The sequence below is a fragment of the Triticum urartu genome, chromosome 6A, assembly GCF_056163025.1.
Source record: "Triticum urartu cultivar PI428250 chromosome 6A, HENAU_Tu73, whole genome shotgun sequence".
Lineage (NCBI taxonomy): Eukaryota > Viridiplantae > Streptophyta > Magnoliopsida > Poales > Poaceae > Triticum > Triticum urartu.
In genome coordinates, this window is record NC_141878.1 from 291,561,970 (window position 1) to 291,634,058 (window position 72,089).

Genomic DNA, 72,089 nt, shown 5'->3' on the forward strand with positions numbered 1-72,089 from the left:
CTTCTAGCTCGATGATCCTTGCCTTCGCATTCTTCAACTCTATCATATCATTGCACATCTGGTTCTCGTGGCGTCGAATGTGTTGGTTAACTCCTGGATGAAAGATGCAATGGATCTATCCTTCTTGGTGCTAACTAACTCCCATTGTTCATCTCGGTGTCCGCAAATCTGGTAGATAGTGTCCTTGAGGTCTTCTTGATAAACTTCTCCAATGCGTCCCATGGTGATATGAGCTGCCATGCTCCTTCCCAGACTCCAGGTTGGTGCATTGAAAACACTATCTATAGGCTTCGTGATTGGCGCGAATGTCCTTCCCGGAACGTGAGCTTGAATCTTCCAGCGCTCCTCTTCAGGCAGAGTGGCGTTGAAGGTTCCCGTGAAGCTTGGTAATCCAATGTTCAGGTACTTGGTGACTTCCTTCAAGTGAAATCCAAAAGGTGTGCCTTCATCCGGTTGAGCGTACTTAATCTTCGCGTTCGTCATCCTAAAAGAGTAGAAAAGACGAGGAGTTAGAAAATGAGAAGAGAATAGTGATCTATGGCTTTAACTTAGTGGTCGTGTCCTACAGTCAGCGTGTGCTCCAATACCATCTCTGTAGCGACCCGACCCGAATGGATCAAGTGCTCTGTGCTCAGGTGTCATCCCTGAATCAGTAATGCTGACACCACACAGTACATCGAATGATTTATAGCAGAGTGGCAATCACACACTTATTACATCGTTGTCTCAAAGAGAACTTATTACAATAAATATGGCTTAAGGCCATCTAATAATGATAACAGCGGAAGACTCGGAAGATAAATGGGTCCATCAACTCCAACGACATCACTGAGTATAGAACCACGACCTAAAAGCACCTTACTCGTCGTGTGAAAAGTCTGCAACATGAGAAGTTGCAGCCCGAAAATGGGTCAGCACATGGAATATGCTGGCAATGTAACACATAGAGAGTAATGGAATGAAACAACTATACTATATGCATATATGGCTGGTGGAAAGCTCTATGGTTACAGTTTTGCGTAAAGCCAGTTTTTCCCTACTGCAAAGGAATAAATTTATTTAACTATCATGGTAGTTATTAAAACATCGAGAATGGTTGACAGCATTCTGATCCCAATTAAGTGAACAATTAAAACCCAACAACATTAATTAGAAGTAACATGTTGAGATTCACATGATATTCAAGTACTAGATACTCAAGTTGTCCATAACCGGGGACACGGCTAATCATGATTAGTTTGTACACTCTGCAGAGGTTTGCGCACTTTTCCCCACAAGACTCGATCGCCTCCGTTTGGTTTCTCACACTACATGGTGTTTGAGAAGACGGATGACCGAGACACAGTCTTTCAGAAGCGCTAGCACCTTACATGTGGGTAGACCGTACCACCTACAACCCCTACATCTGCTAGTCTACCCGTAAGAGTTCGCACGACTTAATCAACTATGCCAGAGCCCATAATGGCTTGTGGCTACACACGGAAGTTTCTAGCATGAAAGATCTTATGATCCCTTTGAGCCTGGGTGGCGGTCCAAAAAAAACAGGCAAGTCCTGATAGACATCAGGTGCCTCAATCCACCCAGATGTGTGTTTAAGTTGCCACCTTAGATAAACCATTAAATTATCAAATCTCGCATCTGTCATGGATATCACTCACCCAATCCACGTCTACTAGCATAGCATGGCATAATAAGCAAACGTAGAAGTAACTCCCAAAGGTTTCATAATAAACAGGTAATAGGTACTACCTCATCTACTTCCCATCCCATAATTTAATTAGATCCTAATCATGCAGTGTGAGAGGATTGATCTAATGCAATAAAACATGGGTTGTAGAAAAGGTATGATCAAAGTGTTACTTGCCTTGCTGATGATCCGCAAGACCTAGGGTTTCGAAGTAACAAGCGGCGCAATCCGGGTGATCTATCGCAGACAAACAACAAGCACACAATAAGTACTCATCTAATGCACAGGTAAAACTCGAACAAGAGAATGAACCAGAAAGTTCAACTTAAGAACTCCGGTTGCAAAGAAAGAACGAACCGAACAAACGACGGAAAAACAAACGGCGGAAGAAAACAACTCGGTTCTAGCAAATTGAAACTAGGTCAAATTTTACTGTAGCAAAGGCTTGTTCAAGTTAATTAGACGGAACGGCGGTTTCGAGACGAAACTCCAGGCGCTTGAATCACCTGATTCCGACAAACGAGCGAGAAGAAAGACTAGAACGAAGATCGGATCTGAGATCACGATCGCGGAATAAATCCGACGAAAAGAAAGAGACGAACGGTTAAACGAACGGACGTCGTTAACCGGGAAAGAATCGGTGATCACGTTCGTTGAGACGAACGGTCCGAAAGAAGAACGAAAACCGATCTAGGGTTTTCGGAAAAGAAACCGAAAAAGAAACGGAAAACCGATCTAGGGTTTCGGAAGAAAACCGAAACAAAGCCGGAAGAAAAAGAAAAGAATCAGAGGGAAAACGGAACGGTTCTTTTAGGAAAAACCGGACCGGGGAAGAAAAAGAGAGGCGCGGCTACCTCGGGAGGCGGGCTCCGGGCGGCGGCGGCGGCTTAGGCGCGGGGCGGCGCGGCTAGGGCAGCGTGCTGCTGCTTGCTGCGACTTAGGAGGAGAGGGGGGGTCTTGGGGTATTTATAGGAGGGAGGGGAGAGGGTAGATGCTTGGGCAAGGGGCAAGGGGGGGCGCCGGCCTAGAGTCCTCCCAGGACTCGGCCTAGGGTGGGGCGGCGGCTGGCGCGCAGGGCGCTGGGGCGGCGGCGGCCTGGCCGGCTGGGCCTTGGCCCGGCTGGCCTGCGGGAGAGTTTTTTTTTAAAACGGTTTCGCGCGCAGAAAAACAAAAGAAAGAAAATCTAAACGAACTCCAAAATTCCTAAAGTAAATTTTCCCCGACTCCTAAAAATGAGCCGAACAAAATGAACTTTACTCCGGGCCTAAAATGCAATTTTTTTGAAAACGCGCATTTTTCCCTATCCAAAAGAAAGCAAACAAAACTCCGGCAAACCAAAATTTGATTTATTCATTAAATCTTCATTTTTCCTCAATTTTGGGAAAGTCATATTATTCCCTCTCTCATATTTTTTATATCGGAAAAATTATTGAAGATGAAATAAATAAATCAAATGATCCCCTTTTCAAATTCGAGGAAACTCTCAAATATGAAAATAACGAAATCTCCAACTCTCTCCGAAGGTCCTTGAGTTGCGTGAAATTTCTAGGATCAACCAAAATGCAAGAAAAATATGTTATGCATGATGATCTAATGTATAACATTCCAAATTGAAAATTTGGGATGTTACAAACCTACCCCCCTTAAGATGAATCTCGCCCTCGAGATTCGGGTTGGCTAGAAAATAGGTGAGGGTGGTCATTAAGCAAATCTTCTTCTCTTTCCCAGGTGGCTTCATCCTCTGAGTGGTGGTTCCACTGAACTTTGCAAAACTTGATAACCTTGCTGCGAGTAACTCTGCTGGCATAATCGAGAATCTTGACTGGCTTCTCCTCATACGTTAAGTCGTCCTTCAACTGAATCGCTTCGAGTGGCACGGTATCTCTTAGCGGTACCTCCGCCATCTCGGCATGACATTTCTTCAGCTGAGAAACATGGAATACATCATGAACTCCTGACAGTTCCTCTGGTAATTCCAACTTATAAGTGACTTCTCCCATACGTTGCAAGATCTTATACGGTCCAACGAAACGCGGTGCTAATTTTCCCTTAACTCCAAAGCGCTTAACTCCTCGAAGTGGGGATACTCGAAGATAAACTCTGTCTCCGGTTTCGTAAACTGTCTCCTTGCGTTTAGAATCTGCGTAGCTCTTCTGCCTGGACTGGGCTACCTTGAGCCTATCGCGAATCAACTTAACTTTCCATTCAGACTCCTTAATCAAATCTGGTCCAAAGAATTGACGGTCTCTAACTTCGTCCCATGACAACGGTGTCCTGCACCTCCTTCCGTATAAAGCTTCGAAAGGTGCCATCTTCAAACTGGTTTGGTAACTATTGTTATAAGAAAACTCCGCATACGGCAAGTTATCGTCCCAACTAGATCCATAATCTAGTGCACAAGCTCTCAGCATATCCTCCAAAATCTGATTGACTCTCTCAGTCTGTCCATCCGTCTGTGGGTGAAAAGCTGTGCTGAACTCTAGTCTGGTTCCCAAAGTTTCATGCAACTGATTCCAAAACTTTGAGGTAAATTGGGTTCCTCTATCTGATACGATACTCCTTGGAACTCCATGCAAACAAATGATCCTAGTCATGTATATCTTCGCCAACTTAGCACTGGTGTAAGTGGCCTTAACTGGAATGAAATGTGCTACCTTTGTCAAACGATCAACTACTACCCATATCGAATCATAGCCTGATTTTGTCCTGGGTAGTCCTGTGATAAAATCCATGCCTATCTTATCCCACTTCCATTCGGGTATTGGCAATGGTTGTAACAATCCTGCTGGCTTCTGATGCTCTGCCTTTACTCTCTGACATACGTCACAAACTGCTACATATGCTGCAATATCCTTCTTCATTCCGGTCCACCAGAATGTTTCCTTCAAATCCAAATACATCTTGGTATTCCCTGGGTGAATCGAATACGGTGAATCATGTGCCTCTTGCAAAATCAACTTCCTGATCTCCGGGTCATTTGGCACATAAACACGGTCCTCAAACCATAAGGTATCGTGCTCATCCTCACGAAATCCCTTTGCTTTTCCTTCGCTCAATTTCTCTTTTATAGCAGCAATCTCCTTGTCAGATTTCTGAGCTTCTCTGATTTTATCCATCAATGTTGACTGAATCTCCAATGCTGCTACATAGCCTCTCGGTACTATTTCCAAACATAGCTCACGAAGGTTTTCTGCTAACTCCTTGGGTATTTTCCCCGTCATTAGGGTATTGACATGGCTCTTACGGCTCAATGCGTCAGCTACTACATTAGCTTTTCCGGGATGGTAATGCAATCTCATGTCATAATCCTTGATGAGCTCCAACCATCTCCTTTGTCGGAGGTTCAACTCCTTCTGAGTGAAAATGTACTTCAAACTCTTATGATCCGTGTACACCTCACAATGATTTCCAATAGGAAATGTCTCCACGTCTTCAATGCATGCACTACGGCTGCTAACTCCAAATCATGCGTGGAATAATTTAACTCATGAGGCTTCAGTTGTCGTGAAGCATATGAAACAACTCTCCCTTCCTGCATAAGCACTGCTCCAAGTCCTCGACGTGAAGCGTCGCAATACACCTCATAATCCTTGGTCTGATCTGGCAAAATCAATACTGGTGAGGTGACCAAACGTTTCTTCAACTCCTGGAAACTAGCCTCACACTCCTCAGTCCATTTGAACTTAGTATCCTTCTTCAACAATTTAGTCATAGGCTTCGCAATCTTTGAGAAATTCTCAATAAATCTCCGGTAGTATCCTTCAAGTCCAAGAAAACTCCGGATCTCTCCAACCGTCGTTGGTGATTCCCATTCGGTTATGGTCTCAACCTTAGTGGGGTCAACTGCTATACCTTCTCCGGATATAACGTGTCCGAGGAATCCAACTTCCTTCAACCAAAACTCACATTTGCTGAATTTGGCGTATAACTGATGTTCCCTTAGTTTCTCCAAAACCAAACGCAAATGTTCCTTATGCTCCTCTTCATTCTTTGAATAAACCAGGATGTCATCAATGAACACTACGACGAACTTATCCAAAAACTCCATAAACACTTTGTTCATCAGGTTCATAAAATAGGCAGGTGCGTTAGTCAATCCAAATGACATAACGGTATACTCATACAGTCCATATCTCGTGGTGAATGCTGTCTTAGGTATGTCATGCTCTCGAATCTTCAACTGATGGTACCCTGATCGCAAATCGATCTTGGAAAACACTTTAGCTCCTTGCAACCGATCAAACAGATCGTTGATCATTGGCAATGGGTACTTGTTCTTGATGGTTACTTCATTCAATCCTCGATAATCTACAACCATCCTTAATGATCCATCCTTCTTTTCCACTAGAAGTACGGGTGATCCCCAAGGCGAAGAACTTGGGCAAATGTAACCTTTATCCAATAACTCCTTAATCTGATTCTTAATTTCCACCAAATCCTTTGCTGGCATCCGGTACGGTCGCTTCGATATTGGGCCTGTACCTGGCAATAACTCAATTAAAAACTCAATGTCTCTATCCGGTGGCATGCCTGGTAATTCCTCAGGAAATACATCAGGAAAATCCTTCACCACTGGTACTTCTTCTTGCACAACTCCTGTTAGGCAGTTTACTTGTGTCCTGTTTGGCACATACCGGGATACATACTTGGTCCTTCTTCCTTCTGGTGTGGTAAGCAAAATTGTCTTACTAGCACACTCAATATTCCCTTCATACTTTGATAACCAATCCATGCCTAATATCACATCCAATCCTTGAGATTCCAATACTATTAGGTCTAAGGGAAAAACATAGTTTCCAATCCTGAATGGTAACCGATCACACCATCGTTTAGCCATATACTCCGCTCCTGGTGAGCTTACTAACATGGGTGACCTAAGGGCTTGGGTTGGCAGGTTATACTTATCCACAAATCCCCTTGATATGTATGAATGCGATGCACCAGTGTCAAAAAGAACAAGTGCGGTAAATGACTTAACCAAAAACTTACCGATTACTGCATCGGGTTGATCTTCAACCTCCTCCACATTAATGTGGTTCACCTGCCCCTATTGAAAGGGTTCGGCTTCTTCCCAGAGCTTCCATTGCCATTTCCATTCTGGCCTTCAGGGCATTCATTGGCATAATGTCCGGTCTTGGAACACTTGAAACAAGTGACTTGACTCAGATCTCTCTTGGTTGGGGTCGATGGGGTGGTCCGGTTCTGGCCGTTGCTTCCTCCATTCCCATTACCATTCTTGTGGCCATTATGGTTATGCGAGCTACCTCCTCCATGGGTGTGCTGAAACTGAAATCCCGGTTTAGGGGTAAAGCGGGGCTTCTGCTGGGCTCCAGAGTTATGCTTCCCCTGTCCATACTTCCTCTTACGGTTCTCAATCTGCTGTTGCTTTCCTTCAATCATGATGGCACGATCTACCAACTCCTGGTAGTTGTTGAAACTCGCTACCATCAACTGCATGCTTAGTTCATCATTCAGTCCTTCCAGAAACTTCTCCTGCTTAGCAGCATCCGTAGCAACGTCATCTGGGGCATAACGTGCTAACTTGCTGAAATCGTCAACGTACTGGCCAACTGTCCTTCCTCCTTGGCGTAAGTTGCGAAACTCACGCTTCTTCAGGGCCATAGCTCCTGCTGAAACATGGGCAGTGCGGAAAGCTTGCTGAAACTGATCCCATGTGACAGTGTCAACTGGGTAAGTGGCTGTGAAATTCTCCCACCATGCTGCCGCGGGTCCGTCAAGCTGGTGAGCGGCAAACTTCACTTTCTCACCATCTGTGCATCCTGCAGTGGTCAACTCCCTTCCTATCTTACGGAGCCAATCGTCTGCTACTATTGGCTCGGTGCTACTGGAAAACACCGGCGGATTCAGCCTAAGGAAACGGGCTAAGTGGTCAACAGGTGGTGGTGGTGGTGGTGGGTTGTTGTTGTTGTTCTGTTGGTTCTGAACTAACATCTGCATCAATTGATTCTGCTGTTGGATCAACTGAGTGAGCTCCGGTGGGAATCCATTGTCACGTCTCGGAGGCATCTGAGGGTTTAGAAAAGACAAGAATTAAGAATAGAGGGGGTCTAAAGGGAAAACACTACCCCAATGCACATGAGCAAATGCACACAAAATCACTTCATTCAATCAAACAAGGGCTTACAATCGGTCTAACTATCGCAAAAGTGCTCGACTATAATGTTTACATGGGGGAATACTACTACTATCTGGTGGTCATCTAGAAATTTGAACCGGTGGAAGACTCCATGATATCTGCTCCAGCTTCGTCTTCAAAGTCGGGTTCACTTGGATCCGAATCGGTGTCGTCGATGATGATGTAGTTGTCCGGACATGCGACGTACTCGTCTTCCTCCTGGGATGCTAACTTCCTCTTGAGTTCTTCAATCTCCTGCTTAAGATCGCCATTGTGTCTTGCTAGAGCTACGATCTCGTCCATGTAGTCCTTGCGTGTAGACTTCAGTTCTCCTTCTAGCTCGATGATCCTTGCCTTCGCATTCTTCAACTCTATCATATCATTGCACATCTGGTTCTCGTGGCGTCGAATGTGTTGGTTAACTCCTGGATGAAAGATGCAATGGATCTATCCTTCTTGGTGCTAACTAACTCCCATTGTTCATCTCGGTGTCCGCAAATCTGGTAGATAGTGTCCTTGAGGTCTTCTTGATAAACTTCTCCAATGCGTCCCATGGTGATATGAGCTGCCATGCTCCTTCCCAGACTCCAGGTTGGTGCATTGAAAACACTATCTATAGGCTTCGTGATTGGCGCGAATGTCCTTCCCGGAACGTGAGCTTGAATCTTCCAGCGCTCCTCTTCAGGCAGAGTGGCGTTGAAGGTTCCCGTGAAGCTTGGTAATCCAATGTTCAGGTACTTGGTGACTTCCTTCAAGTGAAATCCAAAAGGTGTGCCTTCATCCGGTTGAGCGTACTTAATCTTCGCGTTCGTCATCCTAAAAGAGTAGAAAAGACGAGGAGTTAGAAAATGAGAAGAGAATAGTGATCTATGGCTTTAACTTAGTGGTCGTGTCCTACAGTCAGCGTGTGCTCCAATACCATCTCTGTAGCGACCCGACCCGAATGGATCAAGTGCTCTGTGCTCAGGTGTCATCCCTGAATCAGTAATGCTGACACCACACAGTACATCGAATGATTTATAGCAGAGTGGCAATCACACACTTATTACATCGTTGTCTCAAAGAGAACTTATTACAATAAATATGGCTTAAGGCCATCTAATAATGATAACAGCGGAAGACTCGGAAGATAAATGGGTCCATCAACTCCAACGACATCACTGAGTATAGAACCACGACCTAAAAGCACCTTACTCGTCGTGTGAAAAGTCTGCAACATGAGAAGTTGCAGCCCGAAAATGGGTCAGCACATGGAATATGCTGGCAATGTAACACATAGAGAGTAATGGAATGAAACAACTATACTATATGCATATATGGCTGGTGGAAAGCTCTATGGTTACAGTTTTGCGTAAAGCCAGTTTTTCCCTACTGCAAAGGAATAAATTTATTTAACTATCATGGTAGTTATTAAAACATCGAGAATGGTTGACAGCATTCTGATCCCAATTAAGTGAACAATTAAAACCCAACAACATTAATTAGAAGTAACATGTTGAGATTCACATGATATTCAAGTACTAGATACTCAAGTTGTCCATAACCGGGGACACGGCTAATCATGATTAGTTTGTACACTCTGCAGAGGTTTGCGCACTTTTCCCCACAAGACTCGATCGCCTCCGTTTGGTTTCTCACACTACATGGTGTTTGAGAAGACGGATGACCGAGACACAGTCTTTCAGAAGCGCTAGCACCTTACATGTGGGTAGACCGTACCACCTACAACCCCTACATCTGCTAGTCTACCCGTAAGAGTTCGCACGACTTAATCAACTATGCCAGAGCCCATAATGGCTTGTGGCTACACACGGAAGTTTCTAGCATGAAAGATCTTATGATCCCTTTGAGCCTGGGTGGCGGTCCAAAAAAAACAGGCAAGTCCTGATAGACATCAGGTGCCTCAATCCACCCAGATGTGTGTTTAAGTTGCCACCTTAGATAAACCATTAAATTATCAAATCTCGCATCTGTCATGGATATCACTCACCCAATCCACGTCTACTAGCATAGCATGGCATAATAAGCAAACGTAGAAGTAACTCCCAAAGGTTTCATAATAAACAGGTAATAGGTACTACCTCATCTACTTCCCATCCCATAATTTAATTAGATCCTAATCATGCAGTGTGAGAGGATTGATCTAATGCAATAAAACATGGGTTGTAGAAAAGGTATGATCAAAGTGTTACTTGCCTTGCTGATGATCCGCAAGACCTAGGGTTTCGAAGTAACAAGCGGCGCAATCCGGGTGATCTATCGCAGACAAACAACAAGCACACAATAAGTACTCATCTAATGCACAGGTAAAACTCGAACAAGAGAATGAACCAGAAAGTTCAACTTAAGAACTCCGGTTGCAAAGAAAGAACGAACCGAACAAACGACGGAAAAACAAACGGCGGAAGAAAACAACTCGGTTCTAGCAAATTGAAACTAGGTCAAATTTTACTGTAGCAAAGGCTTGTTCAAGTTAATTAGACGGAACGGCGGTTTTGAGACGAAACTCCAGGCGCTTGAATCACCTGATTCCGACAAACGAGCGAGAAGAAAGACTAGAACGAAGATCGGATCTGAGATCACGATCGCGGAATAAATCCGACGAAAAGAAAGAGACGAACGGTTAAACGAACGGACGTCGTTAACCGGGAAAGAATCGGTGATCACGTTCGTTGAGACGAACGGTCCGAAAGAAGAACGAAAACCGATCTAGGGTTTTCGGAAAAGAAACCGAAAAAGAAACGGAAAATCGATCTAGGGTTTCGGAAGAAAACCGAAACAAAGCCGGAAGAAAAAGAAAAGAATCGGAGGGAAAACGGAACGGTTCTTTTAGGAAAAACCTGACCGGGGAAGAAAAAGAGAGGCACGGCTACCTCGGGAGGCGGGCTCCGGGCGGCGGCGGCGGCTTAGGCGCGGGGCGGCGCGGCTAGGGCAGCGTGCTGCTGCTTGCTGCGGCTTAGGAGGAGAGCGGGGGTCTTGGGGTATTTATAGGAGGGAGGGGAGAGGGTAGATGCTTGGGCAAGGGGCAAGGGGGGGCGCCGGCCTAGAGTCCTCCCAGGACTCGGCCTAGGGCGGGGCGGCGGCTGGCGCGCAGGGCGCTGGGGCGGCGGCGGCCTGGCCGGCTGAGCCTTGGCCCGGCTGGCCTGCGGGAGAGTTTTTTTTTAAAACGGTTTCGCGCGCAGAAAAACAAAAGAAAGAAAATCTAAACGAACTCCAAAATTCCTAAAGTAAATTTTCCCCGACTCCTAAAAATGAGCCGAACAAAATGAACTTTACTCCGGGCCTAAAATGCAATTTTTTTGAAAACGCGCATTTTTCCCTATCCAAAAGAAAGCAAACAAAACTTCGGCAAACCAAAATTTGATTTATTCATTAAATCTTCATTTTTCCTCAATTTTGGGAAAGTCATATTATTCCCTCTCTCATATTTTTGATATCGGAAAAATTATTGAAGATGAAATAAATAAATCAAATGATCCCCTTTTCAAATTCGAGGAAACTCTCAAATATGAAAATAACGAAATCTCCAACTCTCTCCGAAGGTCCTTGAGTTGCGTGAAATTTCTAGGATCAACCAAAATGCAAGAAAAATATGTTATGCATGATGATCTAATGTATAACATTCCAAATTGAAAATTTGGGATGTTACATGCGACAAGGTCCCCGATCGACCCCAACTGGGCTTCACTACTGATCAACTAGAATGAAACAACACAAAGGACAAGATCTTCATCGAGCTCCTCCTTGAGCTTGGTTGAGTCTCCTGCACGGTCTCAACGGCAGTTGCAAACTGGTTTTAGAAGTATCTGTGAGCCACGGGGACTCAGCAATCTCGCACCCTTGCGATCAAGACTATTTAAGCTTATGGGTAAGGTAAAGGTATGAGGTGGAGCTGCAGCAAGCGACTAGCATATATGGTGGCTAACATATTCGCAAAAGAGAGCGAGAAGAGAAGGCAAAAGCACGGTCGATGAACTATGATCAAGAAGTGATCCTAAAACAACCTACGTCAAGCATAACTCCAACAACCGTGTTCACTTCCCAGACTCCACCGGAAAGAGACCATCACGGTTACACACGCGGTTGATGTATTTTAATTAAGGTCAACTTCAGGTTTTCTACAACCGGGCATTAACAAATTCCCATCTGCCCATAACCGCGGGCACGGCTTTCGAAAGTTCAAATCCCTGCAGGGGAGTTCCAACTTAGCCCATGACAAGCTCTCACGGTCAACGAAGGATATACCTTCTCCCGAGACATTCCGATCAGACTCGGTATCCCGGTTCTACAAGACAACTTCGACAAGTTAAAACAAATCCAGCAACACCGCCCGAATGTGCCGACAAATCCCGATAGGAGCTGCACATATCTCGTTCTCAGGGCACACTCAGATTGTCCAAACTTCTGGTAGGCCAGCCCAAAGTTGCCCCTGGTGGTCACCAGCGGCTGACAAGGTGGACGAACACTCAGAGGAGCACTGGCCCGGGGGGTTTAAATAAGATGACCCTTGAGTCCGCGGAACCCAAGGGAAAAAGAGGCTAGGTGGCAAATGGTAAAACCAATGTTGGGCATTGCTGGAAGAGTTTTATTCAAGGTGAACTGTCAAGGGGTTCCCATTATTACCCAACCGCGTAAGGAACGCAAAATCCGGGAACATAAAACCGATATGACGGAAACTAGGGCGGCAAGAGTGGAACAAAACACTAGGAAAAAAGGCCGAGCCTTCCACCCTTTACCAAGTATATAGATGCATTAATTAAATAAGAGATATTGTGATATCCCAACAAGTAAACATGTTCCAACAAGGGACAACATCTCCATGTTCCAACAAGGAACAAACTTCAATCTTCACCTGCAACTAACAACGCTATACGAGGGGCTGAGGAAAGCGGTAACATAGCCAAACAACGGTTTGCTAGGACAAGGTGGGTTAGAGGCTTGGTTCAACAATATGGGAGGCATGATAAGCAGGTGATAGGTATCGCAGCATAGGCATAGCAAAAGAGCGAGCAGCTAGCAAGCAAAGATAGAAGTGATTTCGAGGATATGGTCATCTTGCCTGAAATCCCGCAAGGAAGAAGAACGAGTCCATGAAGAAGACAAACGGACGTAGTAGAACGGTTCCTCACAAACGCGACGTTATCGGAACCAACCCGAAGAGCAACACCGGAAAGAAGCGAACAATCATGGTAAACAACCACCACATAATCATGGCATGATGCACGATCAAGTATGATGCATGTCCGGTTTAATGAAGCATGGCATGGCAAAGTGCACAAACAATCCTACAAATTAAGTGGAGCTCATTATGCAACGGAGTTGCATATTGACGGAACACCACATTCGAGTTACTTAGTTCGATCTCGTTTATGTACCCAACAAGATTAAATGTTGTTAGCATGGCAAGAGGGTGAAGCAAAATAAAACTACCTATCTAGTCAAGTTTAAATGAGGCCGGAAGCAACGAACAACAGTTCCGGTAAATCCCCATATGCACATATTAGGTTTGGTGCTGTTCTGCCCTAAACCAAATTTTATAGTTGTTAAACATGCAAAGTGATGCCACCATGTTAAACTAGGCAAAATTCTACCCCATTTACGTATAAAGTTTATTAGAAACCGAGCTACGGTTATTTAGTTATGATTTAAACCGTTTTAGCAAGTTATTTAAGCAAATTAAAACAAACATCAATTTAAACATTTCAAACATGGATGAAAGTTGCAAATTATTAAACTAGACAAAATTCTAAGCAACTTTCATATATAATTTATTTAGATCCGATGCACGGTCGTGAAGTTATTAAATGCATGAAACTAGGGGGGGTTTCTGTAAAATTTGATGTCTCTGGAAAAATACTAAAAACGCAGATTTGAAAAAACAGGAACTGGACCGAAACAGGGGCGGCTGGGCGCTCACCATGGGCCTTGGCCCGGAACTGTGGAGAGGAGGAGGCATGCCCGCAGCTGGTCTAACAGATTTGGGCCACGGGGAGCCTCCTGGGTCGTCGGATCAGAGATCTGGCGGTCCAGATCGAGTGGGAGAAGGCTGCGGTGGTTGGTGGAGTGGATCCGAGGGAGGGGGAAGTGGATCTGGTTGGGTGGCTGAGAAAAACGAGGAAGATGCGGTGGCTACCTAGGGGATGGATCCCGAGGGGGTTTGGAGTGTGGCGGCGGCTGAGGGGGACAAATGCCCTAGTTTTTAGGGTTGCTGGTTATATAGAAGGTGGGATTAGGTTAGGGTGTATTTGGCCCCTCCGATTTTAATCGGACGGTTCGAGATAATTAGGCTAGGGAGCCCAATTAACAAAACGGAGATGTTTTGTAGATGTTTGGGGATGTTCCGAACACAACGGTGACGACTGCTCGGGTCGGGTCCGGGACAATTTTCGGACGCGCGCGAGGAGTCGAAGCTCTGTGCAGATAGGGGTTATGCGAACGAGGTTAACTGTGGACTGTGGAGAGCGGTTTGGTCTGAGAGAAGAGGGGCGAGATGCAGCCCGGCACGGTTTCCGGAGACCGAAAACGTCCGACGTTAGACCGGCTATAATGCCGTTGTAGTTTAACGGTTGGGCTATCAAACGAACTCCGAATGCGATGAAACTTGACAGGTGGTCTATCTACACTATAATAAGACCGCACGCCAACTTTCAACCCAAACCGAGAACATTTTCCGACCACTTATAAAATAATATTTCGAACATGCCGCGGACGCGTGCAAGTGTGTCTGGGCTCAGAACGGACAACGGAGAGAACGAGGAGGCCGGGACGCATGCAAGTTTTGAAAACATGATGATGCAATGCATATGGTGACAAGACAAGATGCAACACGCAAGCAAATGACAAGGCAACAATAGCGAATAACTGAACGACACCTGGCACAACGGTCTCGGGGCATTACCGTTATCTATTTTGCTATGTAATGAAAATCCGCGAACATGTCTAATATATGTCCAAATTTGCCGAAATTTATCGTGTTTAGCCGAACTTCATCGAACTGTGCCGAAATTTGCTATACAAATTTTATTTTTAAACGCATCTAGGGGCGATTCTAAAGACGGCGGCTGAGGACCAACTCATCTCAGACCCAATTTTTACGCCGGCTCACCCCCATGCGGCGATTTTAGGCTCCCGTGGGCCAACGGCCGGAGATGCTCTAACTAGTCCGTGGCTCGAACTCTATCACCAATTTTCTTCGGCTCGCAAGCCCAGGTCGTAACGGGTTGGGCCCTGTATATTACTATTTGGGCTTCTGCTCTGTGAGTGTGGCTGTCCTATCCTCCTCCTCGCCAACTGTAGAGAAAGAGAAGAGAGAGAGAGAGAGAAAGAGTGCACAGCGGCGGAGGCGATGGCGAAGGGCGGGAAGGGGTTGAACGCGACGGGCGAGTTTTTCCGGCGCCGTGACGAGTGGAGGAGGCACCCTATGGTGGGGAACCAGCTGCGCCACGCCACTCCGGGGCTAGGCATCGCCATCGTCGCCTTTGGGATCTACCTTGTCGGCGAGGCCGCCTACAACCGCCTCTACCGCCCCGCCGGAGACAACCACCACTAGATCTCCCCCAGAGGTAAACGCCCCGTGTGATCTTCACTTTTCTTTCCAGTCTAACCTAATGGGTGAATTTGGGATGATTTCAAGGGGTAAGGGCTTTTGCGGTGTTTCGCCTAGATCTATGATCTATCTATTGGGGACTGTGTAGTACTGTCTTCTGTCGAACGCATTATCGATTTACACGTTGGAAATTTACTGCAGCCCTGATTCGTCAAGTTGTTTGAGATTCTTACGTGCTTGTGGCATAATAGATGTTTGCAAAAGAGTGGACCGAAATGCATTACCTGCACGCATAATGATTCGTAAATTGATTAGTTTTTGCCCTGCATATGGTGATTCTGATCACCAGTCGAGCTGCATGTATGGCAACCGCACATGAATATCCATTTCATGGATGGATGGGTTAGAATAGAGATGCTGTAAATCTCAAGGCGCTCTTTCCGTATAGCAATACCCAAGCCCACCAGTAGAGCAGAAATTGCCAAGCATAATAGATCACTCAGACAGGGCAGTGCGATTCTTTTGGTTCTTCTTGATGACACAGAAACAATTGCCAGTCCGGCAACAAAGTAATCATTTCTTTTCGGCAATGTATGCTTGACCTAGAACAGATGCTGATTAAATTGTAGACTCGACAACACCGCTTTTGCAATTGCACAGCCAAAGAAATATGTTCTGTTGAGCTCTGGAACTAACAAAAATAGCATGTAGATCACCTGGCAATATTCTACTACCCATGTTATGTTCTGTAATGTCTTATTGTGAAATAATCCAAAGAAAAACATTATTTGTTTGTATTTAGCCATTCCTTTTAGACTTCTAGTCACTGAATTTCCAGAGAGATATCCCATGTTTCTGGAAGACCATATCATATCCTTTTTTCATCTTGCAGATGAATTGATCTCAGTTCATCTTCTAAGTGATTCCACTGAATTCCTTAATGGCCAATTTCATTATGGTACTACGTTTATGGATCTCTGTTGATGAACCATTTTTTAAGTCCATATTAGTTATTTCTTAGCTTTTATATCATATTCTGTTTATGAGAAACAAGTCATCCACAGAAATGAACTAATGATTGCTTGAGTTTCTATGAAAGGTGTATACCTTGAGATACATGGGTAGGTCAGCCGAATCACCAGTACTATTTAAGGCCTTAGGAGACTTATTGGCCAAAATTTGGATTGTGCAGTTATACTGTTGGAATGCTTCGAGAAGTATCTGGTTCCACTAAAGTTGTCATGTGCTCATATCAAGTCAGCATATGGCTAACACTAAGAAAGATAGTTTCACATGTAGCTGTATCTTATGTCAGTATGTTGTAAGCCCCTTTAAGCTTAGCTCATTGTGATGCTGGACAGATTACATGTTGATGGATTTTACGTCGATCCTAACAGTTGTACTAGAGGGAGTATGTGGAATTTGTAGTCGAGGGGACGTCATGTCAGGAAGTCAGGTGGTCTTGCACACAGAAAACAGAGACATTAATATTATTTGACTTACTCCTGTCCCCTTTCCATGGAACTAGGATGTTCTGTTCCTAGCCAAAAACTTCCATTACTGCTATGGCCAGCGGACGCGGATCTTTCTTCTCGGTGGATCTATGCGTGGGTATGTCCTTCTTTTGTTGATTTCTTTCTTCTATCCACCTGCTTCTGGATTTTCAATCCCTTCCCAAGCATGGAGATGGAGGATCTTCTTGAGTTTGAGTCCAAATGCTTGACCAGGGCAAATGTTGTTGAGAATTTTACCCATCGTCGGCTTCCTGCCTCCAAGTTGTATAAAAGCCATACTTCCTGCCGTGCTCTTTCTTTACATGTGAAGAATATAGAGGATTACAATGTCGAGGGGGACTCGTTGAGTCAAGGAAACTCGGGGAGTTATGATGCTGACGGAGGTGATCGCAACGGTAAGGGCCCGTTTGGATCCTCTTTGGCCCTGCGTTTCACCAGCTCCGCATGTGGAGCGGTGCCGAACGGCCCACCTCCGCTAAGCCAGCTTCACGAAGCCAACCCTCTCGCAGTGCAATTTCGCGGAGCAGCGGAAGCGTAGCTCCTCCAAACGATGAAGCAGGAGTTGCATGATTTATAGGAGAATGCCATTCCAAAGTGACCTGGGTACCGTTTAGATCAGAAAAAGCACTCCCGAACAAACCAGCTACCTCAGTGACCCCATGGTTAGACTAGCCCGTGCCTCTCCTCTTTGGCCCATGCTGATGGAGCCGAAGCTGCCGCTGCTGCCAAACGCTTCGCAGCTTCTGTGCAAAGCTGGCTTGGGCTGGCTGGCCGAGAAGCTGGCCAATTTGGGAAGCCAGAGAACTTTCGAATGGGGCCTAAGTGCCAGAAATGTTCTACGTGGTGTAGGCTACACTAGACAAAAGAAGAGGGTCCCCTTCTACGCCCTGCTAGTACCCCTTATATAACTCCGACTATGGAAAACTCCATGTCAATGCATGAGCGCGTGGGGAGATAGAACTCGGACGTGGTGTTGGTTTACAACATGTTTTGCCCTTTTCCTATGTCTCCCAGAGTGTTTTTCTTATCCTTTGATGCAGTTTGATGAAACGTCTCCTTCGTAAGCGGTGGCGCTTGGGCTGATGTCCTTGGGCCTGTGCCCTTTGGAGTGGCTACGAGGACCAGGCTGTAGATAATTTGACTTACCATGGACATATTTTCGGGACCTGGGATCAGCGATCTGCAAATCTAGCCATTCCAGTAGCAAATGCATTTCAATGATTCTAAGCCTCTCCACACAATGTTCACGTTATATCCATACACGCAACATGCACGCCTTGTGCAACGACTAAAGTTTAACAAATGAATACAAGGGTCTTACGACCAAGTTGCGGTTCTCACAACAGAGAAGAAAATATGCCTTGGACAGGTAAATTTAACAAATGCCTTAACAAGGTGTGCATGCTGATGATGTCATGGATTTTGAGTCGCTCGACTAGTCGTCGACTAGTCGACGAGTCGCATTTCCAGGGCCGACTCAGCCTCTCGACTCGACTCCTGGGATGAGTCGAGTGACTCGCGCGACTAGTCTCGACTAGTCACGACTAGTCGCGGTTTTTGGGTCGAACGACTCGAGGCAGCGCTGGATCTGGAGTACTCTCCTGCCGCCGTGCTGCTGCTGATGCTGCTGTGCTGCCTCGCTGCTGCTGAAGCTGAAGCTGAAGCGGCAAGAGGAGCGGGCTGGGAGGAGGAGCGGTGGCAAGAGAGCTGCTGCGGGGGAGTTGAGAGATCCATCGCTGGGAGGAGTGGTGGACTGATGGCAAGAGAGTGGCAGCAGAATGTGTGGCGGCTGTGGTGAGGGAGGAGGGAGTGTGGATTGTGGATTAGGTCACGGGAGGAGTATATAGCTACTAGATGGGCTTTTGGGCCACAGGGAAGTGCATAACTAGTGGTCCATCTTTCAGTTGGCCCTGGTTACTGCTGGTGGTGGTGTGCTCCTCCCCTCCTCCCCTGGTTGTTGCTGCTGCTGTGCACTTGTGCTCCTCCCCTGACTGCCTGCTGCTTAACTCACGTCGACTCGTCGCCATGTCGACTCGTCGACCGTGAGTCTAGACTAGTCACGACTAGTCTAGAGTCGCCCCTCCCAAGTGACCCATCGACTCATCGACTCGAAAACATTGGATGATGTCCATAACCCTTCCCAGACCACTGCCTGGGATAACCATAGCTAAAATCGTTATTCACCACTAGAGATCACATGTTCCGGATGTTACGATATGATTTGCAGTATTCAAATCAAAAGAATAAGTAAAGCAAGTTGAGTACCCAACTTTACCTGCAAGACTTACATCAGACCTAGCTACACATATGCATCAATATCAAAGGAAAGCGATATATGTGGGTTTGACTGCAACAAGTGCTAGCATACTACAACAGCCTGCTCTACTAAAGCTATGGCTACCAGAGGTAAGAGAGCGTACACAAGTCCATCTAGCTATCTACCACATCAATACACCACCATGAATCCTCCTCCGATTCACCCGCAAGTACCTGTCCATGACTTCCACACTTATCTTGGCAATTTTGTTAAGTAGCTGTGAAAGTTGTTCTATGATCAGGTAACAATCTCCCAAGTCGTCCATAACCGCAGACACGACTATGCAAATAGATTTAACCCCGAAGGGGTGTACCAATTTACCCATACATGTGCCAACCGCTCTAAATGCAAGATCATGAAGTACACTTCATGGGTTATGCTGGCATAGGGTGATCGACATGACACTTCCCCTACGCTGTAAACAAGTCTAGGGAGTCACCCACCTGAGTTGTACCCGAATCGTGAGTCCAGTAGAAGCTCCAAAATAGACCCAACTATTGTGTGACACCGGACCACTCATAGGTAAGACCACACCACCATCAGATCACACTTGTTACCAACTCGTGCTACAAATGGAAAGCCTGAACTATGTGACTCTTGGACAGGTTTGAGGTAGAGTGCTAAGCCGAGGGGGTTCCATATACCCAATGTGTGATTAGCGCGCTCAATCTTGGATCAAGATAATGAGAACTTGGGTCCTAGTAGTGGCTTAAGAGGAACAAACCTAAGAGGAACAAACCACCGTGTTCTCCAACATGGCCTTCCTTCCACCGTGTTTGCCTTTTGGTCATGTTTAACATAATTATATCTAGAAAGCATGCCACAAACATGTGTATTGTATATCCACCACCGTTATCATCACCCAAATGGATCAAGACTGACGCACAACCCTAAGCATAGCATAACTATGACAAGAGTTTAGGGCCAAATTCATGATAACACAAGCAATTACCAGACATGCTAGGATGTAAGGTAAAGGCAATATCATGTGACAAGTATAGGGCCATGCAACAGAATAAGAACTCTAGCTATTGAAGACTAGACAACTAAATCGATAATGCTAATGCAAGAATAAGGGAGAAAACGCTAAATGGGATGTGTCGGAATGAACAAGGAGGTTTTGCTTGCCTGATGGGCTAGTAGCCTGGTACATGGTCAGATCTTGCTCGTTGCTCACGTCATCTTCGGATCCTACCGAGTAAAAACAGAAACACTGGAAAAGCGCAAATGATGCATTTTACTACTACGGCAAATATAGCAACATGATCATGATATGCAATGCATGATATGGCGAGGTTGATGTTTGAAAAGACCTAATGCATGTTAGCAACAAGTTAAGTGTAAGTTGAATTGCAACTAAAATGCAATTCAATTAACTACACATTCAAAGAATAGGGTCTAATCCTGTTTTAGCTAAAACCATTTTTAAATGATGTTAACATGGCATATGGTGGTGTTTGGAATTAAACTAAGGGAATGCTAAACATTTAAAATGGAGCGGAATGATCATATGTAGCATTTTCATAATTCTCCATATTAAAAGAAAGACATTAATCATGGCTCAACACTAAACATAATTTTAGAAGTTATTAACATGCACAACAATGGCATATTTAGAATCTACACATTTTTTTTGATAATTTTGGTATATTTGAACATGTTTTCTTGAGTTAGTTATGGATTTTTAAAGTTTGCACAATTTTCTAGAATTTATTGTTTTAACTAGCAAATATGCCCGTGCGTTGCAACGGAAGAAAAACAATCAGATTATGCAGATGCGGTAGAGATAAAAAAAGTCTGAATCAAATGCCAGGATGAGATAAGGACTTCTAAAATGTCAATTCACAAACTCTGAATGATGTCTTGATGAGATAAGAGACATTTAAAAGGCCATCTTAAAAACTGAAAATGTGATGCTCTAATAAAGACTTGATTTTGTAAGGTGAGGCGCCACAACGAAATATTTTTTGGCTGAGCAAACTGCATTGATGGACCATGCCTGAGCTAAGACCGATGAATGATTTTTCTTGCCTTGACCTAGCGTAGCGGTGTTTTCCATAACCAGTAAAAACCGTGGCACCAGAATAAACATAGTTGTTTATGGAGGCAAAATAAACATTTAGTCATTTTCATATATCTTACAAAAACGAACCCATAGGAAGTTGTGTCAATTTTTGGAGGCTCAACGTTGTAGAGAACACGGAAACCTTTTTCTTATGCGACGCGTGGGGGACAAAATAAAATCATAAAATGACCTCTACAGATCCCCTAATAAAACCTCTACGCAAGCGATGGTTTGTTTTGTTTGTTATTTAAGGGTCTGTTTTAATTTTTGTCAACATTTTTTAAATTTCACTGACATTATTTTCAAATTACCAAATATTTGTTGAATACATGATCATTTTTTCAAAATCATGAACATTTTTTCATATTCTTTTAAAACGTGAATTTTTTCATAATATGCGAACAGTTTTTTGAATTCATGAACATTTTATGATTTCCTGATATATTATTTCAAAACTCACAACTTTTTGAAAATTTGATTTTTCAGAAATCCCGGATTAATTTAAAGAAGGAAAAACAAATATAAAAATGATAAAGAAAAAAGCAAAAAATAAAATAATAAAAAGCAGGGGCATAACCACAGGCACATGGCCGGCCCATTACTGCACGCTGGAAGTAGGAGGCTCGCAGATAAAAGGGGAGAAAAAAGAGCAGTCCCAGGGATCGAACCACGGTCTTGCGCGTGGAAGACTGGCGCCTTAGCCACTATGCTGCTTGTGTGCTTATGCAATGTGAGTGTATCAGTTTTTATAAGAAACAAACCTGTCGGCGTTTTCTAATACACTGAAATTTTTTCTTCACTTTTAAATGGCTGAACTAAACTAGTCCCTACACTAATACACTAATAAGGCCGGGCCCATATGTCAGCGACACAAGGGCCGATTTTTAACGCGGAGGTGCACGCGGTCGGGGCCTCGCTAGGCGCACACATGCAAGGCTGTTGGAGGAGGTGTGCGGGGCGCACGAGCACACTGGACAAGGCCAGGGACAGGGTGTAAGGCAAGGCACGACGGCTTGCCGAGCTCGGCCATGGTGGCCTGCCTCGGGCAGGGGGGTGTTGCTAGGGGCACAAGTGGGAGGTGCGCTAGCTCACCAACAGTTCAAGCTCGTGGTCCGGGAGGCCGAGATGGGCCGGAGAGGCGGAATTTGGTGACTGCGGCACACAACCTTGGCGAGGAAGACAACATGGTCGATGGCGATTCGAGGCGTCCCATGGCCATTCCTCTTGCCGGAAGACAGATGGTGCTCCTGAGACACCACGATGTGTCTCAAGGATGAGGTTGGCCACTTGTGCTACAAAGGTGTGCGATGGTTGTGGCCTCAGTCGTGGCCATGGCGACGAGAGGGAGGCGGAGCGGGCGAGAAGAGGGGGAAACGGCGGGAAGGAGGAACCTAGGGGTGGGGGACGCGTTAAGAGGGGCTAAGCCATGACCGATGTGGACATATTGGATGCATGCCGTACAGTCATTTTCTTAAAATTGTGCATTGTAATTAGAGTTTGATGATTTAAACCATTTCAATCCATGTCATATTTTGGGATGGGTATGTGAACTTATAGATGAACTCACGAGAGGGAGGCGGAGCGAGCGAGAATCACCACGTACAACTATGGTTAAGGAAAATCATACATTGTGACAGGTCTATATGCTTGTGTTGTTTCCTGTGATACTTGGAAATATTTGTTTTTGTTAAACATAGTTATATTCCGTCACAGTTGAATTTTTGATGCTCTGGAAATAGTATTTGTTTAACACTCCTCTGTCCCTGAATAGGTGGTGATAAATTGAATCAGTGAATACTACTCCCTCCGTTCCAAATTACTTGTCGTAGAAATGGATGTATCTAGAACTAAAATACATCTAGATACATCTATACCTGCGACAAGTAATTCGGAACGAAGGGAGTACTTCGTAGTCTACTTCAACTAATTTGTATTTGCCCTAGGTTTCAATTGTTTGCATTGTGGCAAAATGAAATTAGCAACTCTAGTTAGCAGATAACATGGATCTTGAATGTTAAATGGCTAGCTATAGCATGCCATTGACTTTCTCGGCCTTTTAGAAGTCGATTAAATTCTATATGTTTGTGCTGTTTCCTGTGATACTAGGAAATATTTGTTTTTGTTAAACATAGTTATATTCAGTCCCAGTTGAGTTTTTTATGCTGAGCACTACGAAGCACCGATACTGATATGCGTATCAGTATTAGGCCGATACTGATGCGAATTCGCCATTTTGAAGAAGTGCCAATACAGGATACGTTTTACTATTTAAAAAAAAGGTATAGAAGTTAGGAACAACAGATGCATGTAGCTCTGGGGAGGGGTCCGACCACTTTGGGTCTATTGTACGCAGCCTTTCCCTACATTTCTGTAAGAAGCTGTTTCCAGAACTTGAACCCCTGACCTTATGGTCACAATGCAGCAGCTTTACCACTGCGCCAAGGCTCTCCTTCAACAGATAATCATATAGATGCACGAAAATGAAATGATTGGTTTGGCTGTACATTTTTTGCATGCCTTAAGAATAAAAAGACCTTGCAATTTTTTAATCCAATTGCTTGCGTAAATCATTTACCCAAGCTTTCTTTAATGTAGTATTTGGTCCTTCTCCCCTCCTCTTCTTAGTGCTTGCACTCGATGAAGCAAAACTTGCAGAACCACTAGGCAAGGACACATTTTCGTTTTGTTTTGTGTTAATGCAGCTTGAGCCATTGCAACATGGCTCCACAATGGCACCCTTAGATTGGTAGGTTCAGCAGGAGGAGCCATCTGAAGGAGAGGATCATGTAGTATTTGGTCCTTCTCCCCTCCTCTTCTTAGTGCTTGCACTCGATGAAGCAAAACTTGCAGAACCACTAGGCAAGGACACATTTTCGTTTTGTTTTGTGTTAATGCAGCTTGAGCCATTGCAACATGGCTCCACAATGGCACCCTTAGATTGGTAGGTTCAGCAGGAGGATCCATGAAGGAGAGGATCAGAGGAGATGATCATGAGAGGAGAAAAGACAAGACAGAAGAGGAAGGGAGCTTAGCTACGGTGGCTGGCGGCTGAATGGCTCAGTGTACACATCTTGGTGGCTGGGGCTGAGGGTGAGGGGGGAGTCGGAGATGAGGACGAGGAGGAGTCGGTGAGGATGGAGGAGCAGCTCCTCGTCGGCTCGTTGCCGGCCTGCTGCACCTCTGGGTGAGCAGCCGCCGCCTGCTGTGGAGCTCGGGAGAAAAGAGGGGGAGGGAAAGGATGGGGCGTCGGGACTAGGGTTGCCTGGTTACTCGATCTCTTGTTATGTGGGCTGGGATGTTATGGCCGATTTAGCTAGGCCCACCGGGCAATCTTAGCCCACAAGTTATCTTAGGTTAATTCTTATGCAAGTTATCTAGGTTATAAATATAGGCTGTAAGACTTTTTGGAATTAAGCAATAAGAATATTATTATCCCTATTGCCTGGCTCCTAGAGGAGCCGGAACCCTAGCCGCCTCTAACCCTAGCCGCCGCCATCTCCCTCCGACGCGCCGGCACTCAGCCGCCGGCGCGCCCGATCATTGCCCCGTCCCACTCCATCCTTCCCCTACAACCTCCGGAGCAGGTCCGGTAGGACCCCTGGTTCTACCAATTTGGTATCCAGAGACTCAGGTTCGATCATGTCGTCATCAACACCCACGCCGCCGCTGCCCATCATCACCACCGCCCCGATGACCACTGCCGGGTCCCCAACGCCGCCGGCCCCGATCACCTCCGCGCCACCGGCCCCCGCCACTTCCGTGCCACCGACAACCTTCGTCTTCACGCCGGAGGAGATGACCAGCACCCTGTGGGACCTCGTGACGGCCGTCCAGGGCATTTCCCTGTACTTGGCCGGCCCGCACACCACCGCGCCGGCTGCGCCCCCCGCCTACAGCCACCCGGCGACGCACTGGCCGATCCAGAACGCGTCGGGCCCGAGCCGGACGCCCCTGCTGCCGTTCCAGGCGGGCTACACCGGCGGGCCCCCGCCGCTGTTGCACCTGCCCTGGTACTCGGTACCCGCGGCGATCGCCAGGGCCCATCCGTCGCTCCAGCCGCCGCCCGCCCCAGCGTCGTCCTGGCCGTAGGGCCCGCGCCGGTTCTCGCGGCGCCAACCGCGCCTCCCGCGCCCGTCGCAGTGGCCGCAGCGGCCGCAGTGGCCCGCGTCGGCCCCAACCGCGCCGCCCGTGCCGGTCCAGCTCCCACCGCCGCCGCCCAGCTTCGGATCGGGCCAGTCCACACCGGGAGGACTTCCGATCCAGCAGGTCCGGTTTCCGCCGTCACCGTCCCCGATCTCGGCCTGGCTAACCGGGACGTCGCCACCGCCAGTTTACACAGAGGCCGGGGACCCACCGGTACCCACGCTGCAGTCTGGGGCCTCGTCCGGCTCCGCGAGGGCCTATGACGGCCTCCCCACCGTTGACCGGGCACCGTCATCATCACTGCTTCGCATCACCGAGCCGGTCGGCCATGGCGCATCAACCCAGACGTCGCCACGGTTCGCCAAGATCGATTTTGCCACTTATGATGGCACGGAGGACCCGCTTAACTGGCTCAACCAATGTGAGCAGTTTTTTCGTGGCCAGCGCACGCTCTCGTCGGAGCGCACTTGGCTGGCATCCTACCACCTCCGCGGTGCAGCCCAGACCTGGTACTACGCCCTCGAGCAGGACGAGGGCAGCATGCCCCCTTGGGAGCGCTTCCGCGAGCTCTGCCTCCTTCGCTTTGGGCCTCCGGTTTGCGGGAGCCGCCTGGCGGAGCTCGGCCGCCTTCCCTTCACCTCCACGGTGCAGGACTTCGCCGACCATTTCCAGGCCTTGGCATGCCATGCGTCGGGCATGACGGCGCAACAGCAGGCCGACCTCTTTGTCGGTGGACTTCCGGATCACATCCGCGTGGATGTGGAGCTTCGGGGACCCCAGGATCTCCAGTCGGCCATGTATCACGCCCGCTTGTTCGAGCGCCGCGCGGTGGCCATCTAGCAGGAATCACCGTCCCGGACCGCTGGGTCGCTACTCGGGCCGGATTCCGCGCAGGGTCGGCCTGCGCAGGCTTCTGCGGCACCCCTCGCCGCGACCGCGGCGCGCCCGTTCCGCCGGCTCACCTCAGCCGAGCTACTCGAGCGTCGCCGTCAAGGGTTGTGCTTCAACTGCGACGAGCCCTACACGCCCGGCCATGCCTGCCCGCGACTCTTCTACCTGGAGGTTGCGGACTACATTCCGGAGGACACCGTCGCCGACCTGGCCGCCCCAGCTGTTGAGAAGGTGTTTGACGCTGGTTGATCGCCTCGGGGAGTTCTGCAAGCGCTTCCCCACCTTACAGCTCGAGGACGAGCTGTTTGTGCAGGCGGGGAGAAGTGTTATGGCCGGTTTAGCTAGGCCCACTGGGCAATCTTAGCCCACAAGTTATCTTAGGTTAATTCTTATGCAAATTATCTTAGGTTAATTCTTATGCAAGTTATCTAGGTTATAAATATAGGCTGTAAGACTCTTTTTGGAATTAAGCAATAAGAATATTATTATCCCTATTGCCCGGCTCCCAGAGGAGCCGGAACCCTAGCCGCCGCCATCTCCCTCCGACGCGACGGCGCCCAGCCGCCGGCGCGCCCGATCATCGCCCCGTCCCACTCCATCCTTCCCCTACAACATCCGGAGCAGGTTCGGTAGGACCCCTGGTTCTACCATGGGACGTATCCAAAAAGCACCCGCCAAGTATCCAACAAGTATCGGTTTTGTTTTAAATTGTTTATTTCTGAATACTCACATGATACATATCCACCACGTATTGGAGAAGTATCCGTATCAGATACGGTATCCGATACGGGTACGTGAGGTCAGTGAAGTATCCGTTCATTCGAGGCTGAGCATAAGCTCTGTAAACAATTATAAGACTATTTAGTATTTGTTTAATACTCTGTTCCCGAATAGGGGCGGTAAATTGAATCAGCGAATACAACATCGTAGTCTACTTCAACTAATTTGTATTGCCCTAGATATCAATTGTTTGCATAGGTGAGGATGGATCTTGAATGTTAAATGGATAGCTTTAGCATGCCATTGACTTTCTTGGCTTGTATAAATCGATTAAATTCTGGCATGTGCTTACGCTAGCATTGTCCAGTTTAATTATGTTGATCCTAGTTGAGTATATTTATGCTGGAATTGGGTACCGTGTTTGAATGGAAACAAATGGAGATGTATATCCTTAAAATAAAGGAGGTAACTACGGAAGTTGCAAAATTTTGTGGTTGTGATTCATCTCTCAATCCAGCGTGCGTAGTTGCTTCGTTTGTTATCCGATATGTTTTCTTTGCTTAATATTTTGATCAATTGGTGATATTGCATGTTGCAGGTAAAGTAGATGGAGCAAACTTTACCGAAGCACCAATGTTGATCTTTTCCGGTTTGATCTCATAAGGTCTGCATGACCACCTTGTAATTCGCGATCAGGAGACGTGCTGTTGGTCCAACTAGTTTTCCTGGAACGCGTGTCCTTTAAATCTGATACTATTTTGTGGTTATACTCGGCATCTGGACATGGCATTGTTTTTTTTTTGACCCTAGGACATGGCATTGTTTGTTCTTACATTACTGAACTCATATATCTACAAGTTAAAGTTGAGTGCCCGTGCGTTGCCACGGAATAAAAGAAACATTGTGATCATTATTTTAATTTTGAAACAATATTGAATATCATTTAATTTTTACTAGCAAATATGCTAGTGCGTTGCAACAGGAGAAGAAAAATATCCTTGCATCCTTTTATTGCATGTGTAGCTATATGTTTGACAACGTAAAGAAAATGATTTGTGTGATATAATACTACTTTTGTTTTGGATTACTAAAGATAATTGTGGTAAATGTGCCTGGACTATTGGAGTCAGACAAAAATATTATATGCACGATGTTTCTTTTTTGACTGGGATATGCACGATGCTTAGATCATAACATGTTTTGAACATAAAAGAAGAGTAACTTATGTAGCTCGGGTGTATTCTTTGCAGCCGCCCTATCTGATGGATCGTCATTAAACCATGATATGCAAGCCCCTCGTCCGTTCTAACCGTCCTGCTGATATTGTAGGTAATTAACTTACGTATATCCCCTGCAAAAAAAAGGCGTATATAAACAGGTTTTTTTTTTGAGACAAGCGTATATAAACAGGTGTGAGTTCGATGAACCAGCACTAGCTAGCTTTTTTCTCGTGTGACTCAGCGGGCCATAAGAAAAGGCCCAGCGGTGCAACCACGTGACCATGGAAGGTGACGAAAAGGTGACGAAGCGGTTGGTCAATGGAAGCAAGAGTATCCGCCATGCCCGTGACCATGTTGAAATAGTCTGTGATGGTGCTATCGAGGAGCTTCACCTCGCCAAGCTGTGTACGGATAGCATGGGTTCGCGCCTACGACTGAGACACAAAGCTGGCGTGAAGAGCAACCCACACATTATGAGACGTAGCAGCAAAGATGACCAGCAACGCCACACCCTTGGTGAGAGAAGATTGGATGGCGGATATGATGGCCTGATCCTGAGTCACCCATGCATGGTACGTCGGGTGATACGGTGAAAGACACGGAAGTGTCCCGTCGACGAAGCCCTCCAAGTAATGGTTGTGGAGTAGCAGCACATGTGCACGCCATGATAGAGTTATTCGGCGTAGCTTCACCGGTATGAGGTGCGTAAAGTAGAAGGGCTGGGGTGCACTGCCAAGGACAGTCGCAACATGCTCCACGTGTGCGGAGTGTGGCGCATAAAAGCTCGGGTGTGGAGCACCACCGAGAGTCGGCACGACAGATGTCGCTGACGGAGTGGCCGATGGCGCGCCATAGGGCGGTGCGGGGGCGCCATACATCATCGCAGGCGCACCTAAAGATGACGGGTGTCGGGGTTACGGTCCTGACAATGAATACTAGGGGTACAAAACAGGGGCAGAGCCTAGCTACGGCGTAGGTGTAACACTCGGTGTTTACGAGTTCGGGCCCCTCTCGGAGGAGGTAACAACCCTACATCTCGTGCCTTGAGGCTTGTTTTCTTGAGGGGGGGGGGTATGATTACAGAGAATGATTAACCCTTGCTCTAGAGGAAGAGGACGGCTTATATGGAGTGCACTGCAGCCTCCTTCACTCCCACGTCACTAGGGTGGTTAATACCCATAACTACGACAGTTACAGGTGTAAATAGTCGCAACTGCGGCAGTTACATGTAATGGTAGCTATGACTATACTTAAAGAATGACTTAAGATTCCTCGACCGTTGCAGCTCCCAAGTCGTCCCTTCATCTCCCTTGTCTGAGTGATAGTGGTCACGCCGACTGGAGAGTGGGCGTCCGAGTGCTGTCGAGGTGTCCAAGTGGACTTCCAGTTATACGCATCCGAATGCTCATGTGGTCCAGAGACCTACCAATGATGGTGTGGGGCCCTAGTGAAGGAAATATGCCCTAGAGGCAATAATAAAGTTATTATTTATTTCCTTATATCATGATAAATGTTTATTATTCATGCTAGAATTGTATTACCCGGAAACATAATACATGTGTGAATATATAGACAAACAGAGTGTCACTAGTATGCCTCTACTTGACTAGCTCGTTGATCAAAGATGATTATGTTTCCTAACCATAGACATGAGTTGTCATTTGATTAACGGGATCACATCATTAGGAGAATGATGTGATTGACTTGACCCATTTCATTAGCATAGCACTTGATCGTTTAGTTTGTTGCTATTGCTTTCTTCATGACTTATACATGTTCCTATGACTATGAGATTATGCAACTCCCGTTTACCGAAGGAACACTTTGTGTGCTACCAAACGTCACAACATAACTGGGTGATTATAAAGGTGTTCTACAGGTGTCTCCGAAAGTACTTGTTGAGTTGGCGTATTTCGAGATTAGGATTTGTCACTCCGATTGTCGGAGAGGTATCTCTGGGCCCTCTCGGTAATGCACATCACTTAAGCCTTGCAAGCATTGCAACTAATGAGTTAGTTGCAGGATAATGTATTACGGAACGAGTAAAGAGACTTGCCGGTAACGAGATTGAACTAGGTATTGAGATACCGACGATCGAATCTCGGGCAAGTAACATACCGATGACAAAGGGAACAACATATGTTGTTATGCGGTCTGACCGATAAAGATCTTCGTAGAATTTGCGGGAGCCAATATGAGCATCCAGGTTCCCCTATTGGTTATTGACCAGAGACGTGTCTCGGCCATGTCTACATTGTTCTCGAACCCGTAGGGTCCGCACGCTTAAGGTTTCAATGACAGTTATATTATGAGTTTATGAGTTTTGATGTACCGAAGGAGTTCGGAGTCCCGGATGAGACCGGGGACATGACGAGGAGTCTCGAAATGGTTGAGACGTAAAGATCGATATATTGGACGACTATATTCGGACATCGGAAAGGTTCCGAGTGATTCGGGTATTTTTCGGAGTACCGGAGAGTTACGGGAATTCGCCGGGGAGTATATGGGCCTTATTGGGCCATACGGGAATAGAGGAGAGATGCCAAAAGGAAGGAGGAACGCGCCCCCTCTCTGGTCCGAATTGGACAAGGGGTGCAGCCCACTTTTCCTTGTTCCTCTCCCCCTCTTTCCTTCTCTCCTACTCCAACAAGGGAAGGAGGAGTCCTACTCCCGGTGGGAGTAGGACTCCCCCCTTGGCGCGCCCTCCTCCTAGGTCAGCCGCCTCCCTCCCTTGCTCCTTTATATACGGGGGCAGGGGGCACTCCATAGACACAACAATTGATCATTGATCTCTTAGCCGTGTGCGGTGCCCCCCTCCACCATAATCCTCGATAATATTGTAGCGGTGCTTAGGCGAAGCCCTGCGACGGTAGAACATCAAGATCGTCACCACGCCGTCGTGCTGATGGAACTCTTCCCCGACATTCTGCTGGATCGGAGTCCGGGGATCGTCATCGAGCTAAACGTGTGCTAGAACTCGGAGGTGCCGTAGTTTCGGTGCTTGATCGGTCGGGCTGTGAAGACGTACGACTACATCAACCGCGTTGTGCTAACGCTTCCGCTTTCGGTCTACGAGGGTACGTGGACAAAACTCTCCCCTCTCGTTGCTATGCATCACCATGATCTTGCGTGTGCGTAGGAAAATTTTGAAATTACTACGTTCCTCAACAGTGGCATCCGAGCCAGGTTTTATGCGTAGATGTCATATGCACGAGTAGAACACAAGTGAGTTGTGGGCGATATAAGTCATACTTCTTACCAGCATGTCACACTTTGGTTCGGCGGTATTGTTGGATGAAGCGGCCCGGACCGACATTACGCGTACGCTTACGCGAGACTGGTTTTACCGACGTGCTATGCACACAGGTGACTAGCGGGTGTCAGTTTCTCCAACTTTAGTTGAACCGAGTGTGGCTACGCCCGGTCTTTGAGAAGGTTAAAACAACACTAACTTGACAAACTATCGTTGTGGTTTTCGATGCGTAGGTAAGAATGGTTCTTGCTCAGCCCATAGCAGCCACGTAAAACTTGTAACAACAAAGTAGAGGACGTCTAACTTGTTTTTGCAGAGCATGTTGTGATGTGATATGGTCAAGACGTGATGAGATATAAGTTGTTGTATAAGATGATCATGTTTTGTTAAAGTTATCGGCAACTTGCAGAAGCCTTATGGTTGTCTCTTTATTGCATAAGATGCAAGCGCCAAATAATTGCTTTACAATTATCGCTATGCGATAGCAATAGTTGCAAGAGCAATAGTTGGCGAGACGACCATGTGACGACACATTGATATAGATCAAGATGATGGAGATCATGGTGTCATGCCTATGACGATGGAAATCATGACGATGTTTTGGAGATGGAGATCAAAGGCACAAGATGATGATGGCCATATCATGCCACATATTTTGATTGCATGTGATGTTTATCTTTTATGCATCTTATCTTGCTTTAATTGACGGTAGCATTATAAGATGATCTCTCACTAAATTTCAAGATAAAAGTGTTCTCCCTGAGTATGCACCGTTGCCAAAGTTCGTCGTGCCCAGACACCACGTGATGATCGGGTGTGATAAGCTCTACGTCCATCTACAACAGGTGCAAGCCAGTTTTGCACACGCAGAATACTCAGGTTAAACTTGACGAGCTTAGCATATGCAGATATGGCCTCGGAACACTGAGACTAAAAGGTCGAGCGTGAATCATATAGTAGATATGATCAACATAGTGATGTTCACCATTGAAAACTACTCCATTTCACGTGATGATCGGTTATGGTTTAGTTGATTTGGATCACGTGATCACTTAGAAGATTAGAAGGATGTCTTTCTAAGTGGGAGTTCTTAAGTAATATGATTAATTAAACTTAAATTTATCATGAACTTAGTCCTGGTAGTATTAGCATATCTATGTTGTAGATCAATAGCTCACGTTTAGCTCCCCTGTTTTATTTTTGATATGTTCCTAGAGAAAACTAAGTTGAAAGATGTTAGTAGCAATGATGCGAATTGGATCCGTGATCTGAGGTTTATCCTCATTGCTGCGCAGAAGAATTATGTCCTTAATGCACCGCTAGGTGACAGACCTATTGCAGGAGCAGATGCAGACGTCATGAACGTTTGGCTAGCTCAATATGATGACTACCTGATAGTTTAGTGCACCATGCTTAACAGCTTAGAATCGGGACTTCAAAGATGTTTTGAACGTCATGGATCATATGATGTTCCAGGAGTTGAAGTTAATATTTCAAGCAAATACCCGAGATATGAAGTCTCGAACAAGTTCTATAGCTAAAAGATGGAGGAGAATAGCTCAAGCAGTGAGCATGTGTTCAGATTGTCTGGGTACTACAATCGCTTGAATCAAGTGGGAGTTAATCTTCCAGATAAAATAGTGATTGACAGAATTCTCTAGTTAGCATCACCAAGTTAGTAGAACTTCGTGATGAACTATAGTATGCAAGGGATGATGAAAACGATTCCCGAGCTTTTCATGATGATGAAATCGATGAAGGTAGAAATCAAGAAAGAGCATCAAGTGTTGATGATTAACAAGACCACTAGTTTCAAGAAAAGGGCAAAGGGAAAGAAAGGGAACTTCAAGAAGAAGGGCAAGCAAGTTGCTGCTCAAGTGAAGAAGCCCAAGTCTGGTCCTAAGCCTGAGACTAAGTGCTTCTACTGCAAAGGGACTGGTCACTGGAAGCGGAACTGCCCCAAGTATTTGACGGATAAGAAGGATGGCAAAGTGAACAAAGGTATATTTGATATACAGATTATTGATGTGTATTTTACTAGTGTTCGTAGCAACCCCTCGGTATTTGATACTGGTTCAGTTGCTAAGAGTAGTAACTCGAAACGGGAGTTGCAGAATGAACAGAGACTAGTTAAGGGTGAAGTGATGATGTGTGTTGGAAGTGGTTCCAAGATTGATATGATCTTCATCGCACACTCCCTATACTTTCGGGATTAGTGTTGAACCTAAATAAGTGTTATTTGGTGTTTGCGTTGAGCATGAATATGATTTGATCATGTTTATTGCAATACGGTTATTCATTTAAGTAAGAGAATAAATTGTTGTTCTATTTACATGAATAAAACCTTCTATGGTCATACACCCAATGAAAATGGTTTGTTGGATCTCGATTGTGGTGATACACATTCTCATAATATTGAAGCCAAAAGATGCAAAGTTAATAATGATAGTGCAACTTATTTGTGGCACTGTCGTTTAGGTCATATTGGTGTAAAGCGCATGAAGAAAATCCATGCTGATGGGATTTTGGAATCACTTGATTATGAATCAGTTGATGCTTGCGAACCGTGCCTCATGGGCAAGATGACTAAGACTCCGTTCTCCGGAACAATGAAGCAAACAACTGACTTATTGGAAATAATACATACTGATGTATGCAGTCTGATGAATGTTGAGGCTCGCGGCGGGTATCGTTATTTTGTGACCTTCAAAAGATGATTTGAGCAAATATGGGTATATCTACTTGATGAAACATAAGTCTGAAACATTTGAAAAGTTCAAAAACTTTAGAGTGAAGTGGAAAATCATCGTGACAAGAAAATAAAGTTTCTACGATCTGATCGCAGAGACAAATATTTGAGTTACGAGTTTGGTCTTCAATTAAAACAATGTGGAATAGTTTCACAAAATCGTGCCACCTGGAACACCACAGCATAATGGTGTGTCCGAACATCATAACCGTACTATTATTGGATATAGTGCAATCTATGATGTTTCTTACCGATTAACCACTATAGTTTTGAGGTTATGCATTAGAGACAGCTACATTCATGTTAAATAGGGTACCATCTAAATCCGTTGAGACGACACCGTATGAACTATGGTTTGGCAAGAAACCTAAACTACCGTTTCTTCAAGTTTGAGGTTGCAATGCTTATGTGAAAAAATTTCAACCTGATAAGCTCAAACCCAAATCGGAGAAGTGCGTCTTCATAGGATACCCAAAAGAAAATGTTGGGTACACCTTCTATCACAGATCCGAAGGCAAGTTATTCATTGCTGAGAATGGATCCTTTCTAGAGAAGGAGTTTCTCTCGAAAGAAGTGAGTGGGAGAAAAGTAGAACTTGATGAGGTAACTGTACCTGCTCCCTTATTGGAAAGTAGTTCATCACAGAAATCTGTTCCTGTGACTACTACACCAATTAGTGAGGAAGCTAATGATGATGATCATATAACTTCAGATCAAGTTACTACTGAACCTCGTAGGTAAACCAGAATGAGATCCGCACCAGAGTGGTACGGTAATCCTGTTCTGGAGGTCATGTTACTTGACCATGACGAACCTACGAACTATGAGGAAGCGATGATGAGCCCAGATTCCGCGAAATGGCTTGAGGCCATGAAATCTGAGATGAGATCCATGTATAAGAACAAAGTATGGACTTTGATTGACTTGCCCATAGATCGACGAGCCATTGAGATTAAATGGATCTTCAAGAGGAAGACGGACGCTGATAGTAGTGTTACTATCTACAAAGCTAGAATTGTCGCAAAAAGGTTTTCGACAAGTTCAAGGTGTTGACCACGATGAGAATTTCTCACTCGTATCGATGCTTAAGTCTGTCCGAATCATGTTAGCTATTGCCGCATTTTATAAAATATGGCAAATGGATAAACAAAACTGCATTCCTTAATAGGATTTATTAAAGAAGAGTTGTATATGATGCAACCAGAAGGTTTTGTCGATCCTAAAGGTACTAACAAAATATGCAAGCTCCAGCGATCCATCTATGGACTGGTGCAAGCATCTCGGAGTTGGAATATACGTTTTGATAAGTTGATCAAAGCATATAGTTTTATACAGACTTGCGGTGAAGTCTGTATTTACAAGAAAGTGAGTGGGAGCACTACAACATTTCTGATAAGTATATGTATGACATATTGTTGATCAGAGATGATGTAGAATTATTCTGCAAAGCATAAAGGAATGTTTGAAAGGAGTTTTTTCAAAGAAAGACCTCGGTGAAGCTGCTTACATATTGAGCATCAAGATTTATAGAGATAGATCAAGACGCTTAATAAGTTTTTCAATGAGTACATACCTTGACAAGATTTTGAAGTAGTTCAAAATGGAACAGTCAAAGAAGGAGTTCTTGCCTGTGTTACAAGGTGTGAAGTTGAGTAAGACTCAAAACCCGACCACGGCAGAAGATAGAGAGAGAATGAAAGTCATTCCCTATGCCTCAGCCATAGGTTCTATAAAGTATGCCATGCTGTGTACCAGACCTATTGTATACCCTGCCCTGAGTTTGGCAAAGGAGTACAATAGTGATCTAGGAGTAGATCACTGGACATTGGTCAAAATTATCCTTACTGGAAGTGACAAAAGGTTCGTCGTAAAGGGTTACGTCGATGCAAATTTTGTCACTGATTGAGATGACTCTAAATCTCAATCTGGATACATATTGAAAGTGGGAGCAATTAGCTAGAGTAGCTCTGTGCAGAGCATTGTTGACATAGAAATTTGCAAAATACTTACGGATCTGAATGTAGCAGACCCGTTGACTAAACTTCTCTCACAAGCAAAACATGATCACACCTCAGTACTATTTGGGTGTTAATCACATAGCGATGTGAACTAGATTATTGACTCTAGTAAACCCTTTGGGTGCTGGTCACATGTCGATGTGAACTATGGGTGTTAATCACATGATGATGTGAACTATTGGTATTAAATCACATGGCGATGTGAACTAGATTATTGAGTCTAGTCCAAGTGGGAGACTAAAGGAAATATGCCCTAGAGGCAATAATAAAGTTATTATTTATTTCCTTATATCATGATAAATGTTTATTATTCATGCTAGAATTGTATTACCCGGAAACATAATACATGTGTGAATACATAGACAAACAGAGTGTCACTAGTATGCCTCTACTTGACTAGCTCGTTGATCAAAGATGGTTATGTTTTCTAACCATAGACATGAGTTGTCATTTGATTAACGGGATCACATCATTTGGAGAATAATGTGATTGACTTGACCCATTTCGTTAGCATATCACTTGACCGTTTAGTTTGTTGCTATTGCTTTCCTCATGACTTATACATGTTCCTATGACTATGAGATTATGCAACTCCCGTTTATTAGAGAAACACTTTGTGTGCTACCAAACGTCACAACGTAACTGGGTGATTATAAAGGTGCTCTACAGGTGTCTCCGAAGGTACTTGTTGGGTTGGCGTATTTCGAGATTAGGATTTGTCACTCCGATTGTCGGAGAGGTATCTCTGGGCCCTCTTGGTAATGCACATCACTTAAGCCTTGCAAGCATTGCAACTAATGAGTTAGTTGCAGGATGATGTATTACGGAACGAGTAAAGAGACTTGCCGGTAACAAGATTGAACTAGGTATTGAGATACCGACGATCGAATCTCGGGCAAGTAACATACCGATGACAAAGGGAACAACGTATGTTGTTATGCGGTCTGACCGATAAAGATCTTCGTAGAATATGTGGGAGCCAATATGACCATCCAGGTTCCGCTATTGGTTATTGACCGGAGACGTGTCTCGGTCATGTCTACATTGTTCTCGAACCCGTAGGGTCCGCACGCTTAAGGTTTCGATGACAGTTATATTATGAGTTTATGAGTTTTGATGTACCGAAGGAGTTCATAGTCCCGGATGAGATCGAGGACATGACGAGGAGTCTCAAAATGGTCGAGACGTAAAGATCGATATATTGGACGACTATATTCGGACATCGGAAAGGTTCCGAGTGATTCGGGTATTTTTCGGAGTACCGGAGAGTTACGGGAATTCGCCGGGGAGTATATGGGCCTTATTAGGCCATACGGGAATATAGGAGAGAGGCCAAAAGGAAGGAGGCGCGCGCTCCCCTCTGGTCCGAATTGGACAAGGGGTGCAGCCCACTTTTCCTTGTTCCTCTCCCCCTCTTTCCTTCTCTCCTACTCCAACAAGGGAAGGAGAAGTCCTACTCCCGGTGGGAGTAGGACTCCCCCCTTGGCGCGCCCTCCTCCTAGGCCGGCCGCCTCCCTCCCTTGCTCCTTTATATACGGGGGCAGGGGGGCACCCCATAGACACAACAATTGATTATTGATCTCTTAGCCGTGTGTGGTGCCCCCCTCCACCATAATCCTCGATAATATTGTAGCGGTGCTTAGGCGAAGCCCTGCGACGGTAGAACATCAAGATCGTCACCACGCCGTCGTGTTGACGGAACTCTTCCCCGACATTCTGCTGGATCGGAGTCCGGGGATCGTCATTGAGCTGAACGTGTGCTAGAACTCGAAGGTGCCGTAGTTTCGGTGCTTGATCAGTCGGGCTGTGAAGACGTACGACTACATCAACCGCGTTGTGCTAACGCTTCCGCTTTCGGTCTACGAGGGTACGTGGACAACACCCTCCCCTCTCGTTGCTATGCATCACCATGATCTTGCGTGTGCATAGGAAAATTTTGAAATTACTACGTTCCCCAACACCTAGGTGGCCCCCAGATGATAGGTCTTGACCCTACCTGTAGTAGGTGATCTCATCATTAGCCCCCAAATCGGTTGAGGTTTCATAGGGCAAATGGACTAAGCTTTTCGGTTAAGTGCAAGTGCTTCAGGGGCACTCGGAATATGTCCAAATAGTAGCTTGCTGCACCTTGGACGAATACGCAACAGATCCTGGACTAAAGGGTTCCCTGGGTGGCCGGGTGTTGTTGATCGCCCAGTAAAACTTGGTGGGATTCATTTGTCTCTCCGGAGAGATAGACTTGAGGTCCGAGTGTGGACATGCCATTAAAACTCGAGTGGCGACACTGGCGCGTGGTCTCACTCTTCGGGGAGATGCCACTCCTTATCCTAGGGGAACGCCAATGCAGGCCATCTCCGAGTCCAAGTTTACGAGTTATGCGCCTTGGAGCCTAGTGAAAGGGCCAAGTTAACCCGCGGAGGGCCATCACGCTCGTCTCATAGCAATCCTGAAGGTGAGTTCAGTTGGGTGTTATGCGTGTTTGAGTGCATGGGTCCCCGCAGAGGGTGGTCAGTCGGACTGACAAATGCCCTTTAGGAAAGGGACGGTGGGCAATCAATCAGATTGATTCACCATGAAAATTATGGGATTCAAAATTGAGTGTGCGTGTGCAGAAGCGGTAACATCGTGGGTTAGTGGGGGAAAGTGGGGCATGATGCCTCGGTTTTCGCCCCTGAAATCCGCCACGTGCCACTATTGCTCTGTGCGAGCAGGCACCGCGGGCGCCGTCGATCCAGGGATCGACGGCTGGAGATCCGTCGCGTGATTTTTACTGGAGGTATAAAAGATTCGGGGCTAGGGTTATTTCTCCAGATCCTTTTTTCTTCCTCGACCCCTCCGCTGCTCTTCTCCACCCGACTGCTCCAGAGCACTCGAAGCCATGGCGAGGGACTCCGCGACGAAAGCAGAGAAGGCAAAGAAGGCCGGGAAGGCCACGTCCTCGAGCTCTGGCGCTTCGGTTGGTGGCACGTCGGGGGATTGGATCCCCTCGCGTGTGAAAGATCGAGGATGTCGCCTAGAGGAGGGGGGGGGGTTGAATTGGCGCTTTAAAATAATTATGGTTTAGGCTTAAACAAATGCGGAATAAACCTAGCTGTTAATTTGTCAAGCACAAAACCTACAACAACTAGGCTCACCTATGTGCACCAACAATTTATGCTAAGCAAGATAAACAACTAAGTGATAGCAAGATATATGACAAGAAAAAAATATGGCTATCACAAAGTAAAGTGCATAAGTAAAGGGCTCAGGTAAGAGATAACCGAGGCACACGGAGACGACGATGTATCCCGAAGTTCACACCCTTGCGGATGCTAATCTCCGTTTGGAGTGGCGTGGAGGCACAATGCTCCCCAAGAAGCCACTAGGGCCACCGTAATATCCTCGCGCCCTCGCACAATGAAAGATGCCATGATTTCACTAAGGGACCCTTGAGGGCGGTCACCGAACCCGTCCACTTTGGAAACCCTTGGGGGCGGTCACCGGAACCCGTCAAATTGCTCGAGGCGATCTCCACAACCTAATTGGCGACCCCGACGCTTGCCCAGAACTTTACACCACAATGATTGAGCTCCGAACACCACCAACCGTCTAGGGCACCAAGGCACCCAAGATGAACAAGCTCAAGGGTACCAAGCACCCAAGAGTAATAATCTTCTCAACCTGTAACTTCCACGTATCACCGTGGAGAACTCAAACCGATGCACCAAATGCAATGGCAAGGGCACACGGAGTGCCCAAGTCCTTCTCTCCCAAATCCCACCAAAGCAACTAATGCTAGGGAGGAAAAATGAGAGGAAGAACGAAGAAGAGAACACGAAGAACTCCAAGATCTAGATCCAAGGGGTTCCCCTCACTTAGAGGAGAAAGTGATTGGTGGAAATGTAGGTCTAGATCTCCTCTCCCCCCCCAAAGTAGCAAGAATCCATGGAGGGATTGAGAGATAGCAAGCTTGAAGAAGGTCAACAATGGGGGAAGAACACGAGCTTAAGAGATAAGGTTCATTGGGGAAGAAGACCCCCTTTTATAGGTGGGAAAAAAATCCAACCGTTATGCTCATAGCCCGCATAGAGCGGTACTACCGCTCATGGGAGCGGTACTACGCTAGGGCGGTGGAAGCCCTTAGAAAAACAACAACGAGGAAGCAAAAGGCTGGTAGAACCGCCGGAGCGGTACTACCGCTCGTCCTCACGGTACTACCGCTAGGGGTAGCGATACTATCGCTAAGGGTAGCGGTACTACTGCTTGCGAGCGGTACTAAAAAAATACATCCGTGCCTACCACCACTGGACTTACGACGAGTTTTTGGTCCGGAGTGGAAGTAGCCACGGAAGTAGCCGCTGTATTACCGCTCCCAAGAGCGGTAGTAAAAATTACATCCCCTCCAAGTGGTAGTACCGCTCCCATGAGCGGTAGTACCGCTGCAGCCTATTTAAGGACACCAAAACTGACACAACTTCTGCAAACGGACTCCGAATTCAACGAAACCAAATTTGATGGAAAGCTAGCGACAAGGGCTAACACAATCTTGATAGTAATAACAATAATAAGGAAACTAGAAAAGGCCCATAAGAAAATGGTGAGAACCCTTCCTCGAATAAGACCGGTAAAACCTCCAACACCGAAAATGCAAAAGAAGAAGCATGTGAACTCCGTTTTCGAAGAAATCGAGCTTGTCAAGAAGATCACCATAAGCTCCAAATATCACAAGGAGAAAACCAAACAAGAACCAAGAAATATGATGCAAGCATGTAGTGGTTTGAGCTCTCTACGAACGATACGACCAAGCTACTCACTTGAGAGCCCCCCTTGATAGTACAACTATCGATCCTATAGCCCGGTCTCCAAACTATCACCATGAGACCGGTAAAATAGAAAATCTATCAAGGGCAAACCTTTTCCTTGCACGAAGTCCACTTGAGCTAGATGACGACGATCTTGACTCCCTCAAGTTGGACCACCTTTCTTGATTGCGTTCGCTCGATGAAGACTAGTTGATTGCTCCCCCATACTCCACTATGTGTGAGCCACTCTTTGGCACATCTTCACAAGTCCATTGACACCACAATGGACGACAAGCTTCAAGGATGATCTCTTCGTGATGTTCCATTTGAACTTGCACCGCAATCTTGATGACGATCACCATTTGATGTTATCCTCCATGGGTTGTATGAGATCTTCCTCTTGATGCAAACCCATGGAAACAAACCATACCATGGGATCACTTGATCCCTCTCGGTACATCTTCTACGCTTTGTGAGTTGATCAACTTGATTTACTCTTGACTTAGTCTTGATCAATCTTGAACCTTTCCAACTCTCTTCATTTGGATGATGCCTTGAAGGTAAGCATGAATGATCACACAATCTTCTTCTTCAAGACATGCTTGCAATAAACTCAACTCCCACATGAACAATCTTTGGATAATTCCTTAATAGCACCTTGGTCAACACATAAACTCCTTGAAACAAACACATGGACTTCAAGAAATGCCTATGGACAAATCCTTCAAATATAACTCAATGCAACCATTAGTCCATAGAGAGTGTCATCAATTACCAAAACCACACATGGGGCACCGCATGTCCTTTCAGCGTGTCTCGACCAAGCGGCTGGAGGACCTTGTCGCAGAGGGGCCCATTCCGCCGGACGGATGAAGGCGCCCGAAGGTGGGAGAGGTCGAGCCGGCGCCATAGGAGGACGAGCTTGTCCTCCTGGTGACTCACATCGAACGAGGTTTTTTGATGCCTCCCCATCCTTTCTTCCGGCCTTTTTGGACTATTTCGGGATGCAGCTCCACCATCTCCCTCCAAACGACGTTATCTATCTCTCAGCTTTCATTTCTCTTTGTGAAAACTTTCTTGGCCGCCACCTGCACTGGGGTCTATTCAAGCATATCTTCACATGTTGGTCGATGATCGTAAAGAAGGATTCACCGATTGGTGCGAAGACCCATGTCACCCAGCTATGCGGATGTATGGGGATCTAGCTCAAGGGGGGGGGCAGTGGGATTCCCGAAGATGAGCTTTCCTGACTCCCGTCAAGGGGTAGCAGGGGAGTTGGTTTTATTGCAGGGATGTCCCTGGGGCCAACAAACAGTTGGGCCTGCCCCTGTAATCGGCAGAGAGGGTGAGGGCTCCGGAGTCCCTCACGGTGTCGAAGGAGGAGAAGATGAAGGTGGGCATTCTAGCCAGCGCCTTGGTCAGGGTCGTGAACGCTGGCGTCAATGGGATGGATCTGCTAGGAGACATTTCTCAGTCGGCGGATCCAACCGCCGCAGGCCAGGGCTCATCCCATGTGGATGTACGAGGGCCTGAGTGACCCCACTTGGCTGCACCCGGAGGAGCTTGACGAGAAGGACGTGGGTGCCAAGATTAGGGCCATCACTTGCGCTCAGGATAACCCACAAGGGCTAGGAGGGTGCCTCGTATGCCAAGGACCTGCTGCCAGTTGAGGTAAACTTTACTCTGACCAGTTTGACCGTCCATGGATTATTTCTTGCACATTTGACTTCCATGTTGTGGCGCCTTTGTTTCCCCAGAGTTTCCAACATATGATCTTTGACATACCGGTGGTCGATCGGTCACCGGAGGATGTGATGAGCGACATCAAGCGCCGGTACTCGGAGGATGACGATGATGGCGACGAGGAGAGTGACGAGGACGAGAGCACTAAGGAGGGGGAGGAGGCCGGGTCTTCGCCGTCATCTGAGGGCCCCAGGGAGCCCCCCTCCAAGGTGCTGCATGACCCGAGTGGTAAGGCGGGAGGGGCTCAGCAGCCGACTGCCTCAGGCCGTACGATGCGCAGCTCAAAGAGCGAGCATGCTGAAGCGGAGAGCTCCGCCGAGAAGCATCCCAAACAGCCCAGGCAGACTGCCTCCAAACCTCGCAAGGCTGTTGTGCCCCAGATCAAGGTGACTGATGACCCACAAGTATAGGGGATCTATCGTAGTCCTTTCGATAAGTAAGAGTGTCGAACCCAACGAGGAGCAGAAGGAAATGATAAGCGGTTTTCAGCAAGGTATTCTCTGCAAGTACTGAAATAAGTGGTAACAGATAGTTTTGTGATAATATAGGTTGTAACGAGCAACAAGTAACAAAAGTAAATAAAGTGCAGCAAGGTGGCCCAATCCTTTTGTAGCAAAGGACAAGCCGGGACAAACTCTTATAATAGGAAAAGCGCTCCCGAGGACACATGGGAATATCGTCAAGCTAGTTTTCATCACGTTCATATGATTCACGTTTGATACTTTGATAATTTGATATGTGGGTGGACCGGTGCTTGGGTGCTGTTCTTACTTGAACAAGCATCCCACTTATGATTAACCTCTATTGCAAGCATCCGCAACTACAACAAAAGTATTAAGGTAAACCTAACCATAGCATGAAACATATGGATCCAAATCAGCCCCTTACGAAGCAACGCATAAACTAGGGTTTAAGCTTCTGTCACTCTAGAAACCCATCATCTACTTATTACTTCCCAATGCCTTCCTCTAGGCCCAAATAATGGTGAAGTGTTATGTAGTCGACGTTCACATAACACCACTAGAGGCTAGACAACATACATCTTATCAAAATATCAAACGAATACCAAATTCACATGACTACTCATAGCAAGACTTCTCCCTTGTCCTCAGGAACGAACGTAATTACTCACAAAGCATATTCAAGTTCATAATCAGAGGGGTAATAATATGCATATAGGATCTGAACATATGATCTTCCACTAAATAAACCAACTAGCATCAACTACAAGGAGTAATCAACACTACTAGCAACCTACTAGTACCAATCCCGGACTTTGAGACAAGAATTGGATACAAGAGATGAACTAGGGTTTGGAGATGAGATGGTGCTGGTGAAGATGTTGATGGAGATTGCCCTCTCCCGATGAGAGGAGAGTTGGTGATGACGATGGTGATGATTTCCCCCTTCGGGAGGGAAGTATCCCTGGCAGAACAGCTCTGCCGGAGCTCTAGATTGGATCCGCCAAGGTTCCGCCTCGTGGCGGCTGAGTCTCGTCCCGAAAAGTTCCTCCTTATTTTTTTCTCATCGAAAGACCTCATATAGGAGAAGATGGGTATCAGAGAGCCACCAGGGGGCCCACGAGGTAGGGGGGCGCGCCCTAGGGGGCGGGGGCGCCCCCCACCCTCGTGAGAAGGGTGTGGGCCCCCTGGCCTTCATCTTTGGCGTGGATTTTTCTTTATTTCTTTTAAGATGTTCCATGGAGTTTCAAGACTTTTGGAGTTGCGCAGAATAGGTCTCTAATATTTGCTCCTTTTCCAGACCAGAATTCCAGCTGCCGGCATTCTCCCTCTTTATGTAAACCTTGTAAAGTAAGAGAAAATAGCCATAAGTATTGTGACATAAACTGAAATAACAGTCCATAATGCGATAAATATCGATATAAAAGCATGATGCAAAATGGACGTATCAACTCTCCCAAGCTTAGACCTCGCTTGTCCTCAAGCGAAAAGCCGATAACAATAAATATGACCTCATGTTTAGAGGTAGAGGCGTCGATAAAAATAAAATACGGACATGAAGGCATCATGATTATTCTCATAACAGCAACATATATAGATTTTGTCATATGATTACTTATGTTCAAGTGATGATCTATTCACAATGCAAAAGTATAAATCATAAACCTTATTGGGCTCCGACAAACTATAATCTCAGTCATTGAAACAATTGCAATTTATCATAACATCGGAAAGAGTCTATGTCAGAGCTAAAAAGCAAGTCCACACACTCAACTATCATTTAGTCCTCTATAATTGCTAACACTCACGCGATACTTGTGGTTACGGAGTTTTAATCGGACACCGAGAAAGATATGGGCTTATAGTTTTGCCCCACAACCTTTTACCTCAAGGGTAATGTCAACAATAATGGTACATGCTCCCCTACATCCAATTAGATATATATATATATCATGTTCTTTCCAACATGCTGAGCTTGCCAAAGGATAAAATAAAAAAGAAAAGGTGAAGATCACCATGACTCGCATAAGGTAAACGATAATAATAAAGGATAGGCCCTTCGCAGAGGGAAGCAGAGGTTGCCATGCGCTTTTATGGTTGGATATATAAAATCTCAATGCGAAAGAACGTCACTTTATATTGCCCCTTGTGATATGAACCTTTATTATGCAGTCCGTTGCTTTTATTACTTCCACATCACAAGATCGTATAAAGCTTATTTCTCCCACACCAATCAATCATACATATTTAGAGCAATTTTTATTGCTTTGCACCGATGGCAACTTACTTGAAGGATCTTACTCAATCCATAGGTAGATATGGTGGACTCTCATGGCAAAACTGGTTTAAGGATATTTGGAAGCACAAGTAGTATTTCTACTTGGTGCTGAGAATTTGGCTAGCATGAGGGGGAAAGGCAAGCTCAACAAGTTAGAGGATCCATGACAACATACTTTATCTCAGATATAAGAAAGACATGACTCATTACGTCGTCTTCCTTGTCCAACATCAACTCTTTAGCATGTCATATTTTAATGAGTGCTCCCAATCATAAAAGATGTCAATGATAATATATCTATATGTGAAACCTCTCTTTCCTTATTACTTCCTATTAATTGCAACAATGACCAAAGCTATGTCTTCCAACTCCCAACAACTTTTAATCATCATACTCTTTCTATGTGAAGTCATTACTCTCAATAAGATCAATATGAACTTTTTGTTTCTTTTTATTCTTTTTTTCTTTTCTTTTATTCACCCAAGATCATGGCAAAATAATCAAGCCCTTGACTCAACACTAATCTTTATTATATATAGCTCACAGACTCGATTACATAGAGAGATCATAAAGCAAAACTCAAAACTAGATCATGCCATAAACTTTATTCTACTGGATCAAGATACTACTAATAGGATCGAACTAAGAAAAACGGTAAAGGTAAGAGTTGTGATTGTGATACGATACCGGGGCACCTCCCCCAAGCTTGGCAGTTGGCAAGGGGAGTGCCCATACCCAGATACTCAATTCTTCTTTGTTGGCGGAGACGGTGGAGGTGTTGTTGATGATGCGGGCTTGTCATCCATCTTCCAAGGCATAGGTTCACCATCATAGAAAGATGATCGAGTCTCCGGAATCCTCAAATCTGCAGCCAAACTCATTCTTTTGAATCTATATTCATACTCACAGTTTTGGTTTTAAAGGTCATAGACTTGGTCTTGGAGGTGCTCGATCTTCTCATATAGCTTGAAGATGGCTTCCTCGGTGTTCTTGGCATCCGGCTTGTAATTGTTAGTGAATTCCGCGAGCATCGTGTGGCTGGCGTTGATTCCACGCTCCACCATCCTCTGGCACTTGAAAACTTGTTGCTCCAATGCTTTGAGCCTCGTCTCTATGTTTCCGGTGCCCTTTGGTCCCTCTTCATCGCGGATGTGCAGCAACCCATCACGCAACTCAATGGTTTGAAGGTGTTGCAGCACCTCCGCGAGGTAAGGGTTGATGACCTTCTCGAAGAACTTGTCCTTGGAGGCGCTTGGGGCCATCATGATAACCTAGATCTGTCAGAAAAACAGCTCGAAACAAAAACAGAGGAGGTTTGCGTGATACGGGAGTCAAAACCTCCGGGATATTATATAATGAATTTTTACCGACCAAAATACGTAACGTGCAAGAAAACGGAGTCCGGAAAGCACTCGAGGTGCTCACGAGGTAGGGGGGGCGCGCCCAGGGGGGTAGGGCGCGCCCACCACCCTCGTGGGGCCCTCGTGTCCTTCCCGGACTGCTACTTATTTTTCTATTTTTCTAAATATTCCAAAACGGAGAAATATTGCCTTAAAAATTGTTTTGGAGTCGGTTTACTTACCGTACCACATACCTATTCCTTTTCAGAGTCTGAAACGTTCCGGAAAGTGTCCCTTATGTATTCCTCCGGGGTTATGGTTTCAATAATATTGGTTTCAACATTTATGGGATTACCTGAGATATAATGTTTAATTCTTTGACCGTTTACCACCTTCGGATTTGTGCCCTTGAAGTTGTTGATTTTTATGGCACCGGAACGATAGACCTCTTCGATAACATAGGGGCCTTCCCATTTAGAGGGAAGTTTCCCTGCAAAAAATCTTAAACAAGAGTTGTATAGAAATACATAATCACCTACATTAAACTCACGATTTTGTATTCTTTTGTCATGCCATCTTTTAACTTTTTCTTTAAACAACTTGGCATTTTCATAAGCTTGGGTTCTCCATTCATCAAGTGAGCTAATATCAAATAACGTCTTCTCACCGGCAAGTTTAAAATCGTAGTTGAGCTCTTTAATAGCCCAATATGCCTTATGTTCTAGTTCGAGAGGTAAGTGACATGCTTTTCCATAAACCATTTTATACGGAGACATACCCATAGGATTTTTGTATGCAGTTCTATAAGCCCATAACGCATCATCAAGTTTCTTAGACCAATTCTTTCTAGACCTATTAACAGTCTTTTGCAAAATTAATTTGAGCTCTCTATTGCTCAACTCTACTTGACCACTAGACTGAGGGTGATAAGGAGATGCAATTATATGATTAACATCATATTTAGCAAGTATTTTACGGAAAGCACCATGAATAAAGTGTGAACCACCATCAGTCATTAAATATCTAGGGACTCCAAACCTCAGAAAAATAACTTCCTTAAGCATTTTAATAGAAGTGTTATGATCAGCACTACTAGTTGGAATAGCTTCTACCCACTTAGTAACGTAATCAACAGCAACTAGAATATGTGTGTATCCATTAGAGGCAGGAAAAGGTCCCATATAATCAAAGCCCCAAACATCAAATGGTTCAATTACAAGAGAATAATTCATAGGAATTTCTTGACGTCTACCAATATTACCAATTCTTTGACATTCATCACAAGACAAGACAAACTTACGGGCGTGCTTGAAGAGAGTAGGCCAATAAAAACCAGATTGCAATACCTTATGTGCAGTTCTATCTCCAGCGTGGTGTCCTCCATAAGGCTCGGAATGACACTTGCGAAGGATCTGTTCCTGTTCATGCTCAGGTACACAACGTCTAATAACACCATCTACCCCTTCTTTATAAAGATGTGGGTCATCCCAAAAGTAATGTCTTAAATCATAGAAAAACTTTTTCTTTTGTTGGTATGTGAAGCTAGGTGGTATAAATTTAGCAACAATATAATTAGCATAATCAGCATACCATGGAGTACTACGAGAAGTACTTATAACATTTAATTGTTCATCAGGAAAGTTATCATTAATAGGTAGTGGGTCATCAAGAATATTTTCCAACCTAGACAAGTTGTCTGCAACGGGGTTCTCAGCTCCCTTTCTATCAACAATATGCAAATCAAATTCTTGTAGCAAGAGAACCCATCTAATAAGTCTAGGTTTAGCATCTTTCTTTTCCATAAGATATTTAATAGCAGCATGATCAGTTTGAATAGTTACTTTAGAATCAACAATATAAGATCTGAACTTATCACAGGCAAATACAACTGCTAAGAGTTCTTTTTCAGTAGTAGCATAATTTCTTTGAGCATTGTCTAGAGTATTACTAGCATAATGAATAACATTTAATTTCTTATCAACTCTTTGCCCTAGAACAACACCTACAGCATAATCACTAGCATCACACATAATTTCAAAGGGTAGGTTCCAATCAGGTGGCTGAACAACAGGTGCAGAGACTAATGCTTTCTTAAGTATTTCAAATGCTTCTACACAATCATCATCAAAGACAAATGGTATATCTTTTTGCAATAAATTAGTTAGAGGCCGAGAAATTTTTGAGAAGTCCTTAATGAACCTCCTATAAAATCCAGCGTGACCAAGGAAACTTCTTATACCTTTGATGTCCTTAGGACATGGCATCTTTTCAATAGCATCAACCTTGGCTTTATCAACTTGAATACCTCTTTCAGAAACTTTGTGCCCCAAGACAATACCTTCATTAACCATAAAGTGGCACTTTTCCCAATTCAAGACAAGATTAGTTTCTTCACATCTCTGGAAAACTCGATCAAGATTGCTCAAGCAATCATCAAAAGAGGAACCATAGACGGAAAAGTCGTCCATGAAAACCTCACAAATCTTTTCACAAAAGTCAGAGATAGCCATCATGCATCTTTGAAAGGTAGCAGGTGCATTACATAAACCAAAAGGCATACGTCTATAAGCAAAAGTACCAAAAGGGCATGTAAAAGTAGTCTTTGATTGATCTCTAGCCAACACAGGCATTTGAGAGAAATCAGAATAACCATCTGGAAAGCAATAGTGTGTATGTTTGCATAATCTTTCTAGCATTTGATCAATAAAAGGTAAGGGGTAATGATCTTTCTTAGTAGCTTTATTTAATTTGCGGAAATCAATTACCATCCTATAACCTGTGATAATTCTTTGTGGAATCAATTCATCTTTATCATTAGGAACAAAAGTAATACCTCCCTTCTTAGGGACACAATGGACAAGACTTACCCACTCACTATTAGCAACGGGATAGATTATACCTGCCTCCAGAAGCTTTAGTATTTCTTTTCTTACCACTTCTTTCATTTTAGGATTCAGACGGCGTTGAGGATCACGAACTGGTTTGGCATCTGCTTCCAAATTTATTTTATGTTGACATAGAGTGGGACTAATGCCCTTAAGATCATCAAGAGTATATCCAATAGCAGCACTATGCTTCTTCAGAGTTTTCAATAATCTTTCTTCTTCATGCTCTGAAAGGTTAGCACTAATAATAACACGATATATCTTCTTTTCATCAAGATAAGCATATTTAAGATTATCAGGCAACTGTTTAAGGTCAAATACGGGATCACCCTTGGGTGGAGGAGGATCCCCTAAAATTTCAACAGGCAGGTTGTGATGCAGAATAGGTTCCTGTTTAAAGAATACTTCATCTATTTCCCTTCTTTCTTTCATGAACATATCATTTTCATGGTCTAGCAAATAGTGTTCTAAAGGATCACTAGGAGGTACGGCAATAGAAGCAAGACCAATAATTTCATCCTTACTAGGTAATTCTTCCTCACGATGTTGTTTACTAAATTTAGAGAAATTAAACTCATGGACCATATCATCCAAACCAACAGTAACAATATTCTTAGTGCAGTCTATGGTAGCATTGACAGTATTTAAGAAGGGTCTACCAAATATAATTGGACAAAAGCTATCTTGCGGAGAAGTAAGAACAAGAAAATCAGCAGGATATTTAGTTTTCGCACACAAGACTTCAACATCTCTAACAATTCCAATTGGTGCAATAGTATCTCTATTGGCAAGTTTAATAGTAACATCAATATCTTCTAACTCAACAGGTGCAATTTCATTCTTAATTTCTTTGTATAAGTCATGAGGTATAACACTAGCACTAGCACCCATATCACATAAGCCATGATAACAATGATCTCCTATTTTAACAGAAATAACAGGCACGCCTACCACAAGTCTATATTTATCCTTATCACAAGGTTTAGCAATTCTAGCAGTTTCACCTTCGAACTGAATAACATACCCATCAATATTATCAGACAAGAGATCTTTAACAATAGCAATATTAGGTTCTACTTTAACTTTCTGAGGAGGTGTATAAGTTCTAATATTACTTTTATGAACAACAATTGAAGCTTTAGCATGACCCTTTATTCTAACAGGGAAAGGTGGTTTCTCAATGTAAGAAGTAGGAACAATAGGATCATTATAAGTGGCAGTATTTTCTTCAACTTTAATAGGTGCAGCTACTTTTACTTCTATGGGAGGATGATATTTAAACCACTTCTCCTTAGGGAGATCAACATAAGTAGCAAAAGATTCACAGAAAGAAGCTACTATCTCAGAGCCAAGTCCATATCTAGTGTTAAACTTACGGAAAATATCGGTGTCCGTAAAAGATTTAACACAATTAAACTTAGGTGTCATACCTGACTCCTTACCTTCGCCGAGGTCCCAATCTTCAGAGTTGCGTTTAATTCTATCCAATAAATTCCATCTAAATTCAATAGTCTTCATCATAAAAGAGCCAACACAAGAAGTATCGAGCATGGTGCGATTGTTTTCAGAAAGCCGAGCATAAAAACTTTGCATAATTATTTCTCTTGAGAGCTCATGATTGGGGCATGAATATAACATTGATTTAAGCCTCCCCAAGCTTGATTTATGCTTTCTCCTTCGCGAGGCCAGAAATTATATATATATAATTGCGATCACGATGAACAAGATGCATAGGGTAATACTTTTGATGAAATTCCAGCTTCAATCTTTTATAGTCCCATGATCTCATATCATCACATAGCCTATACCATATCAATGCGTCTCCCTTCAAAGATAAAGGGAAGACCTTCTTCTTAGCAACATCATCGGGTATACCTGCAAGCTTAAATAAACCACAAACTTCATCCACATATATTAAGTGCTCATCATGATGCTTTGTTCCATCTCCTGTAAAAGGGTTAGCTAGCAGTTTTTCCATCATACCCGGAGGAAACTCAAAATGAGTTTCATTTTCAATAGGTTCAGTAGGTTGAGGAGCAACTCTTTGCTCTACTGGACGGGGTGAAGATACCCGGAACAAGCCCCTCAGAGAATTACTTTCCATAGTAACAAGTGACAGTAAATTTCAGCACAATATATAAAATTTTCCTTACCAAATTCCACCTACCAAAGGCGCTACACTCCCCGGCAACGGCGCCAGAAAAGAGTCTTGATGGCCCACAAGTATAGGGGATCTATCGTAGTCCTTTCGATAAGTAAGAGTGTCGAACCCAACGAGGAGCAGAAGGAAATGATAAGCGGTTTTCAGCAAGGTATTCTCTGCAAGTACTGAAATAAGTGGTAACAGATAGTTTTGTGATAATATAGGTTGTAACGAGCAACAAGTAACAAAAGTAAATAAAGTGCAGCAAGGTGGCCCAAATTTGTAGCAAAGGACAAGCCGGAACAAACTCTTATAATAGGAAAAGCGCTCCCGAGGACACATGGGAATATCGTCAAGCTAGTTTTCATCACGTTCATATGATTCGCGTTCGATACTTTGATAATTTGATATGTGGGTGGACCGGTGCTTGGGTGCTGTTCTTACTTGAACAAGCATCCCACTTATGATTAACCTCTATTGCAAGCATCCACAACTACAACAAAAGTATTAAGGTAAATCTAACCATAGCATGAAACATATGGATCCAAATCAACCCCTTACGAAGCAACGCATAAACTAGGGTTTAAGCTTCTGTCACTCTAGAAACCCATCATCTACTTATTACTTCCCAATGCCTTCCTCTAGGCCCAAATAATGGTGAAGTGTTATGTAGTCGACGTTCACATAACACCACTAGAGGCTAGACAACATACATCTTATCAAAATATCAAATGAATACCAACATGACTACTCATAGCAAGACTTCTCCCTTGTCCTCAGGAACGAACGTAATTACTCACAAAGCATATTCAAGTTTATAATCAGAGGGGTAATAATATGCATATAGGATCTGAACATATGATCTTCCACCAAATAAACCAACTAGCATCAACTACAAGGAGTAATCAACAGTACTAGCAACCTACTAGCACCAATCCCGGACTTTGAGACAAGAATTGGATACAAGAGATGAACTAGGGTTTGGAGATGAGATGGTGCTGGTGAAGATGTTGATGGAGATTGCCCTCTCCCAATGAGAGGAGTGTTGGTGATGACGATGGTGATGATTTCCCCCTCCGGCAGGGAAGTATCCCCGGCAGAACAGCTCTGCCGGAGCTCTAGATTGGATCCGCCAAGGTTCTGCCTCCTGGCGGCTGAGTCTCATCCCGAAAAGTTCCTCCTAATTTTTTTTCTCATTGAAAGACCTCATATAGGAGAAGATGGGAATCGGAGAGCCACCAGGGGGCCCACGAGGTAGGGGGGCACGCCCTAGGGGGGGGGGCGGGGCGCCCCTCACCCTCGTGAGAAGGGTGTGGGCCCCCTGGCCTTCATCTTTGGCGTGGATTTTTCTTTATTTCTTTTAAGACGTTCCGTGGAGTTTCAGGACTTTTGGAGTTGCGCAGAATAGGTCTCTAATATTTGCTCCTTTTCCAGACCAGAATTCCAGCTGCCGACATTCTCCCTCTTTATGTAAACCTTGTAAAGTAAGAGAAAATAGCCATAAGTATTGTGACATAAAGTGAAATAACAGTCCATAATGCGATAAATATCGATATAAAAGCATGATGCAAAATGGACGTATCAGTGACCGTGCTTGTGGCGTCGACGTAAGTGTTCTTGCCAATTCTTCGTCCATTGTCATCTTCACTCAGTTGGCGGCCAAGTGATATTGTGTTTTGCAGCAATGAGACATCGACGACGACGCTGGATCCAAATGCCCCCAAGCAGGGTCAGGGCGAGACTGATGTGGTGGATGCCACCACCTCCAAATGTATGGACGCATCAACTGATTTAGACTTTTGGATTTCTATCTGATTGACTTTTACTGATGCATCAACCTATGTGTTTGCATAGCACCGACTGAGGTCATCCAATTGGACGACGACAATAAGGTCAACCCGTACGTCCAACCCTGAGGCTAACAAGGGGGGCAGTGACCAACATCAACGTGGTCACGCAGGAGGCCTCTTCTCGCCTAGTGGAGCACGTTTCACCCTCCAAGACTACCAGGAGGCCTACTGGACCGAGTCCTCTGGCCCAGGGCAGCTCTACGCGCGCAACCGCCATGGTTCCGACTCTAAGGCCTGCGCCCACACCGCCGTCAACCTCCGTCATCGCCTATCCCCTGTACCATGTCCCAGAAGGCCAAGTGGGGATGAGTAAGGAGGCTCTCATCCAGGTGAAGCTGATTGTGAGCGGCTAAAGGACGCGTATGACGCCAGCAATGCACTACAGACCAACGTCCGGGTAAGTACCATTGTGAGTATGATTTCCAGTCGAAGTGTTTGAAGGATTTGCTTCTTCATGGACGGTAGTATTCCTGTCAGTGGGTTTGCGTAGGGCACACCCACTGGGTGTTTTTGTTTCAGTGGGAGCACGTTGAGTGCACCCATTGGGTGTAGTCCCCGAGGTTGCCGTCTACTGGAAGCAGCCGTCAGGGTCTTAGAGCTTGAAATTTTCTTTGCCACCGTTGTCACTCGGATTTGGCCAGCTCATTTCCAAGTGTTTTCGGTTCCAGTGAGGGCACGCTGAGTGCACCCACTGGGTGTAGTCCCCGAGGCTACCGCCGACTGGAAGCAGTCGATGGTAGTCTTAGAATTTTTAGCTCATCAACATGAGCCACTTTCTAGCGGGGGCACGGGATTGGGACATAGCAACCTTCACTTAGTCTTAAGAAAATATTGCTTCATATCTTGAAGGATTGGGAGGAGATGGCGTAAAAAGGAAGGAAAAAGGAATTCGAAATCCGTCCCTTCCCACAGAATCATCAGGCTTGACTTTCCTTACTTCCCCAACCCCGCTACTGTAAAAAGAACTCTTTTGTTTTGAGACTAGCTAGTCACTATAGTTTGCGGGAAAACTCTTCTCTCTCTGGTCTCACTTCGAGTCCTTCTAGAAGTAAATAAAGGAAATGGTTATTCAACTACGACACTGTTGGACAATCGACCGAATTCAAGCCCTAGCCCCTCAACTCGGACGGACTTGTGGAAATCCTCGAAAACAAGTAGTGCTCTACTCACCTATCTATAACATAGAAATGTTGCATCCAACCCTGGAACGAGAGGTAAAGAATAGGCTACCATATGAGATGAGACGAATTCATTCTTGGATTTCATCCCTACGCTTAAGAAAGATAAGGGATTGGATTTCATACCTTTTATTTAGAGCTCTGTCGTTCCGACTGGAAAATGTAACCTTCCACCATACGTAAACCAATGCTGAGTGCACCCACTAGGTGTAGTCCCCAAGACTGCCGCCGGTTGCAGGCAATTGATCAGCGGTAGTCTTTAGAACTGTACTTGTTGTGTGGCACTCGGGGTGCGCCACCGCACTCAGCTGACCGAGTGGGCCGTCTGATGAGATGGAGGTTAGGGTGTTGTTGTCCCTATCTTCTTCATTGCTGACTCGGTGGTTAGCCGAATGATCAAAGACCAGTGTGTTGTCCTCGATCTTCTTCATTGCCGACTCGGTGGTCAGCTGAGTGATCTTGGACTTAGAGGGTTTGATGTTGATCTTGTTCATTTCTTTTGACTGACTATCTTCTTATCTGATAACAGAGGCCTGCGAGCTAGGATCTCACTATGCTGCCTTGGAGAAGGAGGTGATTTCGCTCCGAGTGGATCTGGACGCCGAGAAACACAAAAGCACCCGACTGTAGAAGGAGAAGAATACCTTCAGAGGTTAGTTGCTTCCTCTGACTGGTCACTATATTTTGTTTTCTTCCTTGATTTGAGTCAATTCACCTCAACAAACATTCATAGCGAGAACGTCCAACTTGTAAAGAGGCTCAAGACTTCTATTTCTTTAGACACCATGAAGCACGCCCTGGAGGACAAGGACAAATAGCTAGCATTTGCACATAAGTAGGCTAGGACTAAAACCAAGACCACCGAGGAGAAGCTGGCACCAGTCGGCAAGCTGGAGGAGGAGATCAAGACCCTCAAGGCCGCTATTGGAGCAGCTAAAGGTGGAGCTTCTGAGTGGGAGAAAGAGTGCAAGGACCAGGCAAGAGCCTTAGAGCAGGAGAAGAAAACCTTGGGGGAAAGGTTTCTCAGCTTCTTGAGAAGAACAATGCACTCGAGCAGTACATCGACTACTTCTACTCAGAGATGAATGAGAAGCTCGCTCGTAAGTCTTCGGCCTGATTGAAATTCCTTTGCTCTCAGGTCTCTTCAATGAGGAGCTGGAGACAAAGCGGATTGAGAGGGACCTGAATCCTTCAAGGCAACTCTTCAACGACAAGGCCGCCCTCGCCATCCTCTAACTGGATGAGCGTCTCGACAAAGCCCTGGGCTACATCACTCAGCTGAGAGGCGCCATGGGAAGAATTGAGAAGGATCTGTGGCCCGAGGAGTCGATCTAGGCAGATTTGGAGTCCATGATGACGCGGCTGAATGAGATCCCTGCCTGAGTGCAGGCGTGGAAGAAATCGGTGGCTTGCAGTGGCGCCGATGTGGCCTTATCACTCGTCCGCATCCATTTTAAGGATGTGGACAAAGAGAAGCTGAAGACTCTCCGTGTGGTCAACAAGAAGAAGCTCAAATTTGAGGACTTCATGGAGATGTTCGCTAAGGCCGCCATGCGGATAGCAGATGGAATTGATCCGAAGACCTTCGTCGAGCCGGCCAGCCCTCAACTTGATGCATGAAAAACTTCTTTGAATTAAATTTGCCCCGGAATGCCGAGTGGTTGATGTAACCGCAAACTTTGATGAGCCTTGAGCTCGTTTACTTTGCTTTTTTCCTTTGAACATTCGAACGGATCGAAGTTTTTAATCGGGAGCTTTAATCCTTATTTGCCGATGTGTTGATTAGCTTAGGCGAGAACCAGTCTGCAACTAAGCCCCTGAGTGTGGAACATTCGACACTCGAGATATCTTGAACTTAGGCGGAAGTTCGCGGCTAAGCCCCCAAGTGTGGAGCATGTCCGCACTCGGAATGTTTTTAACTTAGGCGAAAGCTGGTTAGCAACTAAGCCCCCGAGTGTGGAGCATGTCCGCACTCGGATGTTTTTAACTTAGGCGAAAGGTGGTTCGTAGTTAAGCCCCGGAGTGTGGAGCATGTCCGCACTCGCAATGTTTTTAACTTAGGAAAAAGCTCGTTCGCAGCTAAGCCCCAGAGTGTGGAGCATGTCCGCATTCAGAATGTTTTTAACTTAGGCAAAAGCTGGTTCGCAGCTAAGCCCCCGAGTGTGGAGCATGTCTGCACTTGGAATATTTTTAACTTAGGCGAAAGATGGTTCACAACTAAGCCCCCGAGTGTGGAGCATGTCCACACTCAGAATGTTTGAACTTAGGCGAAAATTGGTTCGCAGCTAAGCTCCCAAGTGCGGAGTATGTCTGCACTCGGTATGTTTTGAACTTAGGCGAAAACTGGTTCGCGATTAAGCACCCGAGTGTGGAGCATGTCGGCACTCGAAATGTTTTTAACTTACGCAAAAACTGGTTCACATCTAAGCCAATTAACCCGCTGGGAGTGTGCTGGTTTTCGAATGCTGTAGTCATGTGAGTGAAACACGACATTAGGCTGAACTAGACGATACACATGAAAATTAAGACTTTTATTCATCTAAGTTCGTTTGAAAAACTATTACAATGGGGATTTTTATTCTATGTGTAAAATTTGCGGACCAGGCCCGCATTCCAAGCCCTAGGCTCTTCTATGTCCTTGCTAAAATTTTATAGTCGGTAAGCTCCATTATTTAGGACCTTCGATATGTCAAAAGGCCCCTACCACAGGGGCGCTGATACGTCTCCGTCGTATCTATAATTTTTTATTGTTCCATGCCAATATTATTCAACTTTCAAACTTTTGGCAACTTTTTATACTATTTTTGGGACTAACATATTGATCCAATGCCTAGTGCCAGTTCCTGTTTGTTGCATGTTTTTTGTTTCGCAGAATATCCATATCAAACGGAGTCCAAACAGGAAAAAAACTGACGGAGATTTTTTTGGAATATATATGATTTTTGGGAAGAAAAATCCACGCGAGACGATGCCCGAGGGGGCCACGAGGCAGGGGGGCGCGCCCTAGGGGGGCAGGCGCGCCCCTGACCCTCGTGGCCACCCCGTAAGGTGGTTGATGCCCTTCTTTCGCCACAAGAAAGCTAATATCCGGATAGAGATCTTGTTAAAATTTCAGCCCAATCGGAGTTACGGATCTCCGGGAATATAAGAAATGGTGAAAGGGAAGAATCGGAGAACGCAGAAACAGAGAGAGATAGAGAGACAGATCCAATCTCGGAGGGGCTCTCGCCCCTCCCACGCCATGGAGGCCATAGACCAGAGGGGAAACCCTTCTCCCATCTAGGGAGGATGTCAAGGAAGAAGAAGAAGGAGGGGGGCTCTCTCCCCCTCGCTTCCGGTGGCACCGGAGTGCCACCGAGGGCCATCATCATCACCGCAATCTTCACCAACAACTTCACCGCCATCATCACCAACTCTTCCCCCTCTATGCAGCGGTGTAACCTCTCTCTTACCCGCTGTAATACCTACTTAAACATGGTGCTCAACGCTATATATTATTTCCCAATGATGTATGGCTATCCTATGATGTTTGAGTAGATCCGTTTTGTCCTATGGGTTGTTTGATGATCATGATTGGTTTGAGTTGCATGTTTTATTATTGGTGCTGTCCTATGGTGCTCTCCGTGCTGCGCAAGCGTGAGGGATTCCCGCTGTAGGGTGTTGCAATACGTTTATGATTAGCTTATAGTGAGTTGCGTGAGTGACTGAAACACAAACCCGAGTAAGGGGGTTGTTGCGTATGGGATAAAGAGGACTTGATGCTTCAATGCTATGGTTGGGTTTTACCTTAATGATATTTAGTAGTTGCGAATGCTTGCTAGAGTTCCAATCATAAGTGCATATGATCCAAGTAGAGAAAGTATGTTAGCTTATGCATCTCCCTCATATAAAATTGCAATAATGATTACCGGTCTAGTTATCGATTGCCTAGGGACAAATAACTTTCTCGTAACAAAAAGGTCTTTACTAAAATTAAATTAGTTATTTCTTTACCTAAACAGCCCCTACTTTTTATTTACGTGTTCTTTATTATCTTGCAAACCTATCCTATCACACCTACAAAGTACTTCTAGTTTCATACTTGTTCTAGGTAAAGCGAACATCAAGCCTGCGTAGAGTTGTATCGGTGGTCGATAGAACTTGAGGGAATATTTGTTCTGCCTTTAGCTCCTCGTTGGGTTCGACACTCTTACTTACCGAAAACTGTTGCGATCCCCTATACTTGTGGGTTATCAAGACCTTTTTCTGGCACCGTTGCCGGGGAGCAATAGCGTGGGGTGAATATTCTCGTGTGTGCTTGTTTGCTTTATCACTAAGTAATTTTTATTTGCTGTTCTTAGTTGTCCTTTATCTTTAGTTATGGATATGGAACACGAAATACCAAAAAAATAGGTGTACTTTCTGCTCATGGAGATGGGGAACCTCCTAAAACCCTCGATGCTGGTCATGTGAAAGATATTATGTACTACTTTAATAATCCTGAGAAAACCCCATTTAATTATGTAATGGGAGTAACGTTGGATCAACGTGAATACTTTAGGGATTACCGCTTGACACAAAAAGGGAAACTATTATGGGATCAAATTCATATATTGAATTGGTATGCTAGGCAACTATACTTGAGATATGATTATACTTGTTGCTATAGGATGAAGGCTCCACACCTTCCCTTTTTATGCGAATTTAGTGATAATAAAACCTTAGCTTCTTATGCTAATGGTATATGATTACTATGATGTGGAACAAATAGAAGAATTTGTTGCTTTCATGGGTGCTTATGAGATTGAATCTATGTTTAAAGAGTTTGAAGATTTTGATGATTCGGTTTATAGACTTGAAAATTTAGCTATCCTTAAATATTGCTATGAGAATTATGAATACAATTCCGATATTAATGCACTTATTGAGAAAGTCTCCGCTGTCCAAGAAGAGACTAATATTTTGCAGGAATCTATGGAAGAAGTTGATGAAACTGTGAGCTCATTGGATGAAAAATATGAGGAGGAGAGCGAAGAACAAAAGGAGGAAGAGCGGATTGATCACCCGTGCCCACCTTCTAATGAGAGTAACTCTTCAACTCATACATTGTTTAATTCCCCTTCATGCTTACCGAAGGATGAATGCTATGGTAATTGCTATGATCCCGTTGATTCTTTTGAAATATCCCTTTTTGATGATGCTTGCTATGCTTGTGGCCAGGAAGCCAATATGAATTATGCTTATGGAGATGAACTTGCTATAGTTCCTTATGTTAAACATGAAATTTTTGCTATTGCACCCACGCATGATAGTCCTATTATCTTTTTGAATTCTCCCAACTACACTTTATCGGAGAAGTTTACCCTTACTAAGGATTATATTGATGGGTTGCCTTATACCATTGCACATGGTGATTTTGATAGATATAATATGCATGTGCTTGCTGCTCCTACTTGCAATTATTATGAGAGAGGAACTACATCTCCGCCTCTTTATGTTTCCAATACAACAAAATTGCAAGAAACTGTTTATACTATGCATTGGCCTTTACTTTGTGTGCATAAATTGTTCTTTTATGACATGCCTATGCATAGGAAGAGAGTTAGACTTCGTCATTGCATGATATATGTTACTTTGTACTCACTACTAAATTACAAATCATTGTTAATTAGTATTGGCTTTGATATACCTTGGGATCCGAGTGGATCCATTACTTGAGCACTATATGCCTAGCTTAATGGCTTTAAAGAAAGCGCTGCCAGGGAGACAACCCGGAAGTTTTAGAGAGTCATTTATTTCTGTTGAGTGCTTTCATATAGTTTAAAAACAACACAAATAAAGAGGGGAACCCAAAACTTTTTCAAAAAGGAAAGTGAAAGTGAGAAAGACAAGCATTGTTGAAGTGGGAGAGCTCCTTGAACTTTGTTCATGCTCACGGCAACTTTGTGAATCTTTATTATAGAAACTTTTCAACAAAAATAATTATCCCCTTGTACAATTCCATTGTATTATAAAAATAATGTGCCAAGGTTTGCCTTTAGGATGTTTACATTTGCTTGATGGTTTGTACGGTGCAGGACATAAACTTTGGCTGTAGTGCACGATTTTACATTTTTAGTTGGAACGTAAAATGGTTCTGATTCTTTTTGCACTGTCTTCCTATACAAATTCTTTATTTTTCCACATTTTGTCAGAAGTTTTCAAGTATCAGAAGTATGGTGAATGTTCAGATTGTTATAGACTGTTCTGTTTTAGACAGATTCTGTTTTTGATGCATAGTTTGCTTGTTTTGATGAAACTAACGATTTATATCAGTGTATTAAGCCATGGAAAAGTTATATTACAGTAGACACAATGCAAAAATAAAATATGAATTGGTTTGCAACATTACTTAGAGTAGTGATTTTCTTTATTATACTAACGGATCTTACTGAGTTTTCTATTGAAGTTTTGTGTGGATGAAGTGTTCGATGATCGAGAAGGCCTCGATGTGAGAAGAAGGAAGAGAGGCAAGAGCTCAAGATTGGGGATGCCCTAGGCACTCCAAGTAAACATTCAAGGAGACTCAAGCATCTAAGCTTGGGGATGCCCCGGAAGGCATCCCCTCTTTCTTCAACAAGTATCGGTATGTTTTCGGATTTGTTTCGTTCATGCGATATGTGCAATCTTGGAGTGTCTTTTGCATTTAGTTTTCATTTTTATTTTATGCACCATGCTGGTATGAGGTAGTCCTTGGTTGATTTATAGAATGCTCTTTGCACTTCACTTATATCTTTTGAGTATGGCTTTATAGAATACTTCATGTGCTTCACTTATATCATTTGAAGTTTGGGTTGCCTGTTTCTCTTTACATAGAAAACCGCCATTTGTAGAATGCTCTTTTGCTTCACTTATATTTTGTTAGAGCATGGGCATATCTTTTGTAGAAAGAATTAAACTCTCTTGCTTCACTTATATCTATTTAGAGAGATGACAGGAATTGGTCATTCACATGGTTAGTCATAAAAAATCCTACATAAAACTTGTAGATCACTGAATATGATATGTTTGATTCCTTGCAACAATTTTGCGATATAAAGATGGTGATATTAGAGTCATGCTAGTGGGTAGTTGTGGATTAGTAGAAATACTTGTGTTGAGGTTTGTGATTCCCGTAGCATGCATGTATGGTGAACCGTTATGTAACGAAGTCGGAGCATGAGGTATTTATTGAATGTCTTCCTTATGAGTGGCGGTCGGGGACGAGCGATGGTCTTTCCCTACCAATCTATCCCCCTAGGAGAATGTGCATAGTACTTTGTTTCGATAGCTAATAGACTTTTGCAATAAGTATGTGAGTTCTTTATGACTAATGTTGAGTCCATGGATTATATGCACTCTCACCCTTCCATCATTGCTAGCCTCTCTAGTATCGCGCAACTTTCGCCGGTACCTTAAACCCACCATATACCCTCCTCAAAACAGCCACCATACCTACCTATCATGGATTTCCATAGCCATTTCGAGATATATTGCCATGCAACTTCCATCATCATCATATACATGACTTGAGCATTCATTGTCATATTGCTTTGCATGATCGTAAGATAGCTAGCATGATGTTTTCATGGCTTGTCCGTTTTTTGATGTCATTGCTATGCTAGATCACATACCGGTACACCACCGGAGGCATTCATATAGAATCATATCTTTGTTCTAGTATCGAGTTGTAATATTGAGTTGTAAGTAAATAAAAGTGTGATGATCATCATTATTAGAGCATTGCCCTAGTGAGGAAAGGATGATGGAGACTATGATTCCCTCACAAGTCGGGATGAGACTCCAGACTTTAAAAATAAATAAAAGATGTCAAAGAAGCCCAAATAAAAAAAGAGGCCAAGAAGCCCACCAAAAAAATAAAAAATAAAAAAATAAAAAAATGAGAGAAAAAGAGAGAAGGGGCAATGTTACTACCATTTTACCACACTTGTGCTTCAAAGTAGCATCATGTTCTTCATATAGAGAGTCTCTTGAGTTATCACTTTCACATACTAGTGGGAATTTTCATTATAGAATTTGGCTTGTATATTCCGATGATGGGCTTCCTCAAACGCCCGAGGTCTTCATGAGCAAGCAAGTTGGATGCACACCCACTTAGTTTCAGTTTGAGCTTTCATACACTTATAGCTCTTAGTGCATCCGTTGCATGGCAATCCCTACTCACTCGCATTGATATCTATTGATGGGCATCCCCATAGCCCGTTGATATGCCTAGTTGATGTGAGACTATCTTCTCCTTTTTGTCTTCACCACAACCACCATTCTATCCCACCTATAGTGCTATGTCCATGGCTCACGCTCATGTGTTGCGTGAAAGTTGAAAAGGTTTGAGAACATCAAAAGTATGAAACAATTGCTTGGCTTGTCATCGGGGTTGTGCATGATTTGAATATTTTGTGTGGTGAAGATGGAGCATAGCCAGACTATATGATTTTGTAGGGATAACTTTCTTTGGCCATGTTATTTTGAAAAGACATGATTGCTTTATTAGTAGGCTTGAAGTATTATTGTTTTTATGTCAAATTATAGACTATTGCTTGGAATCACTCGTGTATTAATATTCATGCCATGATTAGATATGTGATCAAGATTATGCTAGGTAGCATTCCACATCAAAATTATCTTTTTTTATCATTTACCTACTCGAGGACGAGAAGGAATTAAGCTTGGGGATGCTGATATGTCTCCGTCGTATCTATAATTTTTGATTGTTCCATGCCAATATTATTCAACTTTCATATACTTTTGGCAACTTTTTATACTATTTTTGGGACTAACATATTGATCCAGTGCCCAGTGCCAGTTCCTGTTTGTTGCATGTTTTTTGTTTCGCAGAATATCCATATCAAACGGAGTCCAAACGGGATAAAAACTGACGGAGATTTTTTTGGAATATATATGATTTTTGGGAAGAAAAATCCACGCGAGACGATGCCCGAGGGGGCCACGAGGCAGGGGGGCGCGCCCTAGGGGGGCAGGCGCGCCCCTGACCCTCGTGGCCACCCCATAAGGCGGTTGATGCCCTTGTTTCGCCGCAAGAAAGCTAATATCCGGATAGAGATCGTGTTAAAATTTCAGCCCAATCGGAGTTACGGATCTCCGGGAATATAAGAAACGGTGAAAGGGAAGAATCGGAGAACGCAGAAACAGAGAGAGACATAGAGACAGATCCAATCTTGGAGGGGCTCTCGCCCCTCCCACGCCATGGATGCCATGGACCAGAGGGGAAAACCTTCTCCCATCTAGGGAGGAGGTCAAGGAAGAAGAAGGAGGAGGGGGGCTCTCTCCCCCTCGCTTCCGGTGGCACCGGAGTGCCACCGGGGGCCATCATCATCACCGCAATCTTCACCAACAACTTCACCGCCATCATCACCAACTCTTCCCCCATCTATGCAGCGTTGTAAACTCTCTCTTACCCGCTGTAATCTCTACTTAAACATGGTGCTCAACGCTATATATTATTTCCCAATGATGTATGGCTATCCTATGATGTTTGAGTAGATCCGTTTTGTCCTATGGGTTGTTTGATGATCATGATTGGTTTGAGTTGCATGTTTTATTATTGGTGCTGTCCTATGGTGCTCTCTGTGTCGCGCAAGCGTGAGGGATTCCCGTTGTAGGGTGTTGCAATACGTTTATGATTCGCTTATAGTGGGTTGCGTGAGTGAACCCGAGTAAGGGGGTTGTTGCGTATGGGATAAAGAGGACTTGATGCTTTAATGCTATGGTTGGCTTTTACCTTAATGATCTTTAGTAGTTGCGGATTCTTGCTAGAGTTCCAATCATAAGTGCATATGATCCAAGTAGATAAAGTATGTTAGCTTATGCCTCTCCCTCATATAAAATTGCAATAATGATTACCGGTCTAGTTATCGATTGCCTAGGGACAAATAACTTTCTCGTAACAAAAAGGACTTTACTAAAATTAACTTAGTTATTTCTTTACCTAAACAGCCCCTACTTTTTATTTACATGCTCTTTATTATCTTGCAAACCTATCCTATCACACCTACAAAGTACTTCTAGTTTCATATTTGTTCTAGGTAAAGCGAACATCAAGCGTGCGTAGAGTTGTATCGGTGGTCGATAGAACTTGAGGGAATATTTGTTCTGCCTTTAGCTCCTTGTCGGGTTCGAGACTCTTACTTATCGAAAACTATTGCGATCCCCTATACTTGTGGGTTATGAGGCGCCAGCTTGTGAGGCTTCTGCTGATCCATTCATAGGACTAACTCACCTTCCTGGAAGGCACACCATCTAACATGCCTATCATGATAGCGATGCACATCCTATTGGTACAGAGTCGACTTGATGAGTGCTAACTCACGCTAATCCTCTAGGAGGCCGAGGCCATCCTGTCGCGCCACTTCAGCTTCAGCTTCCGAGTATAGATCCACTTGGGCGGAAATGTGAAGCAAATGTCTCGGCAAGATTGCTTCTGACCCGTACACCATGAAGAATGGAGTGCAATTCGTGGATTGTTCGGGGTCGTCCGCAAGCCCTAGAGGACCGATGACAGCTCGGTGACCCAGCTTCCTGCAGTGTGAGTCAGGTCATGCATAAGGCGAGGCTTCAACCCCAGGAGTATCAACCCATTCGCCCATTCCGTGATAGAGGCGGGGGTCCCGATCTTTCGATGAGATGATAACTATCGATTTGGTGGAGTCGACTTTGACGATCCGACTACAAACGTGCATGACGTTGCGCCTTAACAACCGCTAAACCAATCTCCCAAGGTTATTGACGATGCTGGAAGCACGATCAGCCTAACCACGAAGGTCTATTCCTACACGCAATCGAAGAACAAGCAAGAATATGATAATGCAATCTGAATATTGCGAATATAGATGAAGTATTGATAAAAGTGGGGTTTCATAAGCGGTCTTGGTCTGGTCGTTGGACACAAATGAAGTACACGAAGTTGCAGCGATGGCTAACTTTTAACTAAATAAAACCCAAAGAAAAAGCTACCCGATGGATCTACTTATATAGGAGCAAGGGGTGGCGGCCAAGGAGGTGAAAGGACGTCCCAAGGCAGCCTAAAACTAACCCTAGGTCGTACAAGGCTCATGGGACCAAGTGGAGGTGATGCAACACCTTTGGACTTGTTGTTTGACTCGGATTCTGCTGCAGCGTCAGATTGTTTCGTCGATATCTCAATGCTCCGGACGAATTTGAAGGTGAATCTAATTGGGTTTGAAAGAGCACGAAATCTACTTTCCATCCCGATCTTTTGATGAGATGATAACTATTGATTTGGTGGAGTCGACTTTGACGATCCTACTACAAATGTGCATGACGTTGCGCCTTAGAAATTGCTAAACCAATCTCCCGAGGTTACTGACGATGCTGGAAGCACGATCAGCCTGACCACGAAGGTCTATTCCTGCACGCAATTGAAGAACAGGCAAGAATATGATAATGCAATCTGAATATTGCGAATATAGATGAAGTATTGATAAAAGTGGGGTTTCATAAACGGTCTTGGTATGGTCGTTGGACACAAACGAAGTACACGAAGTTGCAGTGATGGCTAACTTTTAACTAAATAAAACCCAAGGAAAAAGCTACTAGATGGATCTACTTATATAGGAGCAAGGGGTGGCAGCCAAGGAGGTGGAAGGACGTCCCAAGGCAGCCTAAAACTAACCCTAGGTCGTACAAGGCTCATGGGCCCAAGTGGAGGTGATGCAACACCTTTGGACTTGTTAGTTGACTCGGATTCTGCTGCAGTGTCAGATTGTTTCATCGATATCTCAGTGCTCTGGACGAATTTGAAGGTGAATCCAACTGGGTTTGAAAGAGCACGAAATCTACTTTCCAATAAAATAAGAATCACCCAATTCAGAGTCCGTATGAAAAGGTTGTTAGTGTTTTGAGTCAGGTATGTCTGTGCAGTCCGAATCTGAATCCAGAACGTGAGAGACTTGGACTCTATCTTCTCTTGGCTCAAAAGTGACGTGAGAGGACTTTTTGAACATAACCTAAACTTCTCCATTTCCCTTATCTTCATATGTGGATTGTACAAATGTCCCATACACCTGCAATTATAAAAAACACAAAAGTGTGTGAAGTATTTTTGTTCTGGATAACATAAATAGATTATTGAATAGTTTGCACTAGAAATCACCTGACAAATATGCATGTATGCAATATTTTTGGTCGTATCCAAGGTAGTCATGTCCTCGTCATTATGCTTGGCCATTCATTTGTGTGTGAGCCACGGAGGCGTAATCTACCCGAGTGCCTTGAGAATAGTAAAACTCACGGGACTCATTGGAGTCGAAGTTAAACCCATTGTCGGTGATGCTGCTATGGGGAGCCCCGAATATGAAGATTATCTCCTTGATGAACTTGATGGCAGTTGGTGAGTCCAACTGCTTTATAGGTTTTGCTTCAATCCACTTGGTAAACTTGTCGGCATCCACCAACAGATGAGTGAATCCACTCGCCCCAATCCGAAGGGGGCCGATCATGTTGAGTCCCCAGACAGCAAATGGCCAGGTGAGAGGGATCATCTTTAGCACAAACGCTATTTTGTGCGATTGGTTCGCGTAGAATTGGCACCCGACACATTGGTCTACTATGTCTCGGGCGGCCTCATTGGCGCGGGGCCAATGCATGCCCGGAATGCCTTGGCAACCAACGCCCGAGAGGACGCGTGTGCCAACATGTTCCTGATTGAATCTCCTGCAAGATCTGTTGTCCTTCCTTTGGCGAAATGCAGCGCTGAGTGACTCCAGAGGTGCTCTTCTTGTAAAGCTAATCACCCCTAACGATGAAGGCTTTCGATCGGCGGATGATGTGACGAGCCTCAACCTCCTGAGAAAGTATGCGATGTATGGTTCGGTCCACTCCAGAGTGATCACAAGAATCTCCTGGACCAGGTCAATCACTGTAGGAATGTCAACCTCAGCCGAATTTGATGGTCCGACTAGATGCATGGGCTCCTCCACGAAGGGGTCATATTTGGTCGTGGGCGAGTGCAAGTGCTCCAGCAACACGTTCTTCGGGGCTGCCTTTCGAGTGGAACCAATTTTGGCCAGGTCATCAGCTGCCCGATTCTTGAGTCATGGAGTGTGATGGAGCTCCAGTCCTTCAAAGTTCTTTTCTAGTTTCCTGACGGTGTTGCAGTAGCCTGTCATCGCTGGACTCCGGATTCCCACTCTTTCATGACTTGGTTGACCACCAGATCTGAGTCACCATAGACTATTAGTCGGCGGATCCCGAGAGAGATCGCGATGCACAGCCCATAGAGAAGAGCCTCATACTCCGCCTCATTGTTGGAAGAACCAAAGTGGATCTGAAGCACATAGCTGAGTCGATCAGCTTTAGGGGATACCAGGACCACTCTAGCTCCTGAGTTGTGGAGCATCTTGGAGCCATGAAAGAACATCGTATAATGCTCCATCAGACTTGGGGCAGGATTCTCATGCTCATCCACTCAGCCAAAAAATCCACTAGGGCTTGCAACTTGATGGCTTTCTTGGTTTCAAACATAATGTCCAAGGGGAGGAGCTCGATGGTCCGCTTTGCCACTCAGCCCATGACATCTCTGTTGTTCATGATCTCGGACAGAGGGGTGTCGTTTATCACCATGACCGAGTGCTCTTGAAAGTAATGAGCCACCTTCTTTGTAGTCAAATAGATCCCATACACCAGCTTCTGGTAATGTGGGTACCTTTGCTTGGAGGGAGTCAAGACTTTCGAGATGTAGTAGACTGGTTGTTGGAGTTTGAAGGATTTGCCTTGTTCTTCATGCTCCATAATGAGCATAGTGCCAACCACTTGGCTCGTGGCCGCGATGTATAAGAGCAAAGGCTATTTGCTGCCCGGAGCAGATAGCACTGGCTGGGTGGAGAGCAGGGCTTTGAGTTCCTGGAATGTGGCCTGCGCTTCAGGAGTCCACTCGAACTTGTTAGATTTTTTGATTGGTTAGTAATGCCGTAGGGTGTTAGGACCGAAAGGATATAGACCAGAGGGGGGGGGTGAATGGGAGATTCAAAATTTCTTTCGAAACAATTGAAATCCCAATCACAACAGCGAAATAATGAACATAATCAATCTTCTTTGTCAGAAGCATATTCTTTGATGAATGAAATAATGACAGTGCGAGCTTGGGAAATCACAGGTTTAACTATGACGAGAGTAATGCAGCATGCAAACAGATACAGCAGTATGAGACAAAACATGATACAGGTGACTAGAGATATGCAAGATGGTTAATCGAAGTGAAATGAACATGACTACACAGAGATGAACATGCGATAGTATGAGATACGAATAATAACTCACATAAATGATAGTAAAGACAGAAGAGAGTTACGACAGACGAGATAATGGTTGGATAAACTATCGGCATAAAGCAAAAACGTAAATTGATGAAGGAATTGCAGTAGAGTAGATTGAATCAGTGGTGCTCGATGGCGATAGAGAGATTTGGTAGACCAGTTCACCCTTCTGCCAAAGGGCTACGTCTGGTTGGAGGGGTTGTGACTTAACACGGAAGATAAACTCTCTTCACTCTACTCTCCTTCAACGTAGAGCTGATCAGACTCTGGTTGATTTCACTCATGGTAGATCCTTGTCGGTGATCTCCAAACCTTCGGTCGACCTTCACGAACCACAAACACTCTTATTGGTTGTTGAAGATCTAGCTCGGTGAAGCCAACAACTCTTCAACACTCGAGCCGAAACCTTTCCGTGTAGAGAGTGTGCAGCTCTCAAGAGTAATAGGTACAAGAACTCTCACTCAGAACTAATGTGATGCTAAACCACTGTCTAGGTTTGCGGCTCTTGATTTTTCTCTCGGTGGATCTTAAACTCAAATCACTCGGAGAGGGGTTGCTCAAATCAATCTTCTCAGAAATATCAAGCGGAGCAGCCAACAGACAACGTTGGAGCGGGGTGGCTATTTATAGCCGCAACCTCCCTTGATGGGAAATGACCAAATTAGACATCGGGATCAGCCAATGACCGAGCGACACAATTCCAATGGTAACAATACTTGCGGAGCACGTAATGCTAACTCCTCGGTCCGAGAGAAATCTCTCGCAACAAAGAAGATCACAGTCTCTTGCTGACAAGTATTTGCTCGGAACACAAAGAGATTTCTCTCGCAACTTTCATAGGTTTTGGCTAAGCATCACAGCGGATCTAAGCTTCGAGAACCTATACCCTGATACATCTCCAATGTATCTATAATTTTTGATTGTTCCATGCTATTATATTATCCATCTAGGATGTTTTATATGCTATTTTATATGATTCTTGGGACTAACCTATTAACCTAGATCCCAGTGCCAGTTTCTATTTTCCCTTATTTTTGAGTTCTACAGAAAAGGAATACCAAACGGATTCCAATTGACCTGCCAATTTTTGTTGATTTTTATGGACCAAAAGAAGCCCTCGAAGTAAAAGAGTTGGGCCAGAAGAGTCCCGAGCCATCCATGAGGGTGGAGGGTGGGCCCTACCCCCTGGGCACGCCCCCTACCTCGTGGATGACTCGGAGACCCCCCTGACATGAGACCGACGCCAAAAATTCCTATAAATACAGAAACCCCCAAAAAGAAACCTAGATCGGGAGTTCCGCCGTTGCAAGCCTCTGTAGCCACCAAAAACCAATCGGGACCCTGTTCCGGCACCCTACCGGAGGGGGGAATAATCACTGGTGGCCATCTTCATCATCCTGGTGCTCTCCATGACGAGGAGGGAGCAGTTCACCCTCAGGGCTAAGGGTATGTACCAGTAGCTATGTGTTTTATCTCTCTCTCTCTCTCTCGTGTTCTTGATTTGGCACGATCTTGATGTACCGCGAGCTTTGCTATTATAGTTGGATCTTATGGTGTTTCTCCCCCTCTATCTTCTTGTAATGGATTGAATTTTCCCTTTGAAGTTATCTTATCAGATTGAGTCTTTAAGGATTTGAGAACATTTGATGTATGTCTTGCGTGGGATACCCGTGGTGATAATGGGGTATTCTATTGATTCACTTAATGTATGTTTTGGTGATCAACTTGCGGGTTCCGTGACCTTGGGTATCTATGCATAGGGGTTGGCACACATTTTCGTCTTGACTCTCCGGTAGAAACTTTGGGGCACTCTTTGAATTTCTTTGTGTTGGTTTGAATAGATGAATCTGAGATTGTGTGATGCATACCGTATAATCATACCCGCGGATACTTGTGGTGACATTGGAGTATCTAGGTGACATTAGGGTTTTGGTTGATATGTGTCTTAAGGTTTTATTTTACTATGAACTCTAGGCTGTTTGTGACACTTATAGGAATAGCCCAATGGATTGATCAGAAAGGATAACTTTGAGGTGGTTTCATACCCTACAATAATCTCTTCGTTTGTTCTCCGCTATTAGTGACTTTGGAGTGACTCTTTGTTGCATGTTGAGGGATTGTTATATGATCTAATTATGTTATCCTTGTTGAGAGAACTTGCACTAGTGAAAGTATGAGCCCTAGGCCTTGTTTCGAAGCATTGCAATACCGTTTGTGCTCACTTTTATCATTAGTTACCTTGCTGTTTTTATATTTTCAGATTACAAAAACCTATATCTACCATCCATATTGCACTTGTATCACCATCTCTTCACCGAACTAGTGCACCTATACAATTTACCATTGTATTGGGTGTGTTGGGGACACAAGAGACTCTTTGCTATTTGGTTGCAGTGTTCTTTGAGAGAGACCATCTTCATCCTACGCCTCCCATGGATTGATAAACCTTTGGTCATCTACTTGAGGGAAATTTGCTAGTGTCCTACAAACCTCTGCACTTGGAGGCCCAACAATGTCTACAAGAAGAAGGTTGTGTAGTAGACATCATACCCCTCTTAATAGTACGGAGGTCCTATGACTCAAATAAATGAAGGAAGAACAACGAAATGAATACTACTTCTTCACTTTGTCTTCGACTTCCATCGCTGCAGTCAATTTGTTCGGATGACTCTACTGAGTCAAAAAGCTTTGCTTTAGCAGCAAATTTTCAAGGGTTCGATTTCTTCACATCAATCCTCTCGACTATATTACTTCGACAAATATAGCTCGTTCTTCTCTACAACGCAGATATACTTTGGTGAATTTCCTTGAACTTAGCACCCAAGACAATATTCTCTTCGGTTGTGTATGGAATTTTTATCT

The 72,089-nt window shown here is 44.7% G+C and overlaps 1 protein-coding gene across 1 annotated transcript; it reads left to right on the top strand.

The window, feature by feature from the left end:
* Positions 1-15,074: 15,074 nt before the first annotated feature.
* Positions 15,075-27,938, top strand: LOC125513268 (NADH dehydrogenase [ubiquinone] 1 beta subcomplex subunit 3-B). Its single transcript, XM_048678339.2, has 2 exons — positions 15,075-15,385; positions 27,618-27,938. The coding sequence occupies exon 1, from the start codon at positions 15,169-15,171 to the stop codon at positions 15,370-15,372; it is 204 nt and encodes a 67-aa protein (XP_048534296.1). The 5' UTR covers positions 15,075-15,168; the 3' UTR covers positions 15,373-15,385; positions 27,618-27,938.
* The last annotated feature ends 44,151 nt before the right edge of the window (positions 27,939-72,089 follow it).

Excerpts from the sequence above, each read along its gene's own strand:
- LOC125513268 (XM_048678339.2), top strand. The coding sequence starts at position 15,169 with ATGGCGAAGGGCGGGAAGGGGTTGAACGCGACGGGCGAGTTTTTCCGG.